Source organism: Crocuta crocuta, unplaced genomic scaffold (assembly GCF_008692635.1).
Source record: "Crocuta crocuta isolate KB4526 unplaced genomic scaffold, BGI_CrCroc_1.0 scaffold25, whole genome shotgun sequence".
In the NCBI taxonomy this organism is placed as follows: Eukaryota; Metazoa; Chordata; class Mammalia; order Carnivora; family Hyaenidae; genus Crocuta; species Crocuta crocuta.
The window spans coordinates 10,253,855-10,315,382 of NW_027532015.1; the positions used below are offsets into that span (position 1 = coordinate 10,253,855).

Genomic DNA, 61,528 nt, shown 5'->3' on the forward strand with positions numbered 1-61,528 from the left:
GCTGGTAAGGGGGGGGGGGTGGTTGATATGAGCTTGGACTGGACATGAAGTCTGATAACAGACCATTAAGGGCTTTATAAGCCAAATGTAGGGATTTAGCATGACACTTAAATATTAGGGATTTAGCATGACACTTAAATATAATTAGAAATCATAGGGGAATATTCAAAGAAGTAGCATGATCAAATTTGAGTTAATTTTTGATAACCCTGCAGAAAAAGACAAAATATTAATTGAGAAACTAAGAAATCAAGAGAGAGGTTAGAAAGGTTGTAATAAAGGTAGTGGTAGCTAAGCTATTTAGAGATCCAGAGCAGACTGGGGAATAATTTAGGAAGTAAATGCTTTGACCCTAAAACTGCTCTAAAAATTAATGTTTTTAAACAAAGTGGACATGTCTGCGTCTGCCTGGGTAGACAGCTCCAGGAGGACCAGAGATGTGCTTCGTGCTGCTCTGCAAAATCCACCATGTGCTACACTTGGACAACTCTCAAAAGATAACTCAGGATTGGAAAGATGGGGAAGTAGGAGGACCCTAGGCTCACCTCATCTCATGGATACAAATAGAGAACATTCTCATCAGTATGCATAACCTGGAAAATGACCTAGAGACTGGCAGAATAAATTCCACAACTGAATGAAAAGAAGAGGACACATCAAAGAAGGCAGGGTAGGAAGGGTGGAAACTCTATCAGGGACTAACGTCACCCGCAGGACTGTCTGTGGGAGGGAGGGACGCTGCAGACATGCAGAGGGGAGAGAAACAGAGCCCCACACTAGGGAAACTGCACAGGGAAGGTGAAAACCCATAACATTTGGTTTTGAAAATCAGAGGGGCCAAATTGTGTGCGTTCTTAAACCCAGTGGAACTTTAAACCTTGAATTAAAAAAAATCAACAGACTGGGCCCTGGCAGAGCCAGGAGGGCTAGAAGGAACTGATTTCCTGCCCTTAGAAACACTGCACAATAAAGAACCAACAGACGTACAACTAGAGGCAGCAGTTTGAAAGGTGCCTGGGGCATACAGGAGGGAGCTGATTACTAAGTCAGAGGGTGTCCTGAAGGGACAGCAATCTCTGGGTAACCCCTCCAAGAACAAAGGAACTGGCAGGTGCCGTTTCCCTCCTGTGTCCCCAGCATAAACACACCTATCTGAGGAGCTTGATACTAACTTGCAGGCACTGCCACCCTCTCCCCAACCCTCCGACTCCCCCCTGCCCCCCCGCCATGCTGTGCTTTCACCAACCCACCTCTTCACACGGCCGTGTCAGTTCCAGGGCTGCAGGAAACCTCCCACAGGGGACCAGGGTGTGCAGAGCTTGCTAGCACCGCTGCCCCACTGTACCACTCCCTGATGCCGTGCTTTGGATGGCTTTTCCCTCTCCAGTAGGCACTTGGCCAGAGCCCATGTAGGGTAGATCTCCAGATCTTGCAGTGTACAGGCAGCCTCTACAGTAGCCAGCACCACTCCAAAGTGACTCTTACCCCCAAAAGAGGGAAAGATAGCCACACACACCAGTCAGATGGAGACCCTAGAAGTGGGCTGGAGACAGACAACTGGTATGACTGTATGCCCTGCTCACCCACAAAAAAGCTTCTTAGAGGACAACTCATGGAAAGCACCCTGCAGTTTGGTGGTACTGCATCTCTGGCAAGCTCCTGGTGTGACTGACCTCGAGCCCAATGTGTCCCCAAACTGACCCACTAACACCATAGGGACCAAACACTGCCCACAACAGGCAAAGAGAGCCATTGGACTGAAGGAAAGAGTGGCTCAGCCACACAACATTGTGCATTCATCTCATATAGGAGACACCCCTGAAGCACTAGGTTCTTGTGAAGAGGGGACAGTGCACAGCAGGGCACTACAGGACTTCTTTTTCATAAGGCCATTAGTTTCAAGTGGAGACATAGCTATCTTTCCTAACACCCAGAAACAGACCGAGTTAGACAAACTGAAGAGACAGAGGAATATGTTCCAGATGAAAAAGGACAGAATCATAGCAAGAGACCTAAGAAAGACAGAGATAAAGTAATATGCCTGATAGAAAATTTAAAGCAATAATCATCAAGATACTAATTGGACTTGGAAGAAAACAGTGGTGGGCATCAGTGATACCCTTAACAGTGAGATAAAAAGCCAATTAGTGATGAAGTACATAATAAATAGAATTAAAAATACACTAGATGGAATAAATGGTAGAGTAGATGAAGCAGAAGAACAAATCAGTGACATAGAGGACAGAGTAAGGGAAAGTAATCAAGCTGAGCAGGCAAGAGAAAAAAATGATGAAAACTGAGAATAGACTTAGGCAAATCAGCAACACCATCAAGTATAATAAATAACATTTGCATTATAGGGATTCTAGAAGTGGAAGACAAAAAAAGAGCACAGAAAATTTATTCAAAGAAATAATAGCTGAAAACTTCCTGAATCAGAGGAGGGTAAAGAAATTTAAATCCAGGAGGCAGGGTCAGCCCCTAGCAAAATCAATCCAAAGAGGTCCACACCAAGGCACATAGTGATTAAGATGACAGAAAGTAGTGATAAAGAAATAATTTTAAAAGCAGCAAAGTAAAAGAAAGCAGTTACTTACAAGGGAAGTCCCATAAGGCTATCAGCTAACTTTTTAGCAGAAACTTTGCAGGCTAGAAGGGAGTGGCATAATGTATTAAAAGTACTGAAAGGGGAAATAAAACCTGCAGCCAAAAATACTGTGTCCAGCAAGGCTATCATTCAGAATGGGAGAGAGAGAGTTTCTCAAACAAACAAAAGTTAAAGGAATTAATGACCACTAAACCAGCCCTACAAAAAATATTAAAGGAGACTCTTTGAGTGGAAAGGAAAGACTATAAACAAGAAAAAAGAAAAGCAGGAATCACAAAAGCAGTAAAAATAAGTATATGTGTAAAAATCATTTAAAGGACTTACAAAAAGATGTAAAGCTTGACACCATATACCTAAAAGGTGGAGGATAGAGTAAAAAATGGTTTCAAACTTAAGTGACCATCAACTTAATATAGACGGCTATGTGCAAAAGAGTTATATATAAATCTAATGGTTACCACAAAATAAAAATCACTAATAAATATGCAAAAGTAAAGACAAAACAATCCAGGTGCATTCCACTCATTTGTGGTATTTAAGAAACAAATAAACAGGGGCACCTGGGTGGCTTAGTCGGTTAAGCGTCCGACTTTCCCTTAGGTCATGATCTCGCGGTTCGTGGGTTCGAGCCCCACGTCGAGCTCTGTGCTGACTGCCAGCTCAGAGCCTGGAGCCTGTTTCGGTCTGTGACTCCCTCTCTCTCTCTGACCCTCCCCTGTTCACACTGTCTCTCTCTCTCTCTCTCTCCTAGAAATAAATAAAACATTAAAAAAAAAGAAACAAATAAACAAAAGAGACAAACCAAGAAACAGACTCATATTAAAATATAGAGAACAACCTGATGGTTACCAGATGGGAGGTGGGTGTGGGGATTAAAGAGCACACTAATCATGATGAGCACTGAGTAATGTATAGAATTGTTGAATCACTACGTTGTATACTTGAAACTAATATAACACTGCATGTTAACTATACTGGAATTAAAATTTAAAAAACTAAATAAAAAATTTTCTTAAAACCCATACGAAACAAATACTGAAACTTTGAGGATACTTCTCCATGAATCAAGCAGTCCATCTATGGTACAACTACCAAGGGTAACTGGCTAAGCCAAGGTGGTAACAATTGAAAAGTACAATCTAGGTACATGTGAGGCCTTGATTTGATACTGGTAGGCTTTGGGAAAGCTTTCTAAATATTTTATACAAATAAGTTCTGACCTTTGTCTCAAGACTTGGCGATGAGTAATACTATTTCAACACAAAGTGCCATTTTTAAAATTGTTTAATGAGAATCCACTAAAAAGAAGCATAGATGTGCAAGGTTTTGTGGACTTGTTCATTATTTCAGTGGCATATGTCACTTTAAAGCCAATAGATTAGAATGTTTCAGGAAGAATGGCATGTTAAATTCTGGCAAATACTACTGAGAGATTAAATAATAGAATTAATTATGTACTTTAGATTTGGCTAAAGGAAAGGTAGGATTTTCAGAGAAAGAGTCAAGACAAAAAACAAAGGTTTCCAGAGGAAAAAACTTGGGTAATCTAAAAAAGGTTATAAGAATTAAACTGAAATATGATTGCTTATCAGCAATATTGATGCTAGAATACAGTGGATGCTGCAATATATCCTTAGGTATACTAAGGAAAAGTGATTTTTTAAGGTAAAATTATGTGAACAGGCTTCCAATCAGTTTTTCTCAGACTTATAGAGACTCAAAGTTTTGGACATTCATCTTTCTTAGGAAGTTTCTTCAGCAACCATGGGAACAGAATAGAGCTGAAAAAAAAGTTTAAGGGAACAAAAATTCAAGATGATAATTTGCAATTGGCCTAGAAAACAAGAGGTACCATTTGGAGCACAAAATCAATGAATTTTCAAAAATTATGTATTTAAGAAGATCATTATGGATTTCAATCCACGTAGAAAATAAGTACTAGAAACCGTTGGTGACATAGGAAAGGATGTAGAGTAAAACCTTCAATTGTGAGAAACTTGTTATGCAAGACAAGCAAACATTTCTAATAAATTTTAACTTGATAAATGAGCGATGTCTTATAATACTAGCAGTACGTGACACCGAATGTCACATGATCACAACTGAGTCAGTTCTTCTCTCTCTTACTGAGAGATTGTGGGTGATCATTTCCCATGCTTAGATGCTCAGTCTCAGGCCATGGTGTTTGCAGAAATCAGTGATTTTTCAGAACCTTGGAAGTTGCCCACAACTGGCACTAGTATAATTTTTGTCACTTCACAGCACCTATGGTCAGTCCTTTGCTTTTCCATATAAGAGTGAGTTTCAGAATGCTTTGCTTCATTCTAGGTCAGGCTGCCTGCAGATATAGACCCTTTGCTCTGCTGCCTTATTGCCAGTTACGTTAAGTACAGTATATGACAAGAATTTGTTAATACCATACTGTAGTCAGTATTAGTGATAAAGAAAGTCATCCTACACAATAACCATCTTCTCTCTTGTCTCCCTCAAACCAGCCTTGAAAGTTTCAAAGGCAGTGCAAGTTAATTTATTTTTCTTTATATTTTGTATTTTTGTTATTTTGTATTATATTACAGTATTGTAATCACTTTTTATGAATATTTTTGGGTTGTGGAACGAATCATCTGAGTTTCCATTATTTTTTTAATTGGGAAATTTGATATACAAGTGCTTTGGATTACAGGGATGTTTCCAGAACATATGCTCACAAACCAAGTTTTAGTGTATATAATATTTTTTCAGCATTAAAATGAATGTAGCAGACAATCTTTGGAGCTTGGCACAGGGACTTGAAAAAAGTCAAGGTGCAAATATAAATTAAATAGTATAAATTTTGAGGAAAGGTAGACTCTAAGAAATTAGAATATTTTTTAAAGTTTTTATTTATTTTTGAGAGACAGAAAGGAAGAGTATGAGTGAGAGAAGGGCAGAAAGAGAGGGAGACACAGAATCTGAAGCAGGCTCCAGGCTCTGAGCTGTCAGTACAGACCCTGATGAAGGGCTCAAACTCATGAACCATGAGATCATGACCTGAGCTGAAGTCAGACACTTAACCAACCAAACCACCCAAGCACCCCTATAATGTTTTCTTTAAGAGGCTATATGTTACATCATTGGAAAATTAGCAAATGAAATGAATTAGCTCTGTACTGAACAATATTTTCATAGTAATAATATAAATGTTACATATTTATTTTCAACTTTTAGATCGAACCCATCAATAGAGCACAGGAGAATTGATTACGATCACAAAATATAAATGTTATTAATCTCACAAAATAAATATAAAGTAATAACAAGAAATCTGAAAATGAAAAATAAGTGTGGAATGGTAGAATAAAAGGGAGAAGATGCTATCATTTTTTTCATCAAAGTAGACTAGGAAAGCAAGGTGGAAGGGGAAAATGCGTATGTTAATTATATTTTTGAGAGTTTTAATAGTGAAGCATGAGAGAGAGATGAGAGTGAAGAGGGTGAAAATAAGAGAATTTTGGGGTTTACTGTTTTATTGTTTTTGCAGGACAAAGCATGTTAGTGTACTGGTATGTGTGATCAGTAAGGAAGGGAAAGTTGAAAATACATGAGGGAGCAAGTCACCTAAGGGCTACCCTTTTGAGAGATTATGAAAAATTTGGGTCATTTTAGATATTTCCATTAACAGGTATAGAAGCCAGAAATACTGGGTATTATGAAAAATTCATTGTGCTTGAAATCAATCTGATTGTTTTGGTGAGAAGAAATGTTTTATCACAAAGAGCATCATGTTAGACAAAGTATAATGGCAGTTTCTTAGTTTATTTTTTTTTTTAATATTTTTATTTATTTCTAGGAGAGAGAGAGAGACAGCGTGAACAGGGGAGGGTCAGAGAGAGAGGGAGATACAGACTCCGAAATAGGCTCCAGGCTCCGATCTGGCAGTCAGCATAGAGCCTGACGCGGGGCTCCAACCCACGAACCGCGAGATCATGACCTAAGTGAAAGTCGGACACTTAACTGACTAAGCCACCCAGGCGCACCAGCAGTTTCTTAGTTTATTGATGGATTGATTATAACTGTGAGAACCCCAAAATAGAGGTACTTACCAGAGTAAGTATACTTTGGTGCAAATTTACCTGTGAAGAAATCTCATTCAAATCTCTGAGAGAGGGTAATAAGGACTATTTTTATATTGTCCATGTGAATTATATGTTTTCTGTTTCTACAAAATAATTGAGTTATTAGTAGAAACAGACTTTCTCTGACTATTGAGATTTAGATTGTCTCTTATTATATAGATATAGATTTACTGTGACTAAATTAATTCTTTCAGTTATTCTAGAGAGTTTATTATTGCATATTTGGAGATAAAATAATCATTAAAGATCATGATTAGAATATTGTGAAATCAGGATTGATTTACAATAACTACATTGTAGCAATTCATATGCCTTTCAGCAGTAATCCATTTCACACAAGGAAGTATATACTTCCTTTATTGGATAACACAACAAATATGTCATTATTATTTTCACTTTGCAGAAACAGCAAAATAAAAGCCTGCCCTTAGCTAATAATTTGTTTTATATACTTACAAAAGGAACATTTTTACTATCTTAACCCAAAAGATTAATGTATAATGACCATTTAAAAACAAAAAAGTAAGCTTTACTGAGGAAAGGGTAAATGTGGTATTATGTAAGAAAGAATACATATATGTTGGGACGTCTGGGTGGTTCAGTCGGTTGAGTGTCCGACTTCAGCTCAGGTCACGATCTCACAGCTCCTGGGTTCGGGTCCATGTTGGGCTCTGTGGGGGCTGCTTGGAGCCCAGGGCCTGCTTTGGATTCTGTCACTCTCTCCCTCTGTCTGCTCCTTACCTGCTCCCATTTTGTCTCTCTCCCTGTCTTAAAAATAAACATTAAAGGGGAGCCTGGGTGGCTCAGTCGGTTAAGCCTCCAATTTCGGCTCAGGTTATGATCTCGCAGTTGAGTTAGAGCCCTGCTTTGGGCTTTGTGCTCACAGCTCAGAGCCTGGATCCTGCTTTGGATTCTGTATCTCCCTCACTCTCTGCTTCTCCTCGACTCATACACTATCTCTCTCTGTCTCAAAAATAAATGTTAAAACATTAAAAAATTTAAAAAATAAACATTAAGAATGTTAAGAAAGAATACATATATGTTATATAATTTGATGTTAATATCATTACAAGCATGAGTATTCTGGGTTTTGGAAGGATACAGCTGAAAGTATTCTAGTAGGTTTAGAATTCTATCATTGGGAGGTTTGTATACTATTAGGTAACAAAGTGATCAGTGTTTTCCAATTGCACAAGCTGAGTCCTGAAAGAGATTTCCTGATGTCTTGTCCATAATAATACTCTGCAGGCTTTATGCTCACATACTTGGGATCATAGATGTGTGTTGATGTGGAAGGAAATACTTGGCAAGTATAACAAGCAGAAAAGTTGCTGATTAATTAGGCACATAAATTTGCTTTTTGAGTAGTTAGAAGAAGGAAACTACTCATTCTACAGAAAGGAATTTACAAAGCTACTGCTCTTAAGTAGTCCTATTACTTAATGTAAATTATTTCTTTACCATATGGTTCAATAAGAGTATTCCGTATCAAAAATATAGCAAACATGATTGGCTACATTATGCTTTGAGGAAACCATTTGATATATGTGGCCCTAACTCATGAATATAAGGGTAGAAATAAAATTGTATAAATAGTGATATAGTTAATATCATTCACAGCTCACAGCTGTCTACCATAACTCTAAGTCCTGTTATTTTAAATCAGTGTACTTTTTTATAATTAAAAATACTTTAGGAATATAATACACATACAGAAAAGTACACAACTATCAACACAGTTGGGTTAATAATTGCAATGTAAAATAATTTGTGCGACTTCCACATAGGGTGTGAGCCAGAATTTTATGAATACTTGAGAAGCTTATTTCACGTTGCTTTCCAGTCCCTAGTCTTGCATGTCCTCTTTCCAATTATTCTAACAAACTATTTTTGGCCTATCGTTAAGCCTTACATTAATGGAATCCTAGAAGGTACTCTTGTGTGCCTGGATTCATTTCTTTTTTTTTTTAATATTTTTATTTATTTTTAGGAGAGAGAGAGACAGCGTGAGCAGGGGAAGGTCAGAGAGAGAGGGAGTCACAGACTGAAACAGGCTCCAGGCTCTGAGCTGGCAGTCAGCACAGAGCCCGACGCGGGGCTCGAACCCACAGACCGCGAGATCATGACCCAAGCGAAAGTCGGACGCTCAACCGACTAAGCCACCCAGGCGCCCCTGGATTCATTTCTTAATCATTTTTTTTGTGAGACTTTCTCATGCTGCTGCATGCTATTATTATTCATTTATTTTCATTGTTATATAGTATTATCTAGTCAAAATATACCAGTTTATTTATCTTTTCTAGTAGATATTTGGTTGCTTCCAGTATAGAGGTATTATGAAATATGCTACTATGAATATGCTTGTACATATCTTTTGCTGAACATGTATACACATTTCTGTTGGCTACAACTCAGGAGTGGAAATGCTTGTTCAACAAATTTAGTAGAAAACATTAAATTTTTTGAAAGTGATTTAACTAAAACACATGCAACTAGAAAAATATGAAAGTATTCACAGGTCTACATTCCAACCACAATTCGCATTTTCAAACTACTTAATATTAGATGTTCTAGTAGGAGGATAGTGTTAGCTTATGTTTCAATTTTATTTTAATGATTACTAATAAAGTTGAATACCTTTTCATACATGGTTGCCTATCTGCTTAATATGTTTCGTGAACTGCATTCTCAATTTTTATGTATCTATTTCTTTGGGATAATATGTCTTTTCTTATTTAAAGAGTTCTTTACATATTTACTGGATACAAGTTGCAAATTTTAGTCTTTCATTTACTTTCTCATATTGTTACAGGGTTTTGATGACTAGAATTTCTCAAATTTCATACAGTAAAAATTCCTAAAACTTTGTGTGTGTTTTTGTTTGTATGTGTATGTATTTTCACATGTATAATTCAATTATAATTTATTTTTACCTATTACATGACAGAGAAGTCAAGTTTCAATTTTTTGTGTAAATCAAGGCATAGAAAACTTTTTTGAAAGGGATCCTGTTATTACTGCATCACTGTGACTAGTGGGATGTACCAAGCAGCAGTGATAAGCACTACATATGTACAGTCTCCTTGCAACTACTCCATTCTCCCATGTGGTGTGAAAACTGTCATAGATAATACATTAATAAGCAAAACATATGGCTGAGCGTTACTTAAACTACAGATACTGGAATTTTAATGTTATATTATTTTCATATGCAGTGAAATATGAATATTCTTTTTTATGTGATTGGCATTACTTCTATCTTAAATGTTTGACAGAATTTTTCAAATAAGCCATTGTGGCCTGGAAGATTTCTTTATAGGATGATTTTTAATTATCAATTCAAGTTATCTAATAGAAATGGGCCATTTAGTCTACGTTTCTTCATTGTTGTTTGGGAATTTATTTATTTCAGGAGATTTATACACTTAAGTTATTGTTTTAATAAATTTAATAAAGTTATAAATTTATTTCTTGTTCATTTCAGTAGTCAATTATATTATTATAAATATTTTCATAATATTCTCTTGTTAATATTTTTTTGCCTATGGGATCTGTAGTTATAACCCATTTTTAATTCCTGATATTATTAAATTTTGTTTTTTGTGTGACCAACTTTTTATGGATTTTTCAAAAGACAAACTTTGTTTACATTGATTTCTCTGTTTCTTTTTTTGTTGTTGATTTGTGCTTTTGTCTTTATTTTTTGTACTTTGATTTTAATTTTCTATTTTGACTTTTTATTTTATGGTGAAGCTTAGATCATTTATTTTAGGTCATCCTTAATGTATATAACTCAAAGCTAAAAATTCGTTTTTAATAACTTTTGCAGCATCTCACCCATTTTGATATGTTGTGTTTTTGTTATTTTTTCTCAATTCTAAATATAATTTGCCTAATGATTTGTTCTTTAATCTATGGGTTATTTAGAGATATGGTTGTCAGTAGTTCAGATAGGTTTCTATTTTGGATTTCTGATTCTCTGCAAACAGCACATACTTTGTATTACTTTCAGTCCTTCCAATTTATTGTTTTACAAAGAACATGCTGTAAATTGTGTAGTATTCCACAAGTACTTGAAAGTAATCTGGGTGTTGTTCTTGTTGGATGGAGTAGTTTATAAATGCCAATTAGGCCCAATAATGCAATATTAGTTTTTAGAGTTTCCTTTTATCGACTTTTCTATCCATTTATTCTTATTCTATCAGTTACTTCTGTTGAAGTGTTAAAAACTTTCACTGAGGTTGGGATTTATGCATTTCTCCTTTCTATTCTGTTAGTCTTTGCCTCATATATATAAGCTTCTGTTAAGGGCATACACAGGTCCGTTGTGACTTGATGAATTGTCCCCTTTCTTTAGGAAGTATCTCTCTTGATCACTAATGATGTTGCCTGTTCTGAAAATTATGATGTGTGTTATTAATGTAGCCACTCCTAGACTTTTATTTATTTTTTAGGACTTTAAATCTTATGGTTCATATAGCTTTTTCATTTGGCTTAATTTTAACCAATGGTGTGTTTAAAGTGCATTTCTTGTATAGTATATAATTGGATGTTTTAGACCAGTCTGACAATCTTATCTATTCCAATAGTCTCTTTTAACTTGGTTGGATTTAAATACATCATAGTGTTTTTTATATTCTAAATGTCCATTATATTCTCTACTCTTTGTTCTTTTTGATACTCTATTTTATGTCAATTTAACACTTGTTTTTGTTCTATTTATATTTCCACTATTATCTAACTAGATATACTTCTCTTATTTGTTAATAGTTAATCTCCATATACATTTTGCAGCTTTTCAAAGTTTAATTTCAAATTATTATTATCATCTCACCTGTAACACGAGATCCTTACAATAGTAAAGTTTCATTTCCTTTCTACTCTCCTTCATGCTATTGCTGTCTTACATTTTTCTTCTATATGTTTGAATTTTTAGCTTTGAGTTATATAAATTACATTAAGGATGACCTAAAATCAATGATGTGTTACTTTTGCTTAAAAATCAGTTATCTTCTATAGAAAATATAATTGAGAAAACAAACTTTCCTGTATCTAACCACATATTTACCATTTCTGACCCTCTTTACTCCTTAATACAAATTTCCACTGTTATTTTTTCCTTCTGCTGAAGGCCTTTTTTTAGTAGTGCTTTTGGTGCACGTACATCACCAATGAATTATCACACTTTTGTTTGTCTGAAAATCAATTTCTACTTTATCTTCATTTTTGAATAATATTTTCTTTAAAGGTGCCATTCTATTGTATTTTTGGTTTACACAGTTTCTGATGGAAATTTTGCAATAAGTTTTATTTATGACCCTCTATAGGTGATATTTTCTTCAAATTTGGAAAAATTTTGTCCACTATTTAAAAAAAAATCTCATTCCTTTCTCTAGTTCCTTAATGATCTGTATGTTATACCACTTTTTGTTTCAGGTTTTATTCTCTGTAATGTTTTATAGATATTTTATTCCATAATGATTTAATAACTTCAGATGTTATATTTTTGATGTGAAAGTTCTACTTGGTTCTTTTTATTTTTTTCTATTTTTTTCTGCATTATATTTATATTCCCCTTTCAAATAAGTATATGCATTTATAATAGCTATTTCAACATTTTTGTCTAGTAATTCCATTATCTGTGTTTGTTCAGTGACTTTTTCTGTTGACTTTTTTTGTATTGGATTTCCTGCTTGTTTATATATCTAGTGATTTGTATTTGATGTTGGAGATGGTAGATACTGAAATAAAAATGTATGGACTTTTATGTCCTTTAAAAAGTGTTCAGTTTTGTTTTGACAAGCATATGTGGGTAAATCTGATACTTCCGAGTTAGTTTTATGTTTTATTAGGGTAGATTTTAGCTACTTTTCACTTTCTCCTAAGGCTGGATTTCTTTGAGATCTGTACTGAATGATCATATTACCTGTTGCTGGATTATTTTACATTTATTTTTGTAGGATTCTTCTTATACTGGGATGAGATTTTGATTATACTGTATACAGACACATCTGTGAAGCATTTCTGCATTTCCACATTTAGAAAATATTTATTGTCATTTTTCCTTCTTTGAGTACTTGTCAGCAATTACCTATGAAACCTATGGGATTTAATAATATTTTGAAATTTCTAGTTATTTGCCTTTATTTTTTGTCTATATATGAAGCAGAATACTATTAATGGTAGACTGATGAAGGAAAACTGTGCATTATAAATCTTAAGACAGGTACTAAAATTTTTAAAATAGTTATGAGGAATAGGCCAATTATAGAGATAATTGGATAACATGGATTCATGAAAAAATGCATAATGAGTACAAATGTAGGAAGAAAACAAAAAAATTATTAAAAAATTTGAAAATTGAACAGTTAACAAGATAGTATATTTTAAATTAGCTATATAAGATTATTTTAAATATAAATGGTCTAAGGACATCAATTGAAAAACAAAAATGCCAATTTAATATAAAATTCATTCTTAGGTATATGTGATTAACAGAAAAGTCTCTCAAAATATAAAGACGGAGAGAGGACAAAAGCTAAAGGATGGAAAAAGAAATGCATGTAAACCATCAACAAATGAAATCTAGTGTGATATTTATATTATACTAACTAGAGTTCAGAACAAGAACTAGAAACAGGAAAAATGGGGGGCATTGCCTAATGTCGATGGAGTTGATTTTTTAAAAAGATATAACAATTGTAATTGTCTCTACACCTAATAAAACACATGGATTAGAACCTGATGTAACTGAAAGGAGAAACAGAAACATTCATTGTTATGGCTGGAGACTTCATAGCTCCTCCATCAGCAGTCTGCCAACCTCAGGGTTGTAGGCCCAGAGCTCTTCTCATGGACCACTCTCCTGTCTTTGCCTCTGTTGAAATAAAGAGCCTAATCCTCAGGTTTATAAGAAACAAACAAACAAAAATCCATGGCACCACTTTAGTGCAGTCAGCGGGTTAATTCAAGCCTGAGTTAACTTTGGGGTCTTCAAACACCATGAAGCAACCCTTAGAGTCCAGAGTTTCCCAACCCTAAAGATACATAGTTGAGGCTGTTTGGAGCAGGCAGTTATAAACATCAGTAGAATACAGTCCCTCTCATCTAAGTATATCCAGTGAGCAAAAAGAGAATAAAAGTAAGAGAGAAACCTGGATACGAGAGAAAAAAACAAACAAGTGAAAAAGTCTTCACAATATAACCCAAATGGAAAGCCAACATTTACTAAAATTATTTATATAACAAAAAGATAAAAAGGTGTTGATTGGCATTTGGACCCCTATAGGTTCTGAATTAACTTTAACATCTGTTGAAATGCACCAACCGTCAAATTTTCATGGACTTAATCACTTCTGGAACTCAAATTACAGTTATACCCAAGGATTTCATTAATTTTATATAATATACCCACTTGAATCTGAAGGGAGTNGTCCTTCTCTGCCTGACTTATTTCACTCAGCATAACACCCTCAAGGTCCATCCATGTTGCTACACATGGCCAGATTTCATTCTTTCTCATTGCCATGTAGTATTCCATGGTATAGGTAAACCACATCTTCTTGATCCATTCGTCCATTGATGGTCACTTAGGCTCTTTCCATGTTTTGGCTATTGTTGAGAGTCATAGCACCTAATTTTAAGAGAACCTCAAGGTGGGCATAGATATTCTGACAGATTTATTAAGTGACAAAGAAAAATTAAGTCCTGTGGTACTTAACCGGTTGGCTTGACAAAATGGTACCCCATGAAGCATCTCTACCCTCACCTTCCCCACATGCTGGACTCTATTAAAATAGTTAATGCAGTCCAATGTAAAGTAAAACAAGGCCATTAGGGATTGAGAGATATTATATAAGAATTAGGGAAGGGGTTAATATCCCCATTAATTCACTGCTTTTATTCTTAACAGCCCAATTTGCCCAGGTCTTAAACTTAGAGAGAATGAACATTGTCTTCTAGTGAATTACCATGACCATTCTGCTGTGGTACTACCCATTATGACCCCCGTACCTGAACTTATTGAAGTTACTGTCTCCATTTAGTTACCATCCAGTCAATATTTACTATTATGAGTTTACTTAATCTGTTCATTGCCTATTTCAATAGCCTAAAAACCTTATTTTGCCTTCACCTTTACAGACACAATACATTTTTACCTGGCCACCACTGGAGGAACTTAACACCTCTGTTATCCTACACAACCTTTGCAGGAAAACAATGTTTTTGAATCAATATGGTTAATTGGCTAATATGCCCTCGTTTACCATATAAAATAGGTATTCTGGTGATTTCATATATGCTGTCTTATACTTATTTTGAGCTTGATGGATGCTTGAAGGTAGTCAGACATTGAGGCATTTTTCTTTTTGCTGGAAAGTGTTAAACCCTAGATCACTTGCAACTTAACATTTCCTCAACCCTGATTTTTAAAAATCAGAGTTAATTTTTTGTTATGCATTTATTTTTGTGATCTTTTTAAAAATTTTTATTTTATTTTTATACTTTTTTAAAGAACTAATGTTTATTTTTGAGAGAGAGAGAGACAGAACATAAGTGGGTGAGAGGCAGAGAGAGGTAGACAGAATCTGAAGCAGGCTCCAGGCTCTGAGCTGTAAACCCAGAGCCTGATGCAGCGCTCAAACACATGAACCATGAGATCATGACCTGAGCTGAAGTCAGACTCTTAACTGACTGAGCCACCCAGGCACCCTGGGCATTTTATTTACTTTCTTAAAGTTTATTTTGTGTGAGAGAGAGACCCCTTCAGTGGGGAGGAGCAGAGAGAGAGGGAGAGAGAGAATCCTAAACTCTGACAGTACAGAGCCAGAAGCAAGGCTCAATCTCTTGAACCTTGAGATCATGACCTGAGCCAAAATCAAGAGTTGGATACTGGATGCTCAACCAGCTGAGCCACCCAGGTGCCCCTTGAGATCTTTTTAAAAGGATCCTGACTCTTACATACTATATTTGATTTTTGTCATAAATAAAAATAGCACAAATTCTTGAATTGCTGAAAATATCTCAAATATGTACATTTTCTTTTTTTTCTGGCATTTGCTATTATAAATAAATCTAAGGCCAACAGATTTGTGAGTAACCACTAATCTTCCCTGTATTGTCACTTGAAAATATGTAAATTTAGGAATTTATTTAATGCAGAATATGGTTATTTCTATGAAATATCATTATTACTTCTATGAATTTATTTGATTCCAAAATACCATTAATCCGTAATTTGAATTTATATTACCTTTCCTACATTTGAATTTCCTTTCATTTTATCTTATTTTTGATCTTTTCATTGTAATCTGAAGGCTTTCTTCAATTTGGCCTTTTTACATAATAATGGTATTTTTCAAATGATGATTATACAGTTTTGAATCTAATATGACTTGAAATATCTCATTGTTTTTCTTTATTTTCATTACTTGAGTCATGAAATATCCTTATTTGTGCCTGCTGCTTCTCATCCAGTTATCTTTTTACACTTATTTGAATGGCTTTATTATTTGTTCTTGTCTTTTACCCTTGGTTTTATAATTTCATGCTTTCCTGAATTGTGAATTTAGAACAAATGCTTTTTAAATATGTATGTTGTAATTCTTTCTGGAACCACATTGTTCCTAACATCACCAAGGCCATGTTGTCATTGCTTTTATAAAAATGTTTACTTATCCTTGAATCAGATATTTGCTCCGTCCTAATATGTGTATGTGTATACAATGCTTTACTTTTGATCTCTTCAATGTTACATATTGTTTTTAATATTTTAAAGTATACCAGGCAACTTATATTCATGTGGAGAGGAATATTCAACACGTTTTTATTGGTAATCTATTTAACATTTCATTTACTAGATGCTAGTCTATTAATTTAATTCTAGAAATTCTATACATTTCTAAAATGTATACTAATCTCATATATAGGAAAGTAAAAGTTTTACTTTTCATAAATGACATCTCAAGTAATGAAACATTGATCACAAATAAATAAATTTCACTAAACATTAGTAAATTCATACATTTTAATATTAAACCATACTTTTAATATTAAAATATTTGGAATATTTCAAAAATATAAAAAGATCCCAAAGTCAGTGCATTGATAATAGTATTTATTTACATATATCATTTTTAAAATTCAAACATCACCTGGGCTTAATTCTCATTTTTCTTTTTTTTTCTGTTAGCTCTATGCTGTTTCTAATACTCTTACTAGGATTAAAGTAATTGTTATAAAACCCAAAAGAAAATAAAAAAATGTTTTAGAATAGTAGAGTTTACAGATTTTGTCTCAGGACATAAGACTTGATTATACCTTCTATGTGATTCAAACCAAAGACAACAATTTTTTTTCATGTATTATGTTAATGTGAAACCCTTTACCTTGATCTAATTTCTTACAGGGTGTTGCTTTAAGTGTTTTTGGCCAGAGTTAAACATAGCACATTGTCATGTTGTTATCCCATATTACCCTGTTTTGTTAACATTATTGAAACCCCATGTATGAGGAGATGGTTGATTGACACTAAATTAGTTATGCTTTACCATCAGGTGAGGACACAGGTAACTCTAACTCCCGTCCACAGAGACTATCGCAGTCCTTCCCACCATAGCTCACTTTTACTGCTAATAATTATTATATGCACATATACAGAGTACCCACACCCATCCTTATTGGTCCCTACGTATATTGCATTTCTAAAAATGGTATCTCCCAAGTATACAACATACAACCCATACGCTGCCTCCAATTAGTACATGCCACATTCTGTTTAATTATGGTGTGAAGGAACTGCACAAACCAGAATATTAGATACGTGGCCTCAAATGGTACAATAAGTATGCACTTTATTTATTCCTTTTTTGCATTAATGTGGCTTATTTTGAATCCATATTTAAGAATAAGTGCTGATCAAGGCTCTAAGACTCCTAGTGCATGATAAATATGTGTCCTAACTGAAATGAGTATTTAAGTTCCACAAAAATATAGTGTTGGCATAATATAGGAATGTTTTATATAACTGGTATAATATAGGAATGCTTTCCTTACCTCTGTTGAGGATATTCATGGAAGTAGAATAATAATGTAAACTAAGAACTGCTAATTAGCTAAATATTATTCATATCAGGGGCATTACATATTAGTAAAGGTGAGAAATCAAATATTTCAATTTTGAATACTTTTCTGACTAGATGAGCCAGAGCTTCCTCTAAAAATCTCATACTGGAAATCTGCAGTTCTTGATGAATGCCAAAATACTAAGATTCTTAATACTTAATAGTATTCATAATACTAATATTCTCCTTCTTATATTAGAAAACTTTTCTCTAAATAAAGTATTGAGGGTTATTTTCTTTCTTNTTTGTCAATTCCATTGACTTTCCATCTCCTTTTCCAAGTTATTTAGGTATGTATTTTCTAAAGAACATATCTCAGCAAATTTTCACTAAACAATGTCAGCATTTGTCAGGAAATTTTTAACAGTTTTTTAAATGTTTATTTATTTTGAGATGGAGTATGAGTGAGAGTAGGGGAGGGGAGGAGGGAGAGGGGAAGAGAGAATCTCAAGCAGTCCTGAACGCGGAGCCCTACGTGGGATCCCACCATCATGAGGTCATGACCTGAGCCAGAATCAAGAGTTGGATGCTTCGCTGAATGAACGACCCAGGCACCCCTTAACATTAAAAAAAATTTTTTTATGTTTGTTTATTTTTGAGAGGGAGAGAGATAGAGTGTGAGTGGGGGAGGGGTAGAGAGAGAGGGAGACACAGAATCCAAAGCAGGCTCCAGGTTCAGAGTTGTTAGCATAGAACTCAACATGGGTCTCAAACTCATGAACTGTGAGATTATAAGCCAAAGTCGGACACTTAACCAGCTGAGCCACCAAGGCGCCCCACTCCTTAACATTTTTTATTAAAATTTGATTTGGCTGAAATATGTATTTCATATTTCCTATTAATTGGCAGTTTATAGCTCTTAACTATGTAAAATAATAAACTGGGTTGGTTTTATCAGTAGTTTCATAGTAACTATAGATCAAATTGATGATTGATCAGGTAGAGTAAATAATGGATTCTAAAGTCCTGTAATCTGAATACTCCCAGTGACCATAGAGATAGATTTGGCACTTCCTCAAGCTTTAGCTGCTTCCTAGAACTGATTGATGCTGTGTCAGTATGCACACATAACACACAAACATCACACTTTTAAAATATTTGTCTTCAAAATAGTGTAAGATTCAGTAACACTTTTTTTTTTAATCTTTTTTAACGTTTTTTTAATTTATTTCTAGGAGAGAGAGAGAGAGAGAGAGACAGCGTGAGCAGGGGAGGGTCAGAGAGAGAGGGAGTCACAGACTGAAACAGGCTCCAGGCTCTGAGCTGGCAGTCAGCACAGAGCCCGACGCAGGGCTCGAACCGAGATCCGCGAGATCATGACCTAAGTGAAAGTCGGACGCTTAACCGACTAAGCCACCCAGGCGCCCCCAGTAACACTTCTGCTTAATATTAATTAGCACATAGTCATTCCCTGGTTTAAAAAAAAATTCTACCTGTGTAAATGAATTTCGCTTGCACTGCTTTGTTAGTTAAACAAGCAAACACAATAGAACAAAACAAAACAACTGTGTCAACAAGTGTTCAGCCAAGCTATTCTGACAAAGCTCTAGAATATTTGGTTTATTAATGATCCAGGTCAGAAGTAATACAGATATTGAAGAATTTTACCTGGTTGTGATTATCGGCAAACTTCTCGGTACATTAAACATTCTGCTGGGAACATATTTATATTTTCAGAAGCTTCCTAAGTAAATCTTTACATATTTACTTTTTTGTTTCATCAGCGAATTGTTATGTGTCTATACTTTGACTTCTGTATAAAATGATAACATTATTTCATGACTAATGGGGTTCACAGAGATTTAGGTATTCTATCCCTTAGTTCTTTTTTCTTCTAAAACAAGTGTTTTAGTTGAGTAACTCTTTGCAAAGTGCTTATGTTTGTGTTTGTGATCTGCAATTCTATACATATTAAAAATAAAGTCAACTGCAGAGATTCTTGAATAAAAATATATTTGGATAAGGTTGACTTGTTTTAACTTATTTTTGCCCATAGAAAAAGGAAAAACATTTTCAATAAAACAGCCAGACACAAGATGTTTCTTCAATGCTAGCTAATCACTCCATCAAATAGCAGGTATTGAACGGACCATCAGAGGCTCTTTTTGTATCTGGGAAAGTGAAATACATAGAGTAAACTAAGGTGAATTTTCAAGATGAACAGACACAAAGGGTACATCAACTATTAGAGATTTTCAAAACCGGATTGGTCTAGAAAATAGCTATTGTTTATTTGTAGTTCATTTTATTTCTCATTTAGAAACATCCTCACAGAAATGTCAGGTAAAGGGAAAATTTAGGAGCTTATTTTACTATCTATCAGAAATTTTCAGTAACAGAGCTTGTTTTAAAACAAAACAAAAATTCTAACAATAAGCAGAAGAGGATTCAATTTCCATTTTTAAAAATTTTTATTTATTTCTGAATATCTTTCTTAAGATATAAAACATATTAAAACAAACATTGTGAGTAAATGTTTTGTGAGTAAATATCTTTCTTAAGATATAAAACATATTAAAACAAACAATGTGAGTAAATGTTTTGTCTATTGCCTGTAGTAATAGTGTTAGCTGATAATGGTTATAAGGATTATTTTTTTATATTAAAGCTACTCAATGATACATAATAGAATAAATTGCTTATAATGACTTACATTTAGGATAGTAATTCAAAAATCTTCATATTTTGAGTACTCTGTCCTTGTTGCTACAAGGGAGAGGAAGCTTTGAAATGCACTTTGCAGATAATGAAGGAGTTGGATCACTCTCAGATTTCTGAGGAAAGAAGAAAGCAATTAAAAAAATTTTTAAAAACACAAAAAACCTGAGAGTAACAACAAATTGATATAAAGAGGTCCTAAAATGTAACATCTCAAATTAGGCCCTCTATAGTACTGGTTAATATTATCCTCTGTCCTTTTGAACTAAAATATACAAATTTGAAAAAAAAAAAAAAACAAGAAAGAAACAAATGTGACCCAGGGTGTGTATTTTAATTTTTTTGATCCCACTAAAACATTGGGATGATACCATTTTGTAGAAACATAATTTAGTGCATGTGTCTAAATTTAAAAAAATTTAAGATCTGGGATTGTTATGTGTTTAAATGTGTATTTTTTTTTTATGTTTTATTTATTTCTAGGAGAGAGACAGTGTGAGCAGGGAGGGTCAGAGAGAGAGGGAGTCACAGACTCTGAAAAAGGCTCCAGGCTCTGAGCTGGCAGTCAGCACAGAGCCCGACACGGGGCTCGAACCCACGAACCGCAAGATCATGACCTAAGCGAAAGTCAGACGCTTAACCGACTAAGCCACCCAGGTGCCCCTAAATGTGTATTTTTAATATTTGTTTATTAATAAGCATAAACTTCCATTTTCAAGGAATAAACTACAGTCAACTCTATGATAAAACAAAAAAACATCAGTCTAAACAAACTCATAACTAACCACAAATGTCCCATCCTATTTTTTATACACACAAAACACTGTAAAACATAATCCTACTGGTAAGATGAGTTTTCAAGAAAAAAATAATAATGGAATGATAAACTACAAGCAAACTAATATATAAGATAAAAGAAAAAACTATATGGGGCTGAAGCTACTGGTTATGATAGCAATTTTAAATACAAATAAATTACTCATGTATTCAGATTAAAAAAAATAATATTAACCTATCTGTATTTTGATATTTAGAGTGAGGTTCTTTAGACAGCATATAATTTGGTCTGACAGTCTCAGTCTTGTAAGTGACATCTTTACATCAGTGATATTTTTTTGATATGGTTGGATTAAAATCTATCACGGTGCTTGCTGTTTTCTTTTGTTCCATTTGCTCTTTGTTTTTCTTGGATTTTTCCTATAAATACAATCTTACAATATATGGTCATTTTTCACTGACTTTTTAAATTCACATAATGATATCAGATTCATCTGTGCTATAGCATGTAAAAGTCTTTATTGCTTGTCATTGCTGAATAGTATTCCATTGTATGGATATATTTTATGCATCCATTCATTAGTTGATAGATGTTTAAATTGCTTCATATTTCTGCTGTTATGAAGAGTGCTGCTGGGGCGCCTGAGTGGCTTAGTCGGTTAAGTGTCTGACTTTGGCTCAGGTCATGATCTCGTGGTCCGTGGGTTTGAGCCCCGTGTCGGGCTCTGTGCTGACAGCTCAGAGCCTGGAGCCTGTTTCAGATTCTGTGTCTCCCTCTCTCTCTGCCCCTCCCCAGCTCATGCTCTGCCTCTCTCTGTCTCAAAAATAAACGTTTAAAAAAAAGAATGCTGCTGTGAGTTTTCATATTTTTATGGGAATGTTTTCTAATCTCTTGGATAATATATACCAATGGCATTTCTCGTCATATAGTCACTCTATGTTTAACTCTATGCAGAACTGTCAAGCTGTTTCCCAGAGGCGCTACACCGTTTTACATTCCCACCATGAATATATGAGGGTTCCAATTTTCCCAGGTTTTTACTAACACTAGTTACTGCTTATCTTTTTTTATTATAACCATTCTAGTGAGTGTGAAATGGTATCCATTGTGGTTTTGATTTACATTTCTCTAATATCTAATGATATTGAACATCTTTCCTTTGCTCACTGGCCTACTGTGTACTTTCTTTTGCAAAAAAGACTGACTGTTTATCCATTCCCATTTTAATTAGGTTATTTGTCTGGTTACTGTTGAGTTGTAAGATTTCTTTATTCTGGAAGCACATCCCTTATCATAGATACAAGTGGGAAATATTTTCCCCCATTTTTCAATTTATTGTGTTCACAAATGTTTCTAAATGTGATGAAGTCTAATTCACCTTTTTTCCTTTTCCTTTTATTGCTTCAGATTTTTGGTTTCCTATATAAGAAATTATTGCCTGTTGAATTATTGCCTATTGAATTATATATTTCATATATAAGAAATTATTGCCTATTGAATTATTGCCTATTGAATCCAAGGTCATTGAGACTTATTCCTATTTTCCTCTAAGAATTTTATAGTTTACCTCTTACTTTAGGTTTATGATGTATATTAAGTTAATTTTCATATATGATGTGTGTTACAGGATGAGGTCTTTTGCATGTGGATATTGTGTTGTCTGAACACCATTTGTTGAAAAGACTATTTTTTCACTATTGAATTATCTTGGCATTTTGTCAAAATTTAATTGGACATGAATGTAAGGTTTATTTTTTCTAGACTTTAAAGTATTTTTCATGAATCTATTTGTCTATCCTTATGCTAGTACCACATTTGTTAATCACTATAACTTTGTAGTAACACTTATTATTATCTTTGTTATTATTATTTGGATTCCTTTAAGGACAGTATTCATAGGAAAAATCTCCTTACAGCTGAATTGTCTCTGAACTCAGTCACCTATCTAGTGGCTCTACTTCATGAGTAATACAAATGTCATAATTTATTTTGATTCTTTATTTTCTTTATATACTAGGAATATGACATCTAATTTTGTCACTCACATTTCACAACTTTGAAAGAAATTCAGTTTTTTAAGTTTACTTATTTATTTTGAGAGAGAGTGAGAGAGAGAGAGGGAGAGAGAATCCTAAGCAGGCTCTATGCTGTCAGTGCAGAACCCCATGTGGGAATCCATCTCATGAACCATGAGATCATGACTGGAGCTGAAATCAAGAGACTGAGCCATGCAGGCATCACAGGAAATTTAGTTATTTAAATTTGCTATTAAGATTATTTTTAGTGAGTTTTAAGTGTATAGAATTTTATATTCAAATTATTTATATGTAAATCTTATGTGTATGTCATGTTAGTCATTTTTTGGAAAATATACTTTTATTCTGTAAACATAAGATATAATAATTAAATTCAAATTAATTTCATGGCTTTATGAATGAGACCATTAATGACATTTATTAAACCAGAGAATGAACAGCATAAATGTGAACACACCATACATTGCAGAAATGAACATTACGTCTTGTATATGGCAGAAGAGGAAAAATTGTTTATTGATTAAAAGAGATCTTTCTGGAATACATATATCAATTATGGAAGCTGCTTACGTCTGCAACTAGTATATCCATCAGTCGATTATTCAAATCAGTAAGCATATACTGGTCATTGTTCTAGACATAGGATATATATCCAATATTTGTGGCTGGAAGGTAGTTATGGTATTGTATAGACATAAACAATTAATGAAGAACTATTTACAGTGATAAGTACTAATATATGGACAATCTTCCTATCTTTTATCAGATAGGAAGTAAAGTTTAAATTAATGCATGGAAGACAAGTAGGGCTGGTGTGATTAGAACTTCTGATTATTCCTACTGCTGCTACCTGGGCTTTACATTTTCTGTGTTGCTTCACTAAAAAAATAATTTGTTTCTATTACTTAACTTTTAACACTATCTTACAATAAGGATGTATTTATGAAAGAAGTTCTGAAAAAAGTAAAGACTAAGCTGAAGACATGTTAGATGTTAAGCCAATGCTAATTATTAATGGTGAGAGAGAACTGTTTGTTGAGAGAACAAGAAAGAATTAGATTGTAAGATCTCTGGTCCCGTTTCCTTAAAGAATGTTGAAGAGCCTTTCTAATAAAAGATCATTGTTGCTATCTCATATTTTACTCAAATCCTGTGATACATTTTAGGAGGAGTGGGATTAGGGGAGTGCTATTCCCATCACCTGTCTAGTCACTCAGTGGTTTGAGGAAGAAGTAAGGGTAGCGATAGGGCTTCAGACCCTCTCTTCTAAACCAGGGTATATAATGCATATATTCATAATGATTTTTCTGCTCTCAGCTGTCATGACCTCTCATCATAAAAATTTCTGATCTAAATCTGCAAATTTACAGTCCAGCTTAACACCTCTCATTGTGTGAAAGCAGGAGCTGATATATATATACATATATATTTCTAAGGAGAAAATTTTCCCCATAAAAATATGATCTTTTTAGTTAAAAAATTGATACCTGGAACCGAATTAGTCACTCTTTCTTCCCCAAAGTAGTATTTTTGTTGTACAGAATAAGGTAACATTGTCATTAGGAGGAAAACAGTATCATAGCACTCAAAACTGTTTCTTCTGTTATAAGCACAACTACGTGAGAAAATCAGCTAGTATTAGGGAGGAAAATACTCTGCTTGAAAGCAAATTTGTGCACAGACCCTGAGTTAAATATTATGTTCCAGTGAGATTAGCAAACATCAAATATTAACAATGAAGAAAAAGCCACTGAAATTCTTAAGAGCAAATAATCTGCCATTCTCCATTTCTTTATCTGAATGTTATCTGCTCCAGCTATCAGGAAGAGGCTGTCAATCAGCTCTATTGCTGGAATGAAGGAGTAGATGGTACAGTTTAATTTTATTATGGAAATTGATTTGCATCTTTTATATTTCTTGATTGAAATCTTTCCAGGTAATGGCATTGAAGACGACTCATAAAACTGCCATGACTGGGGTAATAACTATTATTATGATCAAATTTAATAAAAAAAACTTGCCTGCAATATGGGAACTATGAATAATTCATGTAAACTGTTGCTTAAAATGTGATAGAGAGGAAAAGACTTGTAGAAAAAAAATCTTAATGTATCCAGACAGGGATGATAATTGGTTTTTGCAAATAATGAATACTTCATGTACAAACCAAGACTAACAAGGCTAGAGGAGACAATCCCACACAGAAGAAATAATACCACATATCTGACTTTTGCCAGATACAAAGGATAAGTGCATTTTTTAAAAGAACTATCAGAAAATGTAATTCTAAAATTATATTTTAGAACATCACAATGTTTCTTTTACATAAACAAAGTGTTGAGGAATATTTAAAGTGCTTGTATTCTTAGAGGACAAACAGATGGTTACCAGAGGAGATGTAAGTGGAACCGGATGGGTGAAATAGGTGAAGGGGACTAAGAGCACACTTATGATGAGCACCGAGTAATGCATAGAATTGTTGAATCACTATATTGTCCACACTTGAACCTAATATAACAGCGTATACTAACTATACTGGAAATAAAAAAAAATAAACATTTCTTCCCAGAAATAATTTTTAATAAAGTATATATTCATGTTTGTGAATGACCTATGAAAAAATTGAACATTGACTCCAGTGATTAAATTTAGTATTTTCCTGTGCATATTATTTAACAGTCTGAGAGGCCTAGAAATCCAAGTTAACTCTAAAGAATTTGTACAGATTCAATATTGGAGCAATATTTGTTTTGAAAAAGGACGTTTAAAAATCTTATTTTTAATTTACTTGACATATAGAATTTTTACATGCGTAACTATCTCTCTAGCCAGAATCTAATTCTCTATTTGAGTTTTGTTTCAATTTAATCTTGTTTCTTTTAACTTTGTTAATCACTGTGTTTCCTGCTTTTATTGGCTACCATCTGGTGGAAAAAAATTGCAATAGCAGAGGAAGGCTAAATATATGTAATAAGACAAAGGTTTTAATTGTAAATATGATTGCCAATAATACTACTGATATGGGTGGCAAGGTTGGTGTTAAAATCTTGTTAGTACCATACCTAGTTTCCTTACAACTATGCCTATTCATCTCTTAAATAATTTGAGAATTTATGTTTGTTTATGTATAAAATAGCTATCAGACCTTAATAAGTTCTAAGGAGGTAGGGACCAATATGTTTTACTTATTTCAGTGTAACCGGTAAGTCCTGCTATAGCCAGACTTATTTTGCATACATTTTTCAGCATAATCATTAGTACCCCTGTTCACTCTCAAACTATACCATATTAAATGATAAATTATACATTCCTTTTATATATAATCAGCAATTTGCTTGGTACCTGTGGCCATATGATACACCATTTTTAATTTTTTCAGAATTTCTGTTGAGTTTTATTTTCCACTTATGTTAGATAATTTGGCATAGATTATTTTGGGATTCTACGTGAAGATAACATCAAAAAAATAAACCTTTAATTTGAATAAAAATATAATCGGTTAGTACTTACTTCACATCTAATTACTTTGGAAGTATATTAAATAGATGATAGCTTATAAAGCCTGAAAGTTTTTCTCAAGACGTTAATAAGTACAGTGTGGAATACAAACATCTGTTCTTTTGTGGTTAGTTCATCATGTCTCAGTATTGATCTCCCTGCACTTGTGAATAAATGGACTGAGAGAATGATTTGATAGATACAATGCATTGCTAAATACGGTACATTCTATGATCAATTTAAGGCAAAAAAATGTTATATCCCATATACATATGGTGATGTGTATATTCATAAGGGCATAATAATTATATTAAAATTTTGTTAATAAGACATTCTCTAGGAGTACTGCATAGTACTCCTTATTATTAAGCTCTTAAAGAGCCTATAAATTTCATTTCTTATTTGTATTTATATTAAGTTGCAAATTTTAAGCTTTAAAAAAATTCCAAAAATGTTATTGTTGCTATGTAGATTTTGAAAACATTATGATGACCCTAAAATCACGTAGCCAATCTGTTTGATTTCAAAGCAGCAGAGGTTATATTCTAATCTGATGTATGCTTATTTCTTTATGTTACAGAAAATTATGAAAATACCTTAAATTAATATGACAACAGAAATAAACAACTATAGTGTTAAAATTTCTTGCAGTTATTGAGTATTTAGCTATAGTTAAATCATAAACCTATTGTTCGTATTTAGTTCATCATTTTCCATTTATTGTTAAATGATTTGTTAACCCTGGCTATTAAGAAAGAAATCATTGTTAGAATGGCCGTGAGAATTTTTAATAATTTTGAATTCTGAAGTTTTTAAACTAACTATTATACAAGGGGAAAATATAAAACAAACAAATAACAACTCCCTGGTTCTTTAAAATACGAACTTAATGATGTTAAATAATAAAGATAAACTGTGTTACTTTATGTGTTTGTAATATATATTTTTCAATGTAAAAGAATTTCAAAGATTGTATTATGATATATATTCTAATCCATATATATCCATATATAATACATAATATAGTTTATGTAATATAATTTATGTATTATATGTGTGTATAATACACTTATTATATATGTAAGTATATATATACACACACACACATATATATATCAGATACCTTATGTCTTTATAATATGCATTCAGGCAGCCTTCTCACACCACATCATTTTCCCTTTCAGGTCTCATATTTTGCAACACAGAATTTTATATAATTACAATAAGATATATTAGAAAACACTACTTGATACAATAAAATTCAAGTCATATAAAATCATTTCTAAAACTCTTAATGTTCAGCTCTACATAATAGTTTGTTGTCCAGGAAAAGCCACATGATCTTTCTTGTGAGGTACCAGAAAATCACCTAGACTGTATTTGTAAATAAGTATCTTTTAAGTTCTCAAATGACTCTACAGATAAATAAGATATTATTAATATATGAGTTGAGCATAAAAGAGAAATAATGGTTGTGGTTTAAATATTAGTGTATATACATAAACATACAATCTTACTGAAGTTCTGGAAGATGCTAGAAAAATAGATTATTATTCTGAAAGCTGTTAAAAAAGTATTTAAATTCCCATTTTTTTTATAGAAACTGTATTTTGTGGTAACCAAACATTTCATGAGGGAAAGTTTATTTTATAAAAATATCTCAACCAATAAATTAATAAGCGTATTAGCATTAGTATACCACCATTTTGTAACCCTGATGTCATTAATGTATATAGGTAATTGTCATCAATGGCTTCTAATAGAACAATGTCAACAACCAGCCATTATGGACTTCTGATGCAAGTGCTCTGCTTCTACTATATAAAATTCCTTTTTAAATTAAAAGGAGAATTAAAAGCTGAATCTGTAGATCTAACTGTTGATTCACAGAGAATAATAAGGTGGAAAAACATGTTAAAAGACACCATAGAAAGGTAATGAGGAAAATTTAGATTATGTGAAACTAGGACAAATAACCTATTTTCCCAAAATTCCTGGGGGAAGAAACAAATTAAAAGGAGAAAAAGAAAAATCCAAGAGAAGCACTGGCTAATTCAATTGCATAGATCTCAATTGTATCCTGATCCCAATAAATCCACTGCAAAACTCTTACGAGGTAACTGAAGAAGTCTGAAAACTCATTGGATATTTGGTGATAATTAGGAACTAACTTTAAGGCAGTTGATGTAATTATCACCTTGTTTCTGAAAGCGTGTTTGAAACACATACATATACAGAAGAATTTAATAAATTAATTTAGTTCTTTAAATAATGTGAGATTGGGTTAATTAGTGGGGATAAAGATAAAACAACATTGGTCATGAATTTTTATTCATTGAAACCAAATGGGTACATGATACATAGTTACATTTCTCTCTCTCTTTTTATGTGTACATACAATTATATGAATGTATATTCTTATATATGCTTATATACTTATACATATATGTGTATATATAATTGTATGTTTTACACAGATATTCTTATAGTATTTCTATTTCTTTTAACTTCTTTCCTTAATGATTTTCTTTAATGTAAACATACCTTAGGGTTTATATTAGACTTAGTAATATTCTCTTTTGAGATAGGGATGCTCTCTTTGGATTTTGTTTTTATGTTTTGGTGCTACTTATTTAAACAATGAAGGGATTTGTAGAACTTCATTTTATGTAAAAGAATGACATAATTTTAACCTAATGGTTTATGGATGAAACCTTTGAATGACAAAACTATTTCATTGGCTGGATCTTAATATTTGCACAGAAAACTCTGCTTACTTGTTTCAAGGCTCCAATTGTATCCTTTTTATTCCTCAGAAATTGCATTTTAAATCCTTAAGATGATGCAGTTCACTGCATCCCAATGCTTGATTTTGTAAGACTTTTTATTCCCCAAATTAGTACAGTAAGGCAATGATGGGAGCAGCTAAATACATTGGAAGTAAGGGCATTTCAAATGCTAGGACAAGTCATATCAATACATTATTTCATCTGAAGTGACAGAATCCTTCCCTTATGAGAAAACTACTGAATATTAGCTCTAAAGGTATATCCTTTATCTATTTAGTTCAGTATTATATTTATATATATATATATATTTTTTTTTTTGTTTGTTTGTTTGTTTGTTTGGCTCATGTTTAAAAAGGAATGTCACATTAGGTAAAATTGAGAGCAATGATAAAAGTTGTAAAAATGATCTTGATTAGACTCATTTTTAAACTTTAGTGAGTTATTAATTTATGCATAAATGTGTACTGCATTAAACATGCTTGCTATGATCAGTTTCTATGACAACCAAGAAACTGGTAGATTATACTGATTTGTACAGGATGGTTTCCAAGGTTGTGACCAATTTATGAGTCCTAATTATTGTATTAAAATGACTGGCAATAGTAACTGTAAAATAAATGATAGCAGCTCACCATTTAAAATATTCTTATACTCCAAAGGATGTTTACACACCTAAAAAAACCCTTATGCTGATAATTGGGTGAGGCAAAATCAAAGAATGAGTCTAAAGTACATATTAAGCTAATGACTTAAGTTTAAAGAACCAGATTGGTTTTTATTTGATATAAGGAGAGTGGAAATATTTACTCACAAAACTATATTGAAAAATCATCTTAGTACCGTTCAAATAACATAATGCTTAAGTAAGCTGTGTGTCTTATTCTGTCTACTACAACAAAATACTGCATAAATTATTTCTTATAGTTCTTGAGGCTGGAAGTCTGAGATCACAGTGCCAACATGGTTGGGTAAAGACCCTTTTCTGGGTCACGAGTGAACTAACTCTGTAGGGTCTCTCTTTATAAGAGCACTAATCCCTTCATGAGGACCACATCTTTATGACCTATGTAACTCCTCATACCATCACATTCAGTATCAGGATTTTAATGTATGAATTTTTTGCAGGGGCACTGCACAGTCACACTATAGTATCTTCTTTCCATAATCTTTGTCATTTCCTTAAGACATATGCCCTAAATAGCTTTTCATTAAAAAAAAAAAAAAAAGGGAGTTACAAGGAAATGATGTGGAATAATAGTTCTTTAATTCTTTGTACAAACATACACAAAGGCTCTAAAAAATCTAAGTAGTTTACTGTTTCTGTGATTAAGGACTAGGGTTGGGAACTTTGCATTGCCTATAAAAGTTGCAAAATAAAATAAAGGTCTAAGGCTTTGGCTCCCAGAGCTGCACCATGATGATTGGCAACAACTAGCATCTTACAAAAGGCAGCAAAAAGAGAGCCAAGAAGAAAGTAGTTGACCCATTTTTTAAAAACACATTGATACAATGTGAACGCAACAGCTATGTTCAATATATGTAGGGCTGGAAAAATGCTAATCTGAAGAATTCAAGGAAGCAAAATTGCACCTGAAGGGTATATTGAGTGCATCAAGGGTAGTGGTTTTGAAGTGAGACTTGCTGATTTGCAGAATGATGAAGTTACACTTAGAAAATTAATGCCAGGAACGCCTGGGTGGGTCAGTTGGTTAAGTGTCCCACTTTGACTCAGGTCATGATCTCCCAGTTCGTGGGTTCGAGCCCTGCATCGGGCTCTGTGCTCACAGCTCAGAGCCTGGAGCCTGCTTCAGATTCTGTGTCTCCCTCTCCCTCTGACCCTCCCCTGCTGTCGCTGTCTCTCTTGCCCTCTCCCTCAGAAATAAATAAAACATTAAAAAAAATTTTTTAAAACAGAAAATTCATGCCAGTTACTACAGATTATCTGGGCAAATCTACCAGATCAACTTCCATGGAATGGATTGTACTTTTGTGCTTTGTGATTTTAAAAAAAAGATAAAAAGAAAAAAAAAGGCAGGCTGTGATTGAAGTTCATGTTGAAGTCAAGAATTCTGGTGGTCATTTGGTTCTTCTAGCCTGTGCTGGTTTTACTAAAAAAAAAAAAAAAACAAAACAGGGGTGACTGGGTGGCTCAGTTGGTTGAGCGTCCAACTTTGGCTCAGGTCATGATCACACAGTTTGTGGGTTTGAGCCCGGCATTGGGTTGTGTGCTGATAGCTCAGAGCCTGGAACCTGTTTCAGATTCTGTGTCTCCCTCTCTCTCTGCCCTACCCCACCACTCATGCTCTGTCTCTCTCTGTCTCAAAAATAAATGAAACCAAAAAAATTTAAAAAAAAACAATCAGACTCGGAAGACGTAAATTCAGGACCATAGGTCTGAAAAATCCAGAAGCTGATGAAAATCGTGACCCAAAAGTTGTATACAAGTAACTTGAAAGTAGTGGTCAATAAATTGAGTGCAAACAGCATTGGAGAAGATATAGAAAAAGCTTTCAAATTTTTTTTTATCTTTTCCATGATGTCTTTGATAGAAAAATAAAAATTCTGTAGAAGCCCAAATATGAATTGGGAAAATTCATGGAGCTTCATAGTGAAGGTAGTGGTTTTGAAAAGCTGTGAAGGGTGAGACAGGTTCTAAAATTAAAAAAATAATGTTATAAATCCACTTTGGCGAAGAGACTTGAACTTGACTTAAAAGTAAAAATTCTTTTAAAATAATCCTTTAAATATCCAGGTGCCTGGGTGACTCAGTCGGTTAAGTGTCTGACTTCAGCTCAATTCATGATCTCACGGTTTGTGGGTTCAAGCCCCACATCGGGCTCAATGCTGACAGCTCAGAGCCTAGAGCCTGCTTAAGCTTCTGTGTCTCCTTCTCTTTTTATCCCTTCCCACTCATGATCTGTCTCTCAAAAATAAATAACTGTTAAAAAAAAAAAGAGAAAAAATAATCAATCCTTGGAAATTCAGAGTTGTTATACCAAATGACTGTAATATCCAGGTTTATACAAATGTCATTTCAACCTACCTTTCCAACTGCCCTAGTGAAATGTGATGAATAAATATTTTAATGTACTTGTTTTTAATGTGCTTTACTGTATTTATTCATATTTCCCTTTGTGTTTAGTAATTTTTCTATATTGGTTCAGAAATTCTTTACTACTAATGAGACTTACTCCTATATTTACTACTAAAGAATCTTTAGCTTTGGATTTTGCAGTTTATACTTTTGCATTTACATTAAATCTCTTAAGTTTTTTAATATATGGTGAGGAAGCAAATTAAATTTGTTTTTCTACCAGTTTCAAATGTGTGTGTGTGTCTGTGAATGTGCAGACATATTTTGGAGCCTCCTATTATGTTCTGGTTATTAATAAGGCTATATGCCATTTTTAAGAGTGCCTTTCCCTATACAATTTAGATCAGTTTGTCTAGATTCCACAAACTTTTTTATTGAAATTTTTTTTGAAATTAGCACTAGAATTACATTTATTTTGTAGCCCTATTCAGTAAAAATTGCCATCTTTGCAATCCATCACTCTATATAGTTAGTTATTTAAAAATCTTTAAACTTTATCATGCTATAAACAAACTTTTTACTTAATGTTCTGTAACAACTTTTGTTGGAATTATTTATGATTATTTTATAGTTTAAATGCTATTGTTAATGGTACATACTATGAAGTTATATTTTATCTTATTGGTTTATAAAAATGTAATCGATTTTTAAAATAGTATTTTATTTACAACCTTAGTAAACTTACTGAATTTTATGTTAGCTATAGTTGCTTTTGACTTTTCTAGACATTTATATTATCTGTAAATAACTTAATTGTGATTATATTTGCTTCATTCTTGATCTTGTCTGAAATCATTATTTTATCCTTGTACAATGTCTGATGTAATCATTGGTTAAAATCTTACGTTAGGAAATGTCGATCGATTCAAATTTTTATCATGATTGTATGTATATATTTCAGAATACTAATTTTATTTTTCTCTAATAAGGTGAGTTGTATTAATTGTTTCTGTTTTTTAGTCTATCTTTTATTCCTGGAGTAAATTCTCCTTGATGATAAGTTGTATTTTATAAATATATTCCTGAATTTGGCTAATAAATATTTGTTTAGGATTTTGTATCCTTGTTTATGAGTAAGATGAGATAGTAATTTCTTTTTTCATGCTGATGTAGCAGGTTTTAATGTTATATTATTAAATTAGCTGTTAACTGTTTCCCTTTTTTTCATTGTCGAAAAAAATTAACAAGAATAGAATTGTTTGTTCCTTTAGAGTTTGATAACATTTACAAGTAAAACTATTTGAGATTGCTGTTAATCTGTATAAGAACATTTTAAAATATTGATTTATTTATTTTTGTATATTCTTGTGGAACGGTTACATAGGACTTTTTTTTCTAACTTCAGCTTTTAGAAATTTTATATTCACAGAATTTATTTGATCTCAATGCTAAATAATTTGATGACATTATTCATAGTATTTTTTAGTAATTTTTAATATCTATAGAATTAGTATTTTTTTAAAAATTTCTGTTATTGTGCCTTCTTTTTCATTTTCTTAATTTTCCAGATTTTTGTTAATATTATCAGTTTCTTTCAAAGAATAACTTTTGAGTTAGTTGATCCTATCTGTTGTATCTCTGGTTTCTTTCTTGTTCATTTCTTTTGTTTTCTTTCTTTTTTTTTGCAGATTCATATCCTTTTCCATTTTTCTATCTGGTTTACAGAATTTTTGCGTACATTCCTTTTATATTGTAAGTATTATTTCCTTTCTGATTTAGAGCAAACCAGAATGCTTTTCCCAGTTTTCCATGTATGTTAATTTTGGTATTCTTCCTTGAAGAGAAACCTATTTAGAAGTATCTCAGTAGTCATTTTTGTTAGTTGTTTTTTTTTTTTTTAAATTTTCTGTGATAAGTATTCGTCATCACTCTTACCCCTTTGTCACAAATGTAGGCTCCTTCATTTACTTTTATAATCTTTGAATCATTACAATCTTTGAAATTTTATCTTGGCATGTTTTCTTTAATCTCTTTGGGACTCTCTTTTCTATGAGATTGAATAATGACTTTTCACTTTCCCCATATGGTGAGTCACTCTATCTAGTATCTATGGACCATATTTCATTTCACCATTGATTGATGCTGCCAAATTTATCCTATATTAAATTTCTATGTATGCATGAGTCCATCTGTAGCCTATTTTGTTCCAGTAAGCTATTTTTCTATTGTTGATATTTATTTCTCTGCGTGTGCACTCAGTTTTATCGTATGATACGTTAACATTTCACTTTCCAACTTTAGGTTTACTTGGTTATTTGTACATACTTACATATAATTTTTAATGTAACTAGGTTCTTTAAAAACTTCAAATATCCTAAAATATGCTTTAAAATACTTGATGCATAACTCATAGTATATGCAATTCACATATAATTTATATAAAATCACTATCTGGATCATTCCTGGGTTTGTTGCCATTGTCTCTTTGTTCTCTTGATTGTTATATACACTCACTTTTTGTATGTTTACCAACTTGTAAGTTCATGAACATTAGTGATACATTCTAGGCATTTTGTAAAAATTAGGTTTTCATATATTTGTATTTTCCCCTTCTATTTTTTTCTTTTCTTTTCTTTTTTTTTTTTTCAGTATAAGGCTACTAAGGCAATTATTTGTCTTCACAGTCCATTCAAAGATTGATCTTGGTTTTGTTTGATTACAGCTTTGAGAAGATTTAGTCTTCTTTTGTTTCATCTTTATTTACAGATGTGGCCTTCTAAGTTTTCTAAAGCATAAGATTAAGACCCTCATAGTTTTCTCTCTTTGCAGTCTGAATTTGAGAGTTCAGAGATACCCTGCCTAGCTCTTCAGCTACCTGCTGCTGAAGGTACCATACAGCTTCATAAACAGGCAAATACCTAAGGCAGACAACAGTACTATACTTAAGATGCACTTTCTCCAGCAGGTCTTTTATTTTTCTAAAACAGGCAGGCAATACTGCAGGGTATTTTATTCTTTCTTTTAGAGACTTGCAAATTAAATATTCAGCTGCTCACTTTCTGTAAAATAGCTAGTTAGCAGTTATATCATGAGGAAGTTTAGTCATGGGGTTGAAACCCATCAGGTTAAAATGTGTTACTCCATCATGCACAGCTGCTATAAATTGTTGGCTTCTCTTTCACAAGGACTCTTAGGATAAATTTACCCCCATCTTTAACTAGTGCTCAGGATTTGCAAACGAAATGTTTGGAGATAGTTTGACTTGAGTGATGAATATACAAATGGACAATGGCAAGACCATATGTGAAAGCAGACATCTGACCTGCAAATTCTGCAGCCAACAATCCGGAAAGTCAAATTAAAATTTCTGCAGTAGTCAGGCCAGAACAGTCAGAACCTGGACAGGGACTACTAGCTTCCATAAGTTTTATGCTCACTCCCAGATCAGAACCAATTGGACAAACCAGATATGCTCCCCAAAACAGTCACATAGGATGCTCCATTTCTAGTTAGCCTGCCTACAGCTTCCCTCTACTAACAACCCCCCAATGAAAGTATAATTTAAACCTTCCCCATCATAAAGCTTTTTTTTTCCACCATAAAGCTTTTCCACTCCCCTGCCTTTGAGTCTCTGCCAAGTGCTGTGATAGTGGCTGATTCCCTTCCTCTAGCAAGCTCTGAGTAAATAATCTCTGTTCTCATTTGTTTGCCTTTTCTTTATTTCTACATAATTCATCTTAGAAGTGGTCTTCTCTCCATAGAATTTTATTTATTTTTTAATGTTTATTTTTTGAGAGTGCGCTAGTGGGGAGGGGCAACATGAGGGGGACACAAGATCTGAAGCAGGCTCTATGCTGACAGGCTGACAGCAGCAAGCCCCGTGTGGGGCTGGAACTCACTAACCACAAGATCATGACCTGAACTGAAGTCAGGCAACTAACTGAGCCACCCAGGTGCCCCTCTTTGATGAGATTTTGGGGGTGAAAAGGGGGGGTTCGGAGCTGACGGCTAAGAAAGAACTCATGGAGACCTCTTTGGTGCAAAAAAGTGATTTTGTTAGATCATGGGGACAGGACCCATGGGCAGAAAGAGCTTCCCTGGGATCCTGAAAAGAGACTTGTTATATACTTGGGAGTTGGGAGAAGTAAAGTCAAGGGGAAGTTTCCAAAGGGATTTTCATATGCTAAAAAAAGACAGGAGAATGGATGCCTGACTATTGTCAAGCTAAGGTTGTTTCTCCCTCTAGCAAAGCATCAACAGAAGACAGTAGGGAGTTCCTGGAGAAAAGTTGAGGCTTACTCTGCCAGCCTCAAATATTTGTCAATGGGCTGCAGGTTATAGAGAAATTGCATTTTACCTGCCATTTCCTTCTTCCTTTGTTTCCTTTGTACATCATTCCCCCTAAACAATTTTGACCTTTAAATCTTTAAGTGTGCTGAGGGTAGAAGGTCTTCTCCTTTGTAACTTCTTCCTGCTGTATAGAGGCCTAGAGATGTCCCTACCTATGAGTCAACATTGGTCAGTTGGGGTACTTATATAGAAGAATACCAAAGGCAGAAGCAGCTGGTCCATGGTAGACAGCACATATGAACTTCCTTCAGTAGAAAGGATCACCTGTCAGCTAGAAATTATGGCAGTGAAGGAGTCTTGGCACCAGGCAGGGAGACACAGCAAAAGACAACAAAATAAGGTTAATAATGAGAAGAAGAGAAGCCTAAATAAAAAACATTCAATAATTTTCCTCCAGTTCTTTCTGGTCATTTGAAGAGAAATTTGGGGTCTTCAACTGGTTCATAGGAATAAGAAAGTATACGAACTGGCATACTAGATTCCTGTATGAGGAAGTTACAGGTTTAATTTTTGATATGTGAGTCCATGAGGAATGCCCCTTTGACTTTACTGCAGTGGGAGTATGTAATATGATTTGGTAAGGGTCCTTCCATTTTGGAGTTACATCTCCTGCTGTATTAGACTTCCAATCCTTTAAATAAACAGTGTCTCCTGGGTTTCTTTGGGGTGGATTTCTAGTAGCTGTCAGACCAAATTTAGGAAGGATAGGTTTGCATGTTCATTTAGAGATTCATGAATTAGCCTGGCCTCAAGAGAATAATTTAACAGCATTATAGTCTCCATGTATTGATAGGTCTACAGTGAGAAAAGTATTTCCATATGGTAACTCAAAAGGACGTAACCTTATTTGTTTTTTGGGGGGAAATTCTCATTCTGAGAAGTCCTACTGGTAAAAGAGTAACCCAGTTTTCATGAGCTTCAATGCTTAGTATGGTAAGATGTTGCTTTAAGGTATGGTTAGCTTTTCGTCCTTTCCAGAGTATTGGGTATACCAGGCTAAATATTAATAGTAATTAATTTTTAAGGATTAGGCTAATTGTTGTGTTTTGTTCAATAAAAGATGGTCTATTGTCACTTTGTAGGGACCAAGGGAGTTCAAATCTAGGGACAATTTCCCTTAGTAAAGTTTTTGTCACTTCTGTGGGCTTTTTGTCTTACAAGGGAAGGCCTCTATCCATCCAGTAAAGGTGTCTACATAAACCAATAAGTACTTATACCTTTTGCATGATGATATTTGTATACCATCTAATTGTAGGTCCTTCCCTGGATAAGTTCCTTGCCTTTGGATTGGCTTTAAAGAGGCGGGAGGTGAATACCCCCCTCTGGATTTGCTTGTGCACAAATAGCACGTGATCGACAGACCTGTTTTATGGTAGTGGTTAAATTAATTCCATCATATCTGTTTTATCCAATTGTTCCAGGGCCTTTTTACCCAAATGAGTAGCCTGATATATACCTGTATTAGTTGGCTTTGGGTATAAAGATTATTTCTCTATCATTTATAAACCAGTGCTGTGCATTTTTTTTTTTTTTTTTTGAGAATTCCCATTCCTGGGTTACTTAGGTTTCTTGCTCTGAATAGACTGGGAATATATCTTTTATTGGTGATAAAACTGTTATGAGGCTCAATATTTGCTGGCTTCATGCAGCTTACTTATCTGCATGGTCTCCTAGGTTATTTCCTTTAGATTCTCTGGATCTGTCCAACCTCCTTGGGTTCATATACACTCTCTAAGAGGGCTATTATTTAAGATCCATATTTAATGGGAGAGTTATGACTTGATAATAACCCATTCTCCTTTCAGATTATCCCACGCACATGTAGGACTAGGAAGGCATTTTTAGAGTCAGTATCGATATTGATTCAGAGGCCCTTTGCCAATTGTAAAGCAAGAGTAAGTGCTGTTAATTTTGCTTTTTGGGCACACATGTTTGCCGGAAGAGCTTTGGCTTCAGTAGTCTCTGTTAGACTGTCTGACTGTAGCATATGCAGACTCCTTATCCCCTTCTCCAAGAAACTCCTGCCATCAGTAAACCAATTGTCATCTGCATTATCAATATAAGAGTCTTTTAAATCTGCTCAGCCTAATTTTTTACATAAACTTGGTAAGACTAGTGATTGATCATAGAGATCCTTTAAAATTTGCCTTGCTGGAACTTTTTATAAGGAATCTCTAGATTGAGCGGTTAGTAGCCTCTCCACGCCAGAAGCCAAGCCAAGTACTTGCCATCCGAAATACTTGCAATACCTGTTGATTTGGGAGAATTTCTCTTCATAAAGTTCCCTAAGAGTCATGAGGTTCCTGTGCCTTCCAGGAAGTTACATTCTTTACTCACCTGGTAAGGCTGCTGGGAACTCTATAAGCATGGTGTCAGTCCCACATTACCAATGGGGTTTATTGGCTTCATGCTTCATAAAGTCAATCTTAGTTCCTTAAAGCTGTATGATTGGGGCACCTGGGTGGCCAAGTTGGTTAAGTGTACAACATTGGCTATAGTCATCATCTCATGGCTCGTGAGTTCAAGCCCCATGTCAGACTCTATAGAGCCCAGAGCTTGCTTTGGATTCTGTGTCTCCTCCCTCTCTGTGCCTCCTCTGCTTGTACTCTGTCTCTCTGTTTCTTAAAAATAAATAAAAATTGAAAAAAAAGCTATATAGTCATATCTGAGTTTATGCATGTGTCTGAAATATGACACTCCAGTCCAAGTCTTGTTAAAATAACCAATGGTATCAATGGTGTCTTGTTACAAGGAGAAATTCTCATTGAGCTTATGCAAATCACTGTAACTGCCAAGGGAGAATGAACAGTCATAGAGAATTTTTGAATTTCATAGGGTACAAGTAGAGAGAAAAGTTAAACATTCTAATTTGTGCATGGAGGAATACTTTATCCTATTACTGTATCTCATGGCTATCTTGAGAAGTTTCCTCAATCTGGAAGAGCAAACATTAGAGAACCAGCAATATTTTAAAACAGGAGTCACAAAACTCACAAAAAGACTTAAAAATGTAACACAGTCAGTTAAGTGTCTGACTTGGGCTCAGGTCATGATCTCGTGGTTCGAGCCCTGTGTTGGGCTCTGGACTGACACCTAGCTCAGAGCCTGGAGCCTGTTTCAGATTCTTTGTCTCCCTCTCTCTCTGACCCTCCCCTGCTCATGCTGTCTCTCTCTCTCAGAAAGAAATAAAACATTAAAAAAAAAAAAAGATCTGATGAGAGGTTACAATATAGCTGGCAAGGAAATCCAGTTATTTCTGTGGCACATAACACTTAAAAATTGGAATGTTAAGTGATGACCTTATTACCAAAACATATTAAAACTTTAGGAATTTCATCTATAATCTATAATTATGGCATTTACCCAAATGTAGCCTATGGCTTAAATTTGTTTGACAGTGTTTCCAGAGTTCAACATACCAAATAAGCCTAATTGGTCAAATTCATTTACAATTTAAATATTGGAGAAGTTTGTTAAGATACCTCAGAGTTACAAAGCACAAAGCATTTTTACCATCGGACCCAAATATCCTTAGTTGCTCTGCAGTAAGTCAAAAGCACAAACCTTTGTTCAGTAATTAATGCTTTAGCACCCCATCCTATTTATGAAGGGCCTAAGTGATAACCAATTAACATGCAAGTAAAGCTTTAAAGCTTCAGATTACTAAAGATTTTGAAAGCTATCTTAATAATTACCCATGAAAACTTTGAAACAGAATTAACCATCATTTTAAGTTACGTTTTTGCTAACAAATTGCAATAGAGACAACACAAGCTTTTTTGACCTTTAGTAAACCTAGATAGAATAAGTTCCATAGTTAATGCTGATAACTCCTGCCATTTCCTTCTGCCTTTGCTTTCCACATCACTCTCCGCGGAATTTTAGTTCATCTAAAACATTCATGATATTAACTTATGAGGTTTTATTTTTATCTATTTTTTTTTCTTTTCTCAGCAGCAGGAGCAAAGATATGCAATGACCTCCTAAATTCTTGTGAGAAGAGGTTTAGTTCAAACTTTCTTAATGAATAATAAAAAGTATGAGACCAGTCAAGTATTGTACCTGGACTAAGTGTTTAACTACATGAAGCTCAGCTACCATTACACAAAGAAAAATCCTTCTATAGGCACAAAATGCTGTCCTTGCTTTATATCTCCAATTTCTTATTAAAAAAAAAAAAAGTATCCTGGGAGTTATGCTTGGGTGGTTTAGAGAAGGAGCTGACAATAAGTCCCTCAGACCAAATCCAGCTAGTCCTCCTCCCCTTGTTTTTTAATAGAGTTTTTCAGGAACACAGCCACACTTTTTTGTTGATATGGTCTATGGATGTTGCTTTAGTGCTATAATGGCAGAGTTAGTTGTTGTGACAGAGAAAATATGTCCCATAAAGCCTAAAATATTTATAATATGGCCCATTACAAAAAGTTTGAGAACTTCTAGTTTGGTGTACATATTTCAGGCTACTGTGTTTTTTCAATCTAGACTTTTTATTGGATTTATTTTTATAGTTTTTCCCCTCATTGGGTTTATTCTTAAAAGAAAAGCACTTAAATATATTCACAACAACTCTTTTAAAATTCTTGTCTATCACCATCTCTGTCATTTCTCCTTCGACTTATATTTACTAAGTTTTCTCATGATCATGAATCACATTTTCTTGTCTCTGTGTAAAAATGGTGATTTTTAATATTTTTTAAATGTTTTATTTATTCAGAGAGAGAGAGAGACAGCATGAACAGGGGAGGGTCAGAGAGAGAGGGAGATACAGAATCTGAAACAGGCTCCAGGCTCTGAGCTAGTTGTCAGCACAGAGCCTGATGCGGCACTCGAACCCACGAACTGTGAGATCATGACCTGAGCTGAAGTCGGACACCTAAAAATGGTGATTTTTAATAGGATGCTTAGGCATTGTGATGAAGGTTTAGATTTTGTTGTCTTCCTTTGAAGCATATACATATTTATTCTAGTGGGCAGTTCTAGCTTTGTGATAACACATCTAGATTAATTATAAAATTAGTTTAATTTTAATAAGAGTACTTTAATTTGTTATAAGAGCAGTTAGTGCACACCCAGCTTAATTGTAAGAAGAGCTTTAATATTCAAGTATGACATTTCTGGGCTCTCTATTGTATCGTCTGGATAGTTAACTAGTTTCTACCATGCCTGGTTAGAATTTGGTTATATAACAGCCAGTCCTGTTTAATTTATGGTTAGTGCCTTTGTATTCTGTCTAGTAGTTATTCTTTGCTCATTATTCATCATCTCACTCTATTCCTGTGCAGTTTAGTATTCCACACAGACTCAAAGAAATACTGTACAAATTTATGGAACTCTTCATTTTTGTAAGTCCCTCTTATCTTGCACTCTCCCCTAATTTTAAAGCCATGCAACCCTCCTGAATCATGATTTCTATCTCCTTAACTCAGTAATACTTCAATACTCTGCTTTGGTTGCTGCTTCTTGCACTGCAATATGGAGAAGTGTCTTCAGGCAGAAAAGCAGAGTGACTGACTGTAGGGCTTGCTTTTTCTCTTTGTTCTCTTAGTCATGTGCCAAAATAGTTATTTAATATATTTTGTATAGTAATTTAATCATAATAAAACAGTCTGTTATCAATAACAACATCATGGTTGGTTGAATATTAATATACTAGTCCTATTGGATATGCAGCAGACATAACAAATTAAGTAAGAATGTAGGGTACTTTGTACTGAATCATCATGTTCCCTAAAAGTTCTGATGTTGAGTTCCTAAGCCCCCGTACTAAGACCGTAACTGTATTTATAGATATGGTCTATTATGGGGTTATTAAGTTAAAACAAGGCCACTAGGGTGGGCTCTAATCCAATATGACTGATGTCCTCGTAAGTAAAAGAAACTAGAACACAAACACACAAAATAAGAAGACCATGTGAAGACATGGGGAAAAGAGGCCATCTATAAAACAAGGAGAGAGGCTTCAGAAGAAAAAAAAATCCTGCCAACACCTTGATCTCAAACGTTAGCCTCTAGAATTATGAGAAAAAATTTTCTGTTGTTTAAGAATTGTCTGTGTTGTTTAAGTCTGATACTTTGTTATGGAGCCCAGCAAACTACTCATAGGGTCTACTTTAATTAATGCTGATAGCTAGTAGGCAGTAAATGGATCTATAATGATTTGCATGAAAACAAAGAGGTAATACCAAAAATATTTTACTGTCATTGGCAAATAATCAGTGCCAGTCTGTCAGCATGAAACCAATCATATCTGTGCTCATTAGCTGAAATAAGCCCTGAATCAAATGATTGGAACAAGAGATTTATAAAACAAATACTCTATATTTAAATATCAGTCAATATATTTTGTTGTATGAGCAAATGTATTCATCAATGGTCTTCAAGTTGTCTATAAACATACAGAAAATGTGTGAAAAATTATAGAAAAAATTCTTGCTTAATTTGTTCCTGGGGATATTTACATAGCATTCTGTATGTGACAGTCACTATCTAGAGACCAAAAACTTTTAAAAATGTTTTTATTTTAATTTCTGGGAGAAAGAGAGAGAGGCAGGCAGCATGAGTAGGGGAGGGTCAGAGAGAGAGGGAGACACAGAATCCGAAGCAGGCTCCGTGCTATGAGCTAGATGTCAGCATAGAGCCCGACGCAGGGCTCGAACCCACAAACCATGAGATCATGACCTGAGCGGAAGTCAGACACTTAACCAACTGAGCCACCCAGGTGCCCCTCTAGAGATCAGAAACTTAAAGAGAGATAGTAACCTGTAACTTGGTGTAAGACTGTGCGATAGTTATACTACCATATAATAACATAAACTTTGTAAGAGCATATAACATTTTGATATCACCACATATGAAACAGTGTTATTGGTCTTATTTTAAAAATAAGAAAATATAATATTTGTACTAATGTGACTTCTAAACTATTTGATTGATTTCTAAAATATGTTTTTAAAATGCCAACCTATCGGGGCGCTTGGGTGGCTCAGTCGGTTAAGCGTCCAGCTTCGGCTCAGGTCATGATCTCATGGTTAGTGGGTTTGAGCCGTGCGTTGAACTCTGTGCTGACAGCTAGCTCATAGCCTGGAGCCTGCCTTCGGATTCTGTAACTCCCTCTCTCTCTGACCCTTCCCTGCTCACACTGTCTCTATCTCTCAAAAATAAATCTAAAAAACATTAAATTTTTTTTTAAATTTAAAGTTTAAAAAATGCCAACCTATCAAAAAATTTATTGACAATTATTGTGTTGTCTTTATAGTGCTAAATAAGACAATTATTCAAGGTCATGGTTTATTGGATCTAGTGGTCCAGTGAGCCCATACACTGTACATAATTCTTGGCCCATGAGAGAAGGCTAAATCTAGGAAAAGAGAGTTTGAAAGTCATAGCCTTTGCAATCAAACAACAAAAAGAAATAAAACACATTCAAATCAAAAAGGAAGACGTCAAACTCATTCTTTGCAGATGACATGATACTCTACATGGAAAACCCCCCAAAAAAACCACACCAAAAAAATCTTAGAATTGATACACAAATTCAGCAAAGTCACAAGATATAAAGTTAATATACAAAAATGTGTAGCATTTCTATACACCAATAATGAAGCGGCTGAAAGAGAAATCAAGGAATTGATTTCATTTACAATTGCACCAAAAGCCATAAAATAGCTAGGACTAAAGTTGACCAAAGAGGTAAAAGATATATTGCTGACAACTATAGAAAGCTTATTAAAGGAATTGAAGAAGCCACAAAGAAAGGGAAGACATTCTATGCTCATGAATTGGAAGAACAAATATTATTAATATGTCTATACTACCAAAGCAATCTATATATTCAGTGCAATCTTTATCAAAATATTATCAGCGTTCTTCATAGAAATAGAACAATTTTAAATTTGTATGGAACCAGTAAAGACCACAAATAACCAAAGGAATGTTAAAAAAAAAAAAATCAAACCTGGAGGCATCATGATTCCAGACTTCACACTGTATTACAAAGCTGTAATCATCAGGACAGTATGGTAATGGCACAAAAACAGACACAAAGATCAATGGAACAGAAAAGAGAACCCAGAAATGGACCCAAAAATGTATGGGCAACTAATTTTTGACAAGGCAGGAAAGAGTATCTAATGGAAAAAAGTCTCTTCAGCAAATGGTGTTGGGAAAACTGGACAGGGACATGCAGAAGAATAAATCTGGACCACTTTCTCACACCATACACAAAATGGATGAAGACAAAAATGTAAGACAGGAAACCATCTAAATCCTAGAAGAGAAAACAGGCAGCAACCTCTTTGACCTTGGCCACAGAAACGTCTTAATAGACATGTTTCTGGAGGCAAGGGAAATAAAAGCAAAAATGGACTATTGGGACCTCATCAAAATAAAAAGCTTCTGCACAGTGAAGGAAGCAATCACCAAAACTAAAGGGCAACTGACAGAATGGGAGAAGGCATTTGCAAATGAAATATTGGATAAAGGGTAAGTATCCAAAATCTATAACGAACTTATCAAACTCAAGGCCCCAAAATCCTAATCCAGTGAAGAAATGGGCAAAAGCCATGAACACTTTTCCAAGGAAGACATCCAGATGGCTAATAGACACATGAAAAGATGGTCAACATCACTCATCATCAGGGAAATACAAATCAAAACCACAATGAGATACCATCTCACATCTGTCAGAATGGCTAAAATTAACGACTCTGGCAACAACAGATGTTGGCAAGGATGTGGAGAAAGGGGGACACTTTTGCACTGTTGGTGGGAATGCAAACTGGTGCAGCCACTCTGGAAAATAGTATGGAGGTTCCTCAAAAAACTAAAAATAGAACTACCCTATGAACCAGCAATTTCACTACTAAGTATTTATCCAAAGGATATAAAAATGCTGATTCAAAGGGGCACCTGCACTCTAATGTTTATAGCAATGCTATCAACAATTGCCAAAAATGGAAAGTCTAAATGCCCATTGACTGATGAACAGATAAAGAAGATCTGGTATATATACACGATGAAATATTACTCAGTGATCAAAAAGAATGAAATCTTGCCATTTACAACAATGTGGATGGAATTAGAGTGTATTATGCTAAGTGAAATAAGTCAGCAGAGAAAGATACATATCATATTATTTCACTCATATGTGGAATTTAAGAAACAAAACAGATGAACATAGGGGAATGGAAGGAAAAATAATATGAAAGGAGAGGGAGGCAAACCATAAGAGACTCTTAAATACAGAGAACAAACTGAGGGTTGCTGGGGGAAGAAGAATTAAATGGTTGATGGATATTAAGGAGGGCATTTGTTGGCATGAGTACCAGGTGGTACATGTAAGTGATGAATCACTAAACTCTCACTCCTGAAATCATGATTACACTACCTACTAGCTAACTTGGATTTAAATAAAATTAAAATATTAAAAAGAAAGCGAGTTTGGGGCAAAAGTCATAATGTGGTAATGTAAATTGTATTCAAAGAAATAAACTGCCAAGCCTAAGAGAAGCGGTTGGCAATTTTAAGATGAAGTGTAAACCACAAGTCCTTCTGGAATTCCAGGGTGTGTTAATTTGGGAAGGCTACCTTATAACAAAGTAACACAAGCTGGGTGATGTAAACAACAGAGATGTATTGCTTCACAGTGTGGAGGCCCATAAGTCTGATGTCCAGGTGTCACAGGGTTAGTACCTTGTTATAGCTGTGAGGGAACATCTCTTCCAGGCCTTTCTCTTTGGCTTGTAGATGACTGTGTTCTCCCTGTGTCTTTTTGTATTCTCTCTATTCATATCTATCTCCAAATTTATTATTTTTAAAAGGACATTAATCATTGGATTAGAGCCCACCCTAATGACCTCATTTTAATTTAATTATTTCTCTAAAGACCATATTCTCAAATAAGATAACATTCTGAAGTATTTCAATATATGAATTTGGGAGGGAGGGGCATAATTCAACTCACAACAAAGGGACAATTGATCCAAAGACACAGGAGCCAAGAATTCCTCTTTTTTGGTGAGCCAGATGTCTATTTGAAGTCCATCCCCAGTTAGATTTAGGACAGGAACTGAAATAGGTTGATCTGCATATAGGAGAAAACACAAAATAGCAGTGGTTTCAAAAAGATAGAATTATAATTTTCACCCACATATAGTCCAAGCTGGACTGGAGTCTTTGTGGATATCAGAAACCCAGCTTCATACTACTAATCTATGAAACCTTCTAGACATCCATCATCAAGGCCACTTTATATTCTAAGATATGTACAAGAGCTCTAAGAATTAAGGCTATGTTCTGAAGCTGTTTCCTAGATAAATCCAGTCTCTTTCAACACCACCCTTCTTGGAAGTCCTAAAAATACGTTTACTTGTATCTCACTGGCCAGAATTTAATCAAATGGATTATTCTAGTTGCAGAATGTAGTACTTCAGATGGCTGTGTCACTTCTCCAAATAAAGTTGTTTGTTTTTAAAAATATATATATATATGGGAAAATGCATATCAGGTGGCAATTAGAAATCTGTCTCTTTGTCAAGTATTGATGGCAGATATATGTAGATTAGAAAACTAAGACCCTGCAAACTGAGTAAAGGTCAAGTAAGATGCTGTGTCTTTAGAGAAATCAGAAAATTTTCTAGATTTTTCAGAGGTTGCTCTTTGAGAAGTTAAAATGGTAATCAGTGGTGAAGATGAATTCATTTACCCCCATTTACCAATGTGAAAGAATGAATGTTTAAGCACACCTCTCCATGGAAACTCTGGAAGATTGGAACTGTTCTGTTCCTACATTCTGGTAGTCAGCAAGATAAGAATGGCTAGGTCTGCAAAACAATGTACAAATCCATATTAGCTGTGATGTTGCTGTCAGGGCATGAATTAGCACTAAGGGCTCTAGGCCATGCTCAATATAATATAGGTTCTGTTGTGTTAAATGAGATTTCTATTTAGCTAGACCAATAAAAAGTATGTTATTACAAGCTACCAGTTATTACATCTACCAAGCCCTGTGCTAATTATCTATTATCTAATTATTACTTTAACTCTTTGTGGAAAATGTTACATTATGATTTTGCCAAGTAGAACATTGAGGCTTACAGAAATTATTTAATTTTAATGGTAATGCAATTGCCTTGTGGCAAATTCAGGATTCATAGCTACATCTGTCTGATATCAAAGCCATTATGATACAATAAACTCTAATTCTATATGAAAGTAGGCAATTAAGAGACACTCTCTCAAAATCAGACAATTGGAGCTAAGTCACTTTTCCTGAGAGACACATGTCATGGTTTTTACTCTGTTCATGAAATATTCAGAAAAGATAATCAGTAAAATATGAATGTGTATCCTGGAGAAAGTCTTAGGGGAGAATAAAGTGTCTTTAATCTTTTAGTGATCTATAATATTGACAAGCCAATGCTCTGTATGGGCTCAAGAAGAGAACTAGGGGGTGAAGGCCGATGGACTTACGTTATGAAGAAGGGTTTTTTGTTTGTTTGTTTGCTATAATTCTGTAGTATCCATTGATAAAACTGGTAACTTACTAAATTGTGAGTTTCTAATGTTAACAAAATTATATAAGCAGAGTTACTTGGAGTTTTTCTCTGTCATAAGGAATGGTTAGTGTAGATGCATTTGAGTGTTCCTCTTCTGGGTTGACTTGTGTCCTCCAAAAAGATATGTTCAAGTCCTAACCCTCCTTATGTGTGAATGTGACCTAATTTGAAAATGGGGTCTTCACAGATAATTAAGTTAAGATGATGTCATAGTTGATTACTGAGGGCCTTCAATCCAGTGACTGTTGCTCTAGTGAAAAGAGAGATTCAGAGACACAGACATACAGACAGTCGTGGGAAAATAGAAGAAGAAATTGGAATGATACATCTGCAAAGCAAGGAATGCAAAAGATTACCATCAATTACCACAAGGTAAGAAGAATCAAGGATAGATTCTTCCCTAGAGCTATTAGAAGGAGGAAGGCCCTGCTGACACCTTCATTTTGGATGTATTGCCTCCAGAACTACCAAAGAATAAATTTCTCTTGTTTTCAGCCACCTTGTATGTGGTATTTTTTTTTTTTATGGCAGCACTAAGAAACAAATAGTCCCTTTCAAACCTGAATATATCTAGTTTGCTGTAATGAGAATATAGGCTTCATAGAAAAGCTTCTTAAAATAGGGAAGATTCCGAGGAGACAATGATGTTAGGTTGGTTTATAAACAATGAGTAATATATTATGCAGAAAAAAAAAGTGAAAGGAAATGAGAGAGAAACCATATGAGCCTATACCCATATGTTAGAATAAGATGCGGCATATAGGAGGAATCAGAGGACCAGACTGACCAAGGACTAAGAAGAGCTAGTTTGGAATATTGTGAAATAAGCCCAGATCATTACACATGGAAGACTGTAGATGGTATTCAGTCTGCTACAAGGAATTCAAACCTTGAGAGGTTTCTGATATCTTTATACAAATGGATTTTATGGATCCTCATTTGATGTCCAGGTACCTTGAAGTAGATAGTGTGAGATGTCAAAAGCTCTAATGTTTGCCACTGTTCCAATTTTTACAAATATTCTTTATCCTAATATGAAATTTTATTTCACTGTCTTATATTCTTCAGGCAAGTGATAAAATATTTTGAGGAATATTCAGGTATCAGTGCAATTATAAGGAGAATATTTCCTTCTGAGTATTCTTTCAAAAGGAAATTTAATAGTTTCCATGATAGAAAATATAAAACTGTGTAAGGCAGAGAGAACTATATCTGTTCTTTCCCTCAAGAATGAGTTTACATTTTTATCACCTCTTTTATGAATCAGCATCATCTTACTGTGGAAGATTGCCTATAAGCAAGTACTAATGATTTAATCTAGATTATTTCTGATGCAGGGCATTGTGAAAGTCTCAATTAGGATAGAAATGTGGTATTCTATTTTCACATTTCCTACTCATTTTTAAACCAAACTCACAGTTGCCTGCAGGTCCATAGTATAAGAGTATCTTTGTTCATTTAACATTTTTGTCAAGATTAATATGTCACACCTATCGTAGTGTATAATTACTAGAATTTATATGCTCAGTTCCATATACTCCCTTTATTTATAAAGGGTTGTTGGAAAATTATTTTTCCCAATCTAATAAATATTTCTTATCCCTGAATATATTTAAACAAATGAACACTTCACTGACCGTGTGTGGATGTATGAGTGTGTGTGTGTTTATCTCAACAAAAAGGGTCATTTTCCTTGATAATTGAAGATAAAATGAAGGGCACATGAGTAGCTTAGTTGAACATCCAGTTTTGGCTCAGATCATGATCTTGCACTTTGTGAGCTTGAGCCTGGCATCGGGCTCTGTGCTGATAGCTCAGAGCCTGGAGCCTGCTTTGAATTCTGTGTCTCTTCTCTCTCCACCTCATGCTCTTTCTCTCTCTTTCAAAAATAAATAAGCATTACAAAAATTAAAAAAAAGAAAATAAAACGAATATTAGCTGGTAATCATAAAGTAATTTTATGAAGCAGGCAATAAATTATTGACTACTTTAGGTATTTACATATTTCATAAAATCTTCTTTCAGGCTAGTAACAAGATATTCAGTGGTATCATGAGGAAAGGGATGTGTCTAGATCTCTTATGTCATTTTATGTATGTTTGACAAAACATTTGGAAACTTCATTAATTTATGTCAAATTTGTAGAGAGGCTTTAACTAGATTAGTGTACACTTCAAATTGAAGTTGAATTCAAGTGCATCAGGTTGATTTTTTCTCTTGCCAAGAAATTATAATGCTAATGAAGCTGGGAGGGGAATGATCTCACTGCATTCTGTGCTGTACAATGTGAGAATTAAAAATGTGAAAAGGTGTTTGACTGTTGAAAGGAAAATGTTATTATTTGGAATACTGTAGCAATAGGAAGTAATTAGATGAAACAACCATAGGGTTAAAGAAGTTTTTATTTCTTTAAATTGAAAAAATGGTGTATTTCAAACATTATGTGTAAGTGAGAATGGTAGAATTTTCACTTTGCTTTGTCTAAGGATCCCACAGTTCTTTGTAAGTAACACTACATTCTCGTTCTACTTCTATGAAGAGGAACATTCTAGACATTCAAAAGTAAGACACAATTAAACAATAGATTATTTTATAAAATGTGATAAAGTGATTGACATACAAATGCATTATTTACCTGACTTAAATAATTGCCTTGTTAATTCCATATATACCACAATATGCAATTGAATATTTGATGCATTCTACTGAAATAAAAAGAGCACTTGGATTTGCTAGATAGAATTGTCTTTGGTCAGTCTGAACTATGATCTTTAATTTCCAAAACGAGTAATTATTCTAAAATGCATGATTACTTATAAAAAGTAATGAAATCAAAATACTATTTTAACTTCTAGATTTCCATGAGAGATATAAGCAAGTGATCCAAGATCTCTATTTTTCCTTAATTCAAGTGTGCATTGGTCAATCAAATATATATGGAGTATTTATTATGTGATGAGAGTTATCTGAGAGAGAAAAGAAATGAATAAGAAAGAATCCATGATTCCATTGAGTATGCGGTATAGTTGGGATGATAGCTGCAGAATTGGGTAATAAAAGCAATGTAGAACATTCAGTGATAGAAAGATGTAAGGGACATTGGCCCTTGGAAAAATGGTTCAGAAGACATTCTGTCCTGGAAGCATTTCAGTTTCACTATTTTATTTTTTATCCTTTGATCAGACCAACAGGCCACTCTGTTTTTGTAATAAGGCACTCCAGCTGCCATGTTTCTCATCATCAATTCTAAATTCTGCCCTGAGCCCCATGGCCCTGGTCAGGTGGCATCCAGTACTAGAGGTAGAGAAACCATGAATGTAAGGAAGCTTTATCTGCAGGTCCCCTGTTTTAGCCTTTAACGAAATACCTTAGACTTGGTGACTTAAAAAGAGACTTTTATTTTTCACAATTCTGGAGTCTAGGAAGTCCAAGATCAACATGAGGATATATTTAATGTCTGTGAGAGCCCTCTTCCTGTCTTCTCATTATAGCCTCCAGCCTTTCCTTCCTGCTTGCACATGGAGGGAGAGGGGGCATATATCTCGTAAATTTAAAGTCCATTTTGTTTATGTCTTCCCACACATGTACTCTCATGATTCCTCTCCAGTAAGTCCATCAAAACACCACTAATTAGGAAAACAAATGATAGGCAATAAAAAACACATGTAATTTTAAACACATTGGAAAGCCATCCATAATCAATTATATTTTAGTAAAACAAGAATGAACAATCTTTTCTAAATAATGTTGTATTAAATTTATCTAATAGTGGCACTCTACCTTAATCAATCCTGAACTGGATCATTAGTTAATGAAAATAGGCACTAATTAAATACTCCTGATTTTTACTTGTATCATGAGACCAAGTTTCCTGACAAAATTCAGTATGAGTATTAGATACATTTAAATATTCCTATGTTTAAATTTCACTGCAAAGAAGAGAGATCATTGTGAAAGGAAAGGTTTTTTAAGCTATTGCCACTACAATTCAGTAGTTGCAATATTGTTTATGAGTGCATATCAGTCAACCCAGGAAAATCAGAATACCAATCTAAATGGTACTGCTTTATTTTAAGATCTGTGATGGATGTAAGTTGAGATTTGTAATTGTCTATTCAGGGAACATATAATTCTAGTACATTAGATATGCAGATATCCTTAGAATCTCTCAGTGGAATGCCCACATTTTGTAAGTGGAAATCTAAGTACTGTAGTATACTTTAAGATTAAAGATTTAGCAATTGAGCAGAGGCAAAAATCATATTTCCTGATTCCCAACTTGTGCTTTTCACAACACATCACTGAACCCTCTTTACGTTAATGCTTTAACTGGCTAGCAGTTACTGCTCCTGTTTTCAACATAGCCAAGCAAGGCCCTCCTTTGATATCAGGTCTTAACACTGGTTGATGTGGTGTCCCAATTGCTTTACTTTCTACTGAATACTGTGAGAGATGGTGATGTCTCCAAAACCTAAATAAGGTCTTATTCTATCCTGGGCCACTAATCTTTTCTCCTACTAACAACTGCAAGAGGTTTGGAACTCCCTGAATCAACATACTTTTTACAGATGTCTTAGTAAATCATCAGGAGACACACATCTCAGTTTTCTGGCCCCAAAATTTCAAGGAGAAGTCATTAACTATGGGGGATAAAATACCAAAAGAAGGGAAAGCAGTAGATTCAGTTTAAAGAAGAGAGGAAAATTAACAACTGATTGAAAATGCCCTGGGTAGTAATAGTCTTCATAATATTTTAAAAAATCATTATGGTTTCACATTAAATATCACCTGCTCTTCATGTATTCAACTATATAGTTTTTACAAGTTCTTTACAGTTTTCTTTTTGGATGAAATAAAGGGATCCTTGAATATGGCAGGAGATTTAATATATATTTCATAATGCTAAGAACATTTTAGACAGATGTGATTAATTTCAATGGTGTCATAAAGAAAACATCTGTGAGAGACAATCATATTCTAAAAAGGATTGAAATAGTTAAACACCCCTTAATTTTTTTATTTTGGCACACTTGTCCAAGGCTTATACTAAGAGGCTGTTTATGTTTTCTGCCAGGTGGATGCAAATTCACTCTAGAAAAAGGAATTAATTTACTAAGGTATGATACATCTTCTATCTTTTCTATTCTGGTAATTGAATATTCATCACATAACAAGTGCTGCTAATTAGCCAATTATTCCATTTACTCGCAAATAATGAACTTGCTATTCCTATCAAAAAAAAGCAAGAATTGAAAAAACCACTTTTATTTAGTTACTATTGCTCAGATAATTTAAAAATCTTTAAAACATACAATACATTGCACTATAGTGAGTCATTACTCAGTAACTATAGGATTTAAGCTTTAATTTCTTCAAGAAACAGAAGTTTTGAGTTAACATTTAGTCAGTGTAACAACATATCTAATCTTAGCAAGGCTATGTATTTGCCTGAATTTAGTAGTTTGGTGAACTTAACAGTTATAGGTATTTCCTCAATACTTAAACTAATTTAAGGTGACTGATTCATTTTGAGAACTGTTTTAACAGAAATTTGTTTTAGGAATTTTAATTAATTGCTTTGGTATTTAAGAAGGAGCCTATTTTACTATTCCTCTTAAAGACTACTTGATGAAGTAAGTTAAAAATGAAAAAATATTTTCATTTGTTATGCTTATTTGTCCTTTTATTACCTTTGTATCCTTTGTTAAGCATTATTTCTGTTTAAAATAATGAAATGATTGACATTAGAGAGTCCATCTCTGATCATCGTCCGTATAACAGCCAGCTTGCACCATACACATTCACACCCTCACCATATAGTAGGAATTGTTACTGAAAATAGGTGGATTAAGTGAAATTCTGGATGCTAAATGGTGAGAATGTTGGCTCCATATATTGACTAGGTACAGGCTTTGCCTCCAGGGCAAAAAGTATAAAGGATTCTGTGTAGAAACTGGCTCAAGAGAAAAGTTTTACAAACTCTTCCATTTGGAGATCTGTGAGTGAAGTGGCCAATGCCTCATGGAAGTATCTTTTCTGGAGGTCCACCAATAAATAAGGCTCATACAAGCTCCAAAAAGTAATTTAATGTCTATGAACAGAGGGAAGGATCATCAAATATTGAAGAAGTGATCTAAAATAAAATACGAAGGGGTGCCTGGGTGGCTCAGTTGGTTAAGTGTCCCACTCCTGGTGTGAGCTCAGGTCATGATTTCATGGTTCCTGAGTTCAAGCCCCGCATCAAGTTGCGTGTTGACAGTAGAGGGCCTGCTTGGGATTCTCTGTCTCCCTCTCTCTCTACCTCTCCTGTGCACTTGCTCTTTCTCTCTCTCTCTCTCTTTCTCTGTCTCTCTCTCTCAAAATAAACAAATACACTTAAAAAATAAAATGAAATATGAAGACCAAATCAAGAGAGAACAAGGACACAGAAGAACAAATAATGCCAAAATAGGAATATATAATGGATCATAGTGAGAGAAGGAACCGAGTTTTTAGGATGTTAAATTCTAATTTTCCACTGTACGAGGTAAATAATGAATACTTATATTTTAAAAATCAAGANGGCATGTATATACGTGTTTAGAGTCAGAGATGAGAGAATGTTTGGAGAGAACAGAGTTTTTAGGATGTTAAATTCTAATTTTCCACTGTACGAGGTAAATAATGAATACTTATATTTTAAAAATCAAGAAGTAACTTTTTAAGTATAGTATTCAGAAATATGAATGCAAACACCAGACTTTACACCCATTCCCTGCCATCACCACCAAAAAACCAACTAGAATAGTTGAGGGTAGTTGCCTCAGGAAGATAGGCCAGAAACTATATTTTTTTCCATGTTTTCTATTTTATGTAGTAATATAGGAAGAAGTGCTTATAATTAAATGGCATACATTAAATATGTAATGGAGTAGGATAAGCATGCATCAATTAGCCAGTCAGAGTTCTACAAATGAGTGTTAATTGCTATAGATATTGTCTGATGGTTTTAAGGTTATATTTGGGATAAATACAGAATATGTGGGAAATATTATAATTCCTTTCCCTTCTAAGGAAGGCAGGAGAGGAGGAAAGACATCACTAGCTTACTAAGTGCCCCCAAGGATTACTCAGTGGCTCTGAGAACAGAAACTCTGGATTGAAAAGAGTAGTAAAACAGAGGAAGAATCATATCTAAAGAATGATAACCCCTTTATGTGGAGGAAGATGTGTATCCCTCAAGATTTTCTTTTTGAGATATTTATAGAGATGATTCTATGAGATTCCTTGATGGGTAACATTCAGTTCTCAATATGTCAAGGATTCTGGTCCTGTGAATCTGCCAAAGAAAGCAGTCTGTATCTAAGCTGAAATGAACTGCCTATCTATGAACTCCAGGAACTAGCAGCACTCCAAGAACACACAGGAGGCACTCTGAATACCATCCAGGACATGCTTCCTGCCTAAGCCTAAATTCATCATTAGGGAGGGGATTGGCATCACTGGGACAGGATTAGGCAAATCAAAGTTCATTTCTCTAACCTATGAGGGAAACTCTCTTCCAAAGACCTGTGTTTTGTGCAAGGAAGAAGGGATAGGTGGCCCCTTAAAAGGGCTTCTGCCACTATTATATCTGTAAGTAGTTATGAATTTGACTCCTACTTTCAAGAACTTGTAGTTCTTATTTAGTTTCTCTGACTACAGGAAACTGGGCTAGTTTAGAGCACTGTTATGAAAAAGTAGGGATATTATGGTCCTTCTGCTTTTTACTTCTAAATGTGAGATATTTTGGAGTTGATAAGTTTCCCATTTAAAATACGCTTTTTTTTTCCTTAAAAGAGCGTGTTTACTACTAAAAATTAGGTATAAATTTTGAATTTGATTCCTTCTTTTCAGCTCTAAATGGAGTTTATTTTTTTATGTTCTGTTTTTTAATTATAGTTTACTGTCAGCTTGGTTTCCATACAACACCCAGTGCTCATCCCAACAAGTGCCCTCCTCCATGCCCATCACCCATTTTCCACTCTCCCCCACCCCCATCAACCCTGTTTGTTCTCAGTATTTAAGATCTCTTATGGTTTGCCTCCCTCCCCCTCCTTAACTAATTTTCCCCCTTCCCCTCCCCTATGGTCTTCTGTTAAGTTTCTCCAGTTCCACATATGAGTGAAAACATATGGTATCTGTTCTTCTCTGCTTGACTTATTTCACTTAGCATAATACCCTCCAGTTCCATCCACATTGCTACAAATGACCAAATTTCATTCTTTCTCATTGCCATGTAGTATTCCATTATATAGGTAAACCACATTTTCTTGATCCATTCATCAGTTGATGGACATTTAGGCTCTTTCCATGATTTGGCTATTGTTGAAAGTGCTGCTGTGAACATTGGGGTACATGTGCCCCTATGCATCAGCACTCCTGTATCCCTTGGGTAAATTATGCTGGGTCATAGGGGAGTTGTATTGTTAATTTTTTGAGGAACCTCCACACTGTTTTCCAGAGGGGCTGCACCGGTTTACATTCCCACCAACAGTGTAAGAGGGTGCCCATTTCTCCACATCCTCACCAGCATTAGAATCTCCTGATTTGTTCATTTTAGCCACTCTGACCGGTGTGAGGTGGTATCTCAGTGTGGTTTTGATTTGTATTTCCCTGATGATGAGGGACGCTGAGCATCGTTTCATGTGTCTGTTGGCCATCTGGATGTCCTCTTTGGAGAAGTGTCTGTTCGTGTCTTCTGCCCATTTCTTCACTGGATTATTTGTTTTTTGAGTGTGGAGTTTGGGGAGTTCCTTATAGATTTTGGATACTAGCCATTTATCCGATATGTCATTTGCAACTATCTTTTCCCATTCTGTTGGTTGCCTATTAGTTTTATTGATTGTTTCCTTTGCCTTGCAGAAGCTTTTTATCTTGATGAGGTCCCAGTAAGTTCATTTTTTCTCTTGATTCCCTTGCCTTTGGAGATGTGTCTAGTAAGAAATTGATGCAGCTGAGGTCAAGGAGGTTGTTTCCTGCTTTCTCCTTAAGGGTTTTGATGGTTTCCTTGAATTTGATTAACTTTTTTATATGTGTCATATAATTTTGTAAGTTTTCTACTCTACATATTATTTGTTTCTGTGATATTTGAAAAGGCTAATGCTTGATTTATGTGATTGAGACAGTCTAATATTTCTTGGATGACTATTAATCATGGTGTATTCTATAAACACATCTCAATATTAATTTTTTTAGTATTTTATTTTCAGGATTTATGGTTTATATTAATATGAAAGATTTGCCTGCATTTTTTTTCTGTTAATGGACCCTAGTTTATGATTTTTACATCATTTATCCTGTTATCCTAGTTTTACAAAATGAGAAATATTGTTTCTCTAGACTGCAAAAGTTTAAACAACAAAAGAATTGTTAATACCCTCTAAGTTGAAACAGCCTGTGGCACAGTGTGTGCCTGAGACTTTTTGGAAGATTTTTTTTTTTTTAATTTAACAATAACTTCCACAATTATTGTCCTGTTTATATTAGCTCAATTTTATGTAGTTATATTGTTACGTACTCTTTTAAAATCAGCTATTTCATCTAGATTTTAGTTATAGGTATAAGATTATATAATGTATCTGGTTATTTTTTTCCCTGGTACTTTGATTATATGCTTGTTCTCATTCCTAAATTTATCTGTTTGTATTCTTTTTTTTTTTAAAATATTTTTATTCATTTCTAGGAGAGAGAGAGAGACAGACAGCGTGAGCAGGGGAGGGTCAGAGAGAGAGGGAGACATAGACTCTGAAACAGGCTCCAGGCTCTGAGCTGGCAGTCAGCACAGAGCCCGATGCGGGGCTCGAACCCACGAACTGCGAGATCATGACCTAAGCGAAAGTCGGATGCTTAACCGACTAAGCCACCCAGGCGCCCCTAACTGTTTGTATTCTTAGTAATCTTTGTTTGCAATCTTAGTTGGTTAGGTAGTTAAAGAAATATAGTTTTGTTTATTATATACTTTAGGTAGTATATTTGGCTGTTTTTGGTTCTTGTTTCTTTTAGAAATGAAGTTTACAACAATATCAACCAACTATAACATTTTTTTTCAAATTGTCTTTGTAGCTTTTGCAATGTTTCTTCACATATTTGAGGGTATGATAAAGTAACATAGTAAGTAAGTAGTACTACATCATATTTAAGAGTATGGCCTGTGGATACGGATTATCTGAGTTTGAACTCAATTCTTCTACTTACCAATTCTGGAAGTGGAAGAAATTACTTCCTCTCCTTCTGCTTTCCTTTTTTAAATACAAAAATGGATTTTGTAATAGCACACAACTGTAAGGGTTTGCTTGGGAGTAAATCAATATATATAAAGAGCTTAAGATGCCCCTGTAAGAGTGTAATTTCAATGCATATTAAGAGAAAAATCAAGACTAATTTAGTCTTAATTCAGATTGAAGTCTTTATGAGTAATAGTGATCATTTTGTCCTGTTTACTGAATTATCTTTTTTAACCTTAGATTCATTTTGTTTGATATTTGTAGCTCTCTTTCTGTTTTGTTTTTTGTTGACACTATTCAACTCTTTATTCCTCCTTCAGGGTTGACCTAAGAAACAGGACCCTGGACACTGGACAGGTTCAGGGCTACTGTTGCTAGAATTCTAGCAGGATATCGCGATGAGTAGAATTAAAGAAATAAGGATATTTGGTTATATAAGTTGTTGTTTATGCATCACTTGAGTGAAATAAGTGAGAGAAGTCATAGGGAAGCAGGAAATACAGTCCCTCAAGAGCACAGGTTTGTACTTTTCCATCTAAGTGATATGCTTCCTCTTTGGGACATTTCTTCACTGTCTTAATGCATCTCCTCCCCAAACCTGCATCATTTGTTGCCCTACAGCTAATTGTATTAAAATAGTGTATTAGGATTTATCAAGGAACAGAATCAAAGAAGATTTTTTACACATTTATGAAGAGAGAGAGGGGGAAGAAGGGAGGGAGGAAGGTGGTTGGAGAGAGAGGAAGAGAAAGATTTATTTCTAGAAATTGGCCCACATGATGGTGGGGCCTTACAAATCCAGAATCCGCAGGGCAGGGCAGCAGTCCGAAAATTCCAGCAATAATTGATTTGTAGTCTTGAGTCCAGAGGCAGTCTGGAAACAGGATTTCTTCCTCCTCAGGGTCCTTCTTGCTCTTTGCTCCTAGGCCCTTCAACTGATTGTATGAGTCTCAGCCATACTATGCAGGGGAATCTGCTTTAACACAAATACTACTGATTTGTAAATGTTAATCACATCTTAAAAAAAAAAAAAAAAAAGGCCTTGACAGCCATACCTAGACCATTGTTTGAGGAAACAGCTAGGAACCATAGCCTAGCCAAGTAGATACATAAAATTTAACTACCACCACTTTTGTTATTTAAGTACCATTGATATCAGGTGTGGAGTTCATTGCTGGGCTCTTTGGACTGGACTTTGTGCTGTGAGGCTGCAATAAGACCTTTAACTCCACTTGATCAGATTGCTTTGAAACTTGGTTACTTTCACTCTTGTGGCTAAATGACTCCAGCATATTTTACCACTTTGCCTGTTTTCTCCAACTGTAATGCCTGCTACACTTTTGGAAATCTGAAAAATGAGCTTTTATTTTTCTTTCAGAAAGTATATATGAAATGAGATGTAAAAATTCAAATACTGAAATAAAGAAATTAAGCTATGCACGGAGCATATAAAGTACAGATAAAAGATACTCTAAAGAGTCAAGCAATGTGTAGGTGGTATACTGGGATCATCAAAATTAACTTTTATAATTTTTAAATTACGTCAATAATTTGGTAGATAAAATGATAATATTATAATCTTTATTTCATTAGTATGCAAAAATTTTAATCTTTAAACTTCTTTAACTTTCCTTAAAGGTTCAAGGAAAGGGCTGGAGACCAAAGCAAATTGTTGAGGTCATCAAAAGCAGGAAAGAGCTGAGAAACTGTCAGTCCAGGGGATCATAAGGGGACAGGACGTGTAAACATAACATGTTCCCAGAGTAGAAAAAGGACATTAGGGAAACTAGTGAAATCTGAGTAAAGTATGGACTTTAATAAGAATGTAGTAATATTGGCTCATTAGTTGTGACAAATGTGCCATAATAATGTTAACAATAGGTGAAACTAAGTGTAGGATATGTGCAAATTCTCTGTGATATTTCTGTTACTTTTCTGTAAATCTAAAATTACTCTAAAATATATTTTAAAAAATTTAGTGAGAAAGGCAAATTGTTGAATATTACTTCCAGTCATGATGGAATAATAAATACTAGACATAACCTCTACAATAAAGGCTAAAGTTAGAAAATATACATGAAAAAATCATTTTCAGATATTAAAAAACAGGTAACATGGGAGTGTAGTCCTTGAGAGAAGGAAAACAGATGAGATAGACCTATGATTTTTTCCACTTTGGGCCTGGAGCTACGAAGGAGTTATATATAAGTTCATTATTCTTAGAAGATGCAATATTGAACAACATTTATAGCTTTAGCCAGAGAAGAGAATCCTCCCTGACCACTTGGAATTTAGAAGGGACTCCAAGTGGGTCATATCTTCACACCTTAGTAATAGAGCTAAAATATCTCTGGAGTGGAGTGGAGTGGAGTGGAGGCTACTCCATATCTTCCCTAGAAATGCTTTAAAAACAGACCTGGACAGAATAAAAGTAGTTTACCAATAACTGCCTGCTAAAACAATCTTTTGTAGAAAGATATATATATATATATTTAATACATATATCCAGCAATGCAGTTTAATTTTCATGGAGCTAGCATCCAATCAGAAATCTCAAACCATACCAAGAAACAGGAAGATGTGACTCAAAACCACTCAGTTTTTTAAATTCAATAGAAATTGACCCAAAAATGTCAAAGATGATGGAAGTAGCCAGAATTTTAAAAGATTATTATTTTTTTATATAAATATTTAAATGAAAGCATGAATACATGAAAGAGAAATAAAATATACAAAGAGG

General features: G+C 34.2%; 1 long non-coding RNA gene across 1 annotated transcript; it reads right to left on the bottom strand.

Moving 5' to 3' along the window:
- Positions 1–19,819: 19,819 nt before the first annotated feature.
- LOC144241420 (uncharacterized) lies at positions 19,820–47,065 on the bottom strand. The gene is made up of 3 exons (XR_013338071.1): positions 46,951–47,065; positions 20,500–20,620; positions 19,820–19,957 (listed from the first exon to the last, which is right to left on the bottom strand). It is a non-coding gene; the product is annotated as an uncharacterized LOC144241420 (long non-coding RNA).
- Positions 47,066–61,528: the final 14,463 nt, after the last annotated feature.